This window comes from Plectropomus leopardus, chromosome 17 (assembly GCF_008729295.1).
Source record: "Plectropomus leopardus isolate mb chromosome 17, YSFRI_Pleo_2.0, whole genome shotgun sequence".
NCBI lineage: Eukaryota > Metazoa > Chordata > Actinopteri > Perciformes > Serranidae > Plectropomus > Plectropomus leopardus.
This window is the reverse complement of record NC_056479.1, coordinates 23,487,467-23,544,924: the sequence shown is the minus strand read 5'-3', so window position 1 is coordinate 23,544,924 and position 57,458 is coordinate 23,487,467. Positions and strand designations below refer to the sequence as shown.

The 57,458-nt window shown below is 40.4% G+C and overlaps 3 protein-coding genes, 1 long non-coding RNA gene and 3 other non-coding genes across 12 annotated transcripts; 4 read left to right on the top strand and 3 right to left on the bottom strand.

The window, feature by feature from the left end:
• Nucleotides 1–8,825: 8,825 nt before the first annotated feature.
• On the bottom strand, nt 8,826–26,262 carry LOC121957167 (sphingosine kinase 2). The gene is made up of 5 exons (XM_042505691.1): nt 25,836–26,262; nt 16,156–16,305; nt 12,011–12,105; nt 11,190–11,305; nt 8,826–9,907 (listed from the first exon to the last, which is right to left on the bottom strand). Exons 1-5 carry the CDS (start codon nt 26,260–26,262, stop codon nt 8,998–9,000), a joined length of 1,698 nt encoding a protein of 565 aa, XP_042361625.1. The 3' UTR covers nt 8,826–8,997.
• Nucleotides 26,263–28,179: 1,917 nt separating this feature from the next.
• On the top strand, nt 28,180–30,346 carry LOC121957028. The gene is made up of 5 exons (XR_006106731.1): nt 28,180–28,269; nt 29,158–29,211; nt 29,403–29,465; nt 29,657–29,718; nt 29,903–30,346. It is a non-coding gene; the product is annotated as an uncharacterized LOC121957028 (long non-coding RNA).
• On the top strand, nt 29,253–29,326 carry LOC121957332. The gene has a single exon (XR_006106750.1). It is a non-coding gene; the product is annotated as a small nucleolar RNA SNORD49 (small nucleolar RNA).
• LOC121957330 lies at nt 29,500–29,569 on the top strand. Its single transcript, XR_006106748.1, has one exon. It is a non-coding gene; the product is annotated as a small nucleolar RNA R38 (small nucleolar RNA).
• Nucleotides 29,748–29,817, top strand: LOC121957331. The gene has a single exon (XR_006106749.1). It is a non-coding gene; the product is annotated as a small nucleolar RNA R38 (small nucleolar RNA).
• On the bottom strand, nt 30,104–43,200 carry LOC121957027 (fas-binding factor 1 homolog). Of its 6 annotated transcripts, none has more exons than XM_042505515.1 (32): nt 42,798–43,200; nt 42,607–42,637; nt 41,837–41,884; nt 41,683–41,728; nt 41,534–41,603; nt 41,399–41,449; nt 41,153–41,294; nt 40,945–41,025; nt 40,787–40,834; nt 39,388–39,528; nt 39,165–39,291; nt 38,800–38,954; nt 38,612–38,705; nt 37,527–37,985; nt 37,375–37,440; nt 37,218–37,288; nt 35,887–36,261; nt 35,742–35,782; nt 35,610–35,657; nt 35,383–35,511; nt 35,179–35,279; nt 34,822–35,028; nt 33,752–33,859; nt 33,403–33,542; nt 33,133–33,251; nt 32,865–32,987; nt 32,608–32,784; nt 31,860–32,036; nt 31,636–31,773; nt 31,448–31,547; nt 31,210–31,340; nt 30,104–30,187 (listed from the first exon to the last, which is right to left on the bottom strand). In XM_042505515.1, exons 1-32 carry the CDS (start codon nt 42,798–42,800, stop codon nt 30,104–30,106), a joined length of 3,831 nt encoding a protein of 1,276 aa, XP_042361449.1. In that variant the 5' UTR covers nt 42,801–43,200. The 6 variants fall into 6 exon arrangements, with proteins under 6 accessions (XP_042361449.1, XP_042361453.1, XP_042361450.1 ...); XM_042505519.1 differs by having other exon boundaries at nt 35,887–36,093; XM_042505516.1 differs by having other exon boundaries at nt 37,218–37,285.
• A 7,334-nt stretch (nt 43,201–50,534) lies between these two features.
• Nucleotides 50,535–56,302, bottom strand: LOC121957050 (cytoglobin-1-like). The gene is made up of 4 exons (XM_042505555.1): nt 56,196–56,302; nt 55,966–56,108; nt 51,417–51,648; nt 50,535–51,269 (listed from the first exon to the last, which is right to left on the bottom strand). The coding sequence occupies exons 2-4, from the start codon at nt 56,106–56,108 to the stop codon at nt 51,105–51,107; spliced, it is 540 nt and encodes a 179-aa protein (XP_042361489.1). The 5' UTR covers nt 56,196–56,302; the 3' UTR covers nt 50,535–51,104.
• Nucleotides 56,303–57,458: the final 1,156 nt, after the last annotated feature.

The following is a 57,458-nucleotide window of genomic DNA, read 5'->3' as shown; positions in this document are numbered from 1 at the left end:
AGTCTTTGAGGAGTGGAGGTTTTTATTGCTCCGTGCCAGAGATGACATGAACGCTGTATCTGCAGGGGCCGCTAAGGTCGTTAATTTACTCATCAGGATCTGAGCTCTCTGTCTTGTGAAAGATATTTTCCAGACCCACTGGAGTTTAATGATTCAGGAGCTGCATCTGGAGACATTTGAGCCTGTGTGTGTTAAGACAAAACATGAATGAAAAAGCGGGACTGACACGACGGACAGTGGTTTACTTCCTCTGATGAATCTGCACTCTAATAAACCAGCTTGTTTAAGTCAATTTCAGGTGCCTGTCATGAAGTGAGGTACGCAGAGCAGAGCAGGCAGAAGTTAAAGATCCCTAAAACTGAAATTGTGTTATTCTTCTGTTTATGTCCCCCAAATGTCTGACTTTGACTATACTGACATCTTTTCAAAGTTTACCTCTAAAGAGGTGTTTTCACAGTCCTCCACTGGAGAGATCCATGTCTGTGCACTTTGTTGTGCTCTATCATTATATGCTTGCTACTTTATACCACTAAGTGGCATTGTTGTGACGCAGATACTACTAAAGACCCTGCAGAGGAGAGTTAGAGAGAGAGATTCAACATGGACTGTTGAATATACAATGATGTCACGCTGCTGCTGAAGTTATGTTTGCTGAAGGCTATTCTTGTCTGCCAACTCCATCTGTGCCACTATTAGACACTTAGAGCAACATACGTAGTCTGAAGAGTGTCAAAGTCCGCTAAGGGTGGATGGGAGGGTCGGTGGATGGCTTTAACATATGCAGAACACTGGACTTAGACTGAGGAGTAATAAACAATATCCATTTGTACTACTCAAAGCCAGTTGTTCTGTAGTGACACATGACTGCCTTTTCTAGCCGCATGCATTAAGGCTGGGTGTTTTTTTTTAGCAACAACTACAATCTTTTTTTAACTATAACCAAGTTTTTTCTTACCTAACCCCAAACATCAACTTCTTCTTACCACCAAAGCAATATTTTCCTAACCATGACCTAACTTTATTGCCTAAATCTAAATGCCAACCGCTTCTTATCGCCGACCGCTTCTGCCTTATGATACAACAAAACGCCTCCTCCCAAATGGCAAAATATGACGAACAGGGATGACATCATCTTGCATTCTGATAGCCAACATCTGCCAGTTGCTAATTTTGGTGCACAACAGGTTATCTGGGCCTGACTGAGGCTCAAACACGGTTGGCTAAATCTTTGTAGTGTTTCCTCTAACACTGGCCACCGTACGCTGCATCACCGATCAACCTAGCAGCAGTCTGCTATAGCTACATCTATGTTCACACACTTCACAATGCGGAAAGCGAAACCTACTGCAAAATGTGGTGGGGGTGGGTGGCATAGAGGTCAGATTCAGAATTTCTCACTGTGGGAGAAAGAGTAGATGTGCTTATGGCCCCTTTTCAGTTTTTTTTTTTTTTTATTATTATTTTTTAGTTATGTGCTAAAACCATGTTTAAAAAATGATTAATTACAGCAGAGTATACTTTGAAATGTGTGGAAGGAGACTTCAAGAGTCATACATCACTTAGTGCCACTTAAACTTGTCCATAATGTGATTAAAAGTTGGCCCATACTCCATCCTGTTTACGGATTTACATGGTTTAGGCACGAGCAGCGTAGAGGTGACCTTCAGTGTGACTCATGTTTATGGCTGTCAGGAGTCAGTGACAGCAGGCGCAGAGCAGCACACACCAGAGACAAAGACAGGACACGCCACAGTGTCGTGTGGCTTCCTGTGGAACAATACTTCTGCAGCCTTTCTAACAACTGCTCAGGGCCGCCAAATTGAATGCACACATGCACGCATACACACACACATGCGTACACACACACATACACAGTCCCTGTTTTCCCCGCTTAAATCAAAAATTACTACTTAGACTATATTGCCATCTGCAGGCCATCAAGTTTAATGGATTTTGAGGCTGGAAATGTTTGTCAGCTGCCAGTTTATGAGAGTTTGCTAGAATATTTCAGTCTAATACAACAGCCCGGGGATAAATCAAAACCTTCATAAATGTTAAAATGAATGAGAGGTATTAATTTGACTTTATGGTAAATTTGAAGGTTGTATTTTCCATAACACCTCAAACCCACCTCCAAAACTGTGAGCCTTCAACTATATAGTACAAAATTTTGCATTCATAATTTAAATTCAACTCAATTGATATATTTCTCTCCTATTTTGGTCACAAATTTATTGAAAAATATGTGTTAGTGAGCACTTCTTCTCAAACATGATCTATCCGACAGGTGTGGCAAATCAAGATGCTGATTAAACAGCATCGTTACTACACAGCTGTGTCTTAGGATGGTCACAATAAAAGGCCACCCTAAAAGCTGCAGTTTGATTTCACATGTGTTAGTACAACAGAAATGCTTTTTTTTGTTTACAAAGCTTTTGTCAGTCTCTAGTGTGACCACCATTTGTCTCATGCAGTGCAACACATTTCCTTCACATTGAGTTGATCAGGTTGCTGATTGTGGCCTGTGAAACTCTTAAATGGCTGTGCAAAGTTGCTGGATAAAGGCAGGAACTGAAACATGTTATCGTACATGTAAATCCAAACATACTTAATGGTGAACATGTGACATGCAGGTCATGCAAGAACTGGAATGTTTTTAGCTTCCAGGCATTATGTACTGATCCTTTCAACACGGGACAATGCATTATCCTGCTGCAGCAGATAAATAGCATGTCTCAGGATCTTATCACGGTCTCTGTGCATTCAAACTGCCATCAATAAAGTGCACCTGTGTTTGGTTGTCTGTACCAGAAACCCACAATTCACATTCAGTTTAAGGGTAACAGCTCTGGTGGACAAGCCAAAAGCACAATCCCTCAAAACTTGCAACATCTGTGGCATTTTGTTGTGTGATCAAACTGATTTTAGAGTAGCCTTTCATTGCGACCATCCAAAAGTGTGTAATAGTCAAGCTGTTTAATTAGCATGTTGATATGCCACACCTGCCAGGTGGCTGGATTATCTTGGGAAGGAGAAGTGATCACTAACAAGAATTTTTAAGAAATGTGTGACCAATATTTGCAAAAATTTATCCACTGATAGTGAAAATTGAAGCAAAAACAAAAGTGTTAGGTTTAAATGTTTGTTTGGTGCAGTAAGTTAGAGTTCAGACAAAGCCTCTGGCTCTCTCTGGTGGAGAAAGAAGTGCACTACAGTGACCACCTGTGTGGATTTAAAAATAGCTGTTTTTAATTGTGTTCACCAGCAACTATATTGTGATGTCTTTTACAATACTAAATATATCAGTATATATATATATATATATATATATATATATATATATAGATAGATATAGATATATATGATCAAAAAGCCTGCAAAGTAGTAGGCCTGCTAAGTAGTCATTATGCACTTTACTTTAAAAAGATCATTTCAATATAGTAGTACCATCATATTTTTTGTTTCCAGAAGCTGTACTGATGTAGTTCTCCAACTGTTTTTTTTTCTAGATGTTAAGGGTCAGTCTGTAGGATATAGGGGCATATACTGGCAGAAATGGAATATTATATGACAAGTATATTTTCTTCAATGTATAAAGTGAAACATCTTAATGCAGTATTTTTAACTGGTTTAAATCACTGTGTCTGTTTGTTTTTGGGTGGAAGAGAGCACTGTGAGAATTCAGCTCCTGGTAAAAACTTTCACAATGAAATTTGATGTTTTTTAATGTCGCGGCCCCTATTTACAAGCTTTGAATAGCTTATCAGGTTGTCCCATTTCACATGTCAAATTTTACTTAAATAATGTTTGTATTTACATTTTGATCAACTCTGTGAATAACAAAAAACAAACAAACCTCCTGAACAATGAACATTGAAGGAATTTTAACTGGGAGTTCACGCTTGGCACTTGAGAGAAGTTTCAGCTGGTTGCAGTCTGCAATCCTCACTGCTAACTGCCACTAAATCCTACACACTGCTCATTGAAAGTCTGATGCCAAAGCTCAGCTACAACTCCTGCTATATTTAGGTCATATTGTTAATAATCAGCACAAAAACAGAAGTCATTTTTCTACATGAATACGTTTATTGGTCTTTAAAAAAAGAAGTCTATAAACAGAATTACCAGAAAATGAAAGGAGATGATGAATACCTGGTTGTCAAAAGCCAGTTCAAAGTATTAAATAACAACCTTATATGGATTTTAAAACTTAAAAACCAGTCAACGCCTCTTCCAGAAAGCTTCACAGATAATACAGGTCTATAATAGAGAATCATTGTATACACTCTGGTTCATACCAAATAATTGTCCTTCACAATAATAAAATATGAGAATTTCACGTGATAAAGTAAAGAATTTGTTTCTCAAAGAACATTTTTCCCCTCCTTTATTCTTTTTGTTTTCTGTGCACCACCTTTCTGCCGTCTGGGGCAATGGCTAAGGCACTCTGAAAAAACTTTTTTTCCTTATTTGCACTTAAGTAAAAAATAAACAAACTGCAAATATGTGGCACGAAATTTACTTTTTTGATTAACATGGACAAAATAACACATTCAGCCATACCACATGGATCCCCTGATCTACTGCACTGAAAACCAGTTCAATACCACTACAGTAAATAACAAAACAATGAATTAAACATTCATCGCCTATCCATAAATCGAGTGTACATTGTATAGAAAGCAAAACGTATTCAGATTCTTAGAGGATCATAAAAACATAATTGGGTCTCATTTCGCTTCACACTTTTGTGACACAACTTTCTTAACTCATTTATAAAATGCCATAACAATATTGACAAAGACAAGTATTAACATTAAAAAAACTGCTGTTACATTAAAGTATCCACTGGAATAAACAATTTAACAGTATAGTACCATAATTTAACAGTAGTGTAACAACGCCCTACTCCAACATGTTGACATTGATTATTATTTGCAGCCGTGTTTCTACGCAAGTATCAAGTAAATTTCCCCAATGGTAAATTACAATAACATGGATGTTGGCGAGATTTGTTTGTAGAATCGTATGTCTCCTGCAGCTTAATATCGATTCATTCATGACAAGAAGCAGAAAAGAGGTGGCAGTCAAAAGAGATTGCATTGTATGATATAATATTTCAGGAATCGTTCAATGAGTGTATATGAGCGGTCCACCAGAGGGCCCCGTCACTCCAAATATCTGCAGCCATGACAAGGCATTTGCATAGCTTATCTCTACCCCGATGAGATGTCCTTTTTACATTTAGTCATGAACAGTGCACGTGGGCACCTGCAAGTTCATGAGCGCAGCCTGCAGAGCATGATAACGCATTCAAAGCACCTGGATAACTCTGATGAAGGTAGAAGGTACAGTATGTTGTACAGGAGTTGTAGCCATGACTATCACACAGTATATGTAAATGTAAAAATCAAGTATAGGCAAAAAATCGGCACTGCAGTGAAGATGGAGAATGGAAGAGGTCAGCTTCAAGTATGTTATGGTTCATTAAGGGAGGGGGCCAAATAGGTTGGATCAAAAAGGTGATTCTTGTGAACACCGTCATCATAGTGGAGCATTTTCTGTATGTATAGGGAAAAAAATCTTATCTTTGCATTTTGTCTTTAATTTACAACAAATTTAACAAATATTGACTTGTGGCAAACAGGGTCAATATGTCAGTATTAAGAGGCAGAATTTTGTGGCTTTGTATTTGCAGTTATTTGTGACTAAACATATCAGCAGGGAGTCATTTTATATTGGCCTACAGCAGCTCCCAGCAGTACAGTACAGTTCATTACAGTACAGTTAATGTGTTGCAAGGCTTAGCAATATATGTTGGATCATTCAAATTTTTGCTTTTGCACAATATGTAAAATGTATAAATCTCAAAAAGTATGTTTAATTTAATTTTTTAAATGTGCACAAAAAATATTTTAAAGGTGTTGTATATGACATTCACAAAATTTCTGTGGCTCCGAGTCTGAGTCAGGATTGCCTCCACATGGCTCTCAACATGGAGGTAGCTGAGCTGATGGCAAACAGCTAATGATGCTAACATTGCTGACAGTGCTAACAAAGGTAAGAGTGTTGACAGAACTCCTAATAGGGAATAGCAGGGTGGGCGCTACGCTTCCTCAACAAGATCATTCTGCCACTGTGGGGTGGACAGTGTTTCAGCACTAAGTGCAATATGACCACAGTGTGAAGCAGCGGCAATTTGCAAGCCAGGGGGATACACAGAGTGACAGCCAGTTGTGGTATTACTGCAATGCTAACCAGCACCACAAGGTGGAGCCTTCTTTACGTGTTGTTGTGATATACAAGAGTTAAGCTCACAGTAGGCAGGTGGCCATTACAAATTTGCACAATACGTTAGCGACATTTTTGAAATGTCAGTAAAGCACAATTGCGAGATGGCTGCGTTTCCCTTGAGTGATGTTAAGCGACATCTCCTCTCGTGACAAAATTCTTAGAAGCATAGCCATGGATGTTCAAAACATCAGCAGGTTTATTTCTATTGCAGCCACCTCACTAGCCGCCATTATTTCCAGTAAATGCCAACGTAGGTGTGTTATGTGAGTGATAATGGAAAGTGATTTCATTCTCTGCTCAGCAAACCATTGCTCCACACTAGTTTTAAATAGTAAATGTCTAAATGTGACTATATTAATGCTCAGAATGTCATATACAGCAACTACAAAGAAGTTGAGAGATCAGTGTGTAAAATCTACTTTATTCTTCTTTATCTTTACCTGCTGGGCAGCTAACGCTAGCATGCAACTGTCTCCAGATGTCAGGTTGAAGTCTTGTCAAGGGACTGCAGATTTTTCTTCTCTATCTCTGCAGGAACAGATCATTAAAGTGGACGCCTGCTTAGCTCATAGCTGTGTGGAATAACCTGTGTATTTTCAATGTGCATAATGCAGGTAGTGCAAGATTTGTGAAATCATTAACACTCAACTCGCTATCTTGCACATGAAGAAAAAAAGAGAGATTTTATTTTGGGGCAATATCAATCAGCCCTAATGTGCCTGTAAAGACACTTAAGCCATTTTCTCTGTGTCAAAGGGAGCCTCCAAAGAAACTATTATGTTGGGCAAGGAATAAAATATGAGATTCAGCCCTCCTCCACACTGGAATAATTTTCATACAGTCCCTAAAGAGACTTTCCTTCTGTTTGCATTATGTAAAGAAATTTGAAAATTTACGCTTCGTCCGGCGGAAACCAAACACTTTCCTCCTTTCAAAAGCTCTGAAAACAGCAGCAGCAAAACAATGTGCGCTATCAGCTCACTGCATTGACTGTATTGCACTCAGGATGACAGTGATGTGCGCATCAAAACATTAAAAAGCTTAGAATCAGCATTTCTTTGAACCCCATTAGCCTGTCAACATTTTACTTTCAGCACGAGAGGTGATTTTGTTGTTATCAGATGCATTAGCACTCATAGCAACGTCTCTTTTACCCTGTTGACATTGTGTTTTTTCACATTGAAGAATATGATTTTTATTAAGGTCAGGAGAGACAGCTGATGATATTCAGCTGCTGCATACCTGTGGGTGTAACAGTTCTGGTGCGGTCGTCATGACCTGAAATAAACTGGTGTGTGTGTGAGTGTGGGCACTGATGATAATTCTAACATTTGCACTGCCCTATGCTCCCGTACACTAATGCTCATCACTAGCGCAAAGGCCACACAACAGACGAGCATTTGACTCCCTCCAGCTCTCATTGATTGTATGCCTCTCAATATGCACCGCTGACTGACCCCGGTGTGAAACCTCTCCACTTTAGTTAGCCTCAACCAGTCTAATAAGTGTTAAGCGCCGAAACTCATTTAAAAGCTTTTTAAAAACTCTATTTTGCACACCTTTGCAGATTTAAAGCTTCGTATTAAGGACACATTAGGTGCTGATGGCTCATTAACCAAAGGAGGGAGGGAGAGTACAATCTTAAGATGGCAAGAGGAGAGGGGATCATATGCACAGTAGCAGACCATGCCCCTCCCCCTCACTAAGTGCTGCAGAGATGCAAGGGAATGTGTGTGTGTACAGTGAGGAGCTGTGCATAGGAGGAGGGGGGGATGGGGAGAAGAAAGTGTGTTTATGTGTGAGTGGAGGCTACAGTTTGATGATGGTTGCAGATGAAGCGGGGTGAGAGGACAGACAGGACAGGAAGTATCAGTTGGTCAGGTTTCTCTCTGCTCCACCAGCAGCTGGAGGAAGTTTTCACACCCAGAAAAAAAAAAGGGAGACTGACTACTGCTTAGTGTGACTGGATCTGGTATTGTTCGAGTTTATATAAGCTATGCAAAGATTAAAGATTTTTCAACATCAAATCCCCCGGGGGATTTATATCTCCTCAGCAAGAAAGCTCCTCTTTACCAGGCTGAGGGGGAGGCGATGCTGTCAGAGCGGTTGCCCAGGAGGGAGATTGTCGGCCTGGGGGCAGTAGAGTGGGACAAGAGGCGTGGTTTCTTCACGAGCCTCCCAGGATGGGAAAATGTGCTTCTCTTCACGTGTGTCGTGCTTATGAGGTCCGACAGCGGAGTGCACAATGCACTCCTCAGCCGCTGCACGGCTCCGCGCCAAAGCTCCGCGTGCACAATCTCACACATACACACACGAGTGCACACAAACATACATAAAGGTCTGGCTAGCTTATGCACACACACACACACACACACACACACACACACACACACACACACACACACACACACACACACACACACACAAAATCTCTATCCATTTCTCTAAGCTGGGACCAGCCAGCAGCAAGAACAACCATCCATGGCTTTGACCCTGAATCAAACATTGAGAGAAAGAGGGGACAGGGGGAGGGCTGATAAAAATAGGACAAATTCTTTCTGTAGAAAAATAGAGGAATTTCCAGAGGCTGATAAAATGTCTTTGGCACTTCTGAAAACACAGCATACAGAAAGAAATCGACACTGAGTATAAAAGGCCAAACTAGAAAGCTCTACAGCCAGAAAAGATTAAAATAATCCAAGTTCATCCACAAATGAGTCTGGCCAGTCCTGGATGGATTTGAGCCTGAACGGGCCCGTACTCCACCATCTCCCCGTCCACAGTGATCATGCCCTGCGGAGAGACGGGCTCCAGCCGCAGAGCCTTCACCTTCTCGTACACCAGGTGGGGGCAACCACACGCCAAGTGACCACCCTTCTCCATGGCGAGAAAAAGGCGCAAGAGTGCAGGACGGGAGATTCCTGCTGTCACATAGAACAGATGAATCACTCCGTCGTCTGCCACCGCGCCGGGGGCTGTCCACAGGTCCTCAGCCAGGTGGGACTGGTAAATAGCCAAAACCAAGACAAAGTCCTCTTCCTTAACCACCGTCCAGCTCTCTGGGACTGGCTGGTCCAAGCCAGGGAGCAGAGAGTCCTCTGGCGCTCTGGTCTTGCCATCACTCTGCGTCTCAGGTCTCTTGGTGGTGATGGCGTTGTTGGAGGAGTTAGTGATGGTGTTGTGGTTGGAGTTTGTGCTGTTGTGATTGTAACGAGAGTTCTGGTTTGGAGAGGTGTTGGGGAGGAGCCGACAGGGGAGCGAGGAACAAAGCGAGGGGTGCTGAGGTGTGGAGGGAGGGTGGTTAGATTTGATGCTCCCTTTTGGATGTTTTGGCGCCTCCTTAACAGGCAGATACGCTAACCTGCCCTGGTAGACTCTGAGGGTGGCAAGACGCACCAGGGTGCCCATCAGGAAGCGGATTGCTCCGACATGGCGGTACTTCTCACTCTCGATGTCGACGTCAGCCACGAAGCCCCAAGCCAGGGAGAGGAAGGAGAAGAGATGCTGCCGAGAGGCCAGGTGGATCGACACCAGGTCCATGGAGACGACCAGACCTTTGCACAGCATGAAACCGCAGCTCAAAAGCAGCTCCTCGTTCCACGCTGGAGGTGACCTGAGAGACGGAGACACACATCGAGAGTTAGAAGCAATCATAGCATAGTCACACCCACACAGTGACAGGACTAACTGTTAGCATCACATGTCTAACTTTAGCCAGGAGTTACTGATGCGTTTAATGACAGAGCCATTTCTGTGTCAGTGTGACACGGTTAGGACTGTTACTGGCTTGGCGTCAGGTCTTTGACGCCGCTGCTGTGTTCGCTTGTACTAACTGGGCAGAGAGATCAGGAGGAGATCAGCTCATGTAGATGGTCCTTCAGAGCTGCTTCAAATGGTTGCAAAAGCTGATCGCTGGATTTTTGCAATTTTCACTTGCCCCCCACAATTAAATAGCAAGAATACAAACAAAAAATGCTTATAAACATCAGCATTGCATTTTTTTTTTAGAAAAGCTGCTGTGAAATCAGGCATTTCAGGCTGCAGCAATCGTAAGCCAGACAGCCAGCGAAATCCTGGAGAGAGTGATCTTTCTACTCCAAAACACACCTGCAGAATGGCTGAAATACGTGGACAGGCGAGAAAAATCACCATGACACAGGCTGTTGTATCCAGATCAATTGCAATACTTAGAAAGACTCAAGATGAGTGAGATAAAATATGCATGGTTAGTAGTAATGTTTGTGTAGAATAAATCACAAACTCAAAACATGTGCTTTTATACTCGCTGGAACAAAAAAAAAACCTTCTTAAAACACTGCAACAGAAAAGCTGTCTAAAATCAAGCATTTCAGGCCACAACAATCCTTAAACAAAAGTCAATGAAATCCCGGAGCGACTGTCTTTCTGTCACAGTTACAACAACAACGAAGGGGGGCACCTGGATTCATGAAAAAATCCCAGCTACAGCCTTGTTCACAAATGCAGTTTGCAGCACAGCACAAGTTACAACCTTGGAATGACAAATATATTTTTTCCTTTGAAGTTGTGCCCTCGGCCAACCAGCAGATGGAGATGACACCCCGGACATGTGCTGGGTCGGCTGGTTCCACAGCTGCACTGTGGACCGTAATCGCTCATAATGTGCAAGTTTCTAAACCCATCACATCATTCCTCTGAGAATTATCAGCAGCCTGAAATGACCTCTGCCGCACAGCGAAGCAGTTCCAGTCCGCTCCGCTGTCTCTCCCCCCTCCTGAGAAATGATGTGCCCAGTCAGCCTTTGGCATAATTACACCGAAAGGAGATAAATCGTTCTTTTTTAGGCTGAGGAAGGTTCTTCTTCTTCTGTACTGTTGGTCCATGCATTTAAATGACTCATTAATGGACTGACTCACTGTGAGTAGTGGTGGACAGAGGCGGCCAGGGCGTTGCCTGAGCCACCTGGTAGAATACCCAGAGGGGTCTGGATGGCCTCTTGCCAGTCCTCTCGCTCCATCAGACCATTTATCACCTGAGTGAACAAGAACAAACACAAAAACAGAATCAGTGCATGGTCCTAAAGAGAAAGCAGTGTTTGTGCACGACTAAGTTGTGATAAAAATGTGTTTCTTTGATAGTTCAATGCTCAAATAAGCACAGTCAAACAAAGAAATGATGTAAAACATATTGCAATATGTATTGCATATCTATGTATTTGTTGACTATATAATCACTGAATCACATAATAAAAACTTGTTTTATGAATGAGGACTCTTACAGAGCAGATCCCCTGCTATGGGGCTCACCGTGTAGTTTTACAGTAACCCATAACAAAATAGCTAAATAGTGGCTCTAACTGGGCCATTCTTGCTTTAATGTTTTCATTCACTAGATGTCACTAAATCTTACACACTAGACCTTTATATGACAATTACTAAGAAAATACATATAACAATAGGCGGGTTTCCATTAACGCTCAAATTGCACAAATCAAAATTGCAAATATAAAATATGCCTAATGGAAACACTTCAATTAATAAAGAAAAAAGCCATGATGGTATGATTACGCGCTTCTTAGTAGCTTAGTGCGATGGCTGCAATAGAAATAAACCTGTTAATGTTTTGAACATCTATCGCCATCCCTCTTGAAATGTTATCACGAGAAGATGTGAGTTTTGCGCAAATCTGTAATGGAAACCCACCTAATGTGTAACATATTTCACAATTTGATTTGCACCTCAAACAGCAGCCCGTCTCCAGACATGATCACCAGGGCGTCCCATTGTGACAAATCCGCCTTCCTCACCACCTCTCGTGCATGGTTCTGATGCTCTGAAGAACAAACAAGTATAAAGCAGAGAAAAAGAGACAAAACAGAAAAAGTGTTGGGCAAACTGACAAAAATAAAAACAAGGGCAAGGGCAGAGAAAGAGACATGCTGCCTTCATGTCCAGCCTCTGGGGTGGGATCAGGGAGATTAAGCAGAAAAGAGATTCAATTTCCCCTTATCGGGCCAAACATATCACATTAGCCCATCCAGCGGCTACTCAACAGCTCCAAGGCAGCTTAGCCGCCATGCAAACATCTGTGACTGACAAATATCTGCATGTGTGTGTGTTTGTGTGTGCAATCATTGGACGCATGTGCTCAGTATGTGTGTGTGTGTGTGTGTGTGTGCATGTGAGTGTTGGTTAATGCGCCGGCGGAGGACTGAGCTATTTGTTCAGCCTAGTTTTATTGGCAGCGTCCTTGAGTGGGTCCCTCCGCAGGGGCTCTCTGTGGGCTCATCCCACCAGCATTAAAGTCTACAGTCCTACCAGCCGAGACTCCCCAGTGAAGCGGTGTGTGTTTGTGTGTGCGTGAGAGAGCAAAGAACGCAGACAGCAAAGAAGTTAGCAAGTATTGATGCACTGCCATCATGAAGGAAATATTTTTCCGCTCCAGCTACACTATCGATCCAGGCTGCAACTGAAATAAAAACAGCTGCCCTCTGCTTCCCGTTAACTTTGCTCAACCTCTACCTGTCCCCTTCTTTCAACACTCTCCTGGGCCTCTCTCTCCCAGCGGTTCGCCCCGCGCTGCTGCTGCTGTTTGTTTGGCGTGTGCAGTGGAGGCTGGAGGCGGTGATGCAGTGCTGTGTTGACAGACAGAGGCAGTTAGAGAGTAACTGCACTGCACAGCTGACTCAGCACTTTACAGCTGCCAGGGATCTGAGTGATGCTTTACTTCCCAGCCACTTCCTTATTCACGGGGTCACAGCCAAACACACACAGCAGCCTGTGTCTGAATCCAGCTGTCATGTTCATTATTGATTCTTCTTTTGAGCTGCACAGATTATGGCCGATAATTATACTGTTTAGGCAACACATGACACACTTGAAATCACAGGTATTAGGGGTTAGGAGTGTCGTTATATACCGACATAGATAACTATGATATTTATGAATTAAATATTGCTATCCTGTTGCTAATCCACATATGAAAGTATTGTGTAAATAACCCCTCGCCTCTTACATATTTTTCTTTTTCTTTCTGTTGTTGCTTTGTCACGCTCTGCCAGTTAGCCTTGTAAGGCCATCCTGATAACATGAGCTCGACATTCTTCTTTTTAGGATTTTTTGGGGGGGCTTTTTGCCCTTTAATCGACAGGACAGTTACAGCATGAAAGAGGGTGAGGGAATGACATGCAGCGAAGGGCCGAGGTTGGAATTGAACCTGCAGCTGCTGCTAAACTATTTGCAACATTTTCTCTCAGTCTTTGAAGCGCTTTGCTAATACTAACATGCATTTTATTTTGTTTCGTTCGTGACTCTCTTTTAGACTTTTTTTTTTAAGTTCACCTTCCTTTTTGGGTCACTTTGCAGTGTAGGCAGTTGCTGCCGATGCTGGAATAGCAACATTCTCTGCAGGATTCTCCGCCCTTGCATCAGGTTTTTATTGAAGCGATGTGCATCTGCATCTGCATTTGTAGAACAGCCAATGGGAACACCCTCTCTCTGTGGGTGTTATCTGTGATTGGCCAAAGTCTCCCATCATGGGTTAGATTTGCTAAAGCATGAAAACAGAGCCAAAAGAAGGTGCAGAAGTCTAGTTTTCTCTCAGTCCACTTGAATTAAAGTATGCTCAAAATTTATTATGTGATTTTTGCCTAATGAGGCAAAAATTCAACTGCCTACCCCAGCTTTAAGATCAATTGTTCTTTTTGTATGATTTTGTACAGTTTTTGTTGCAGACTCTCAACTTCCCTAAACTCATATTTTAAGTGAAATTTACTTGCCAACAAAAAGTGACAAAACGCACAAAGAAGAAAGTTAAAGATGAATTTGACTGATGGCTTTTTTTCAAAGATCTATAGATATCGCAAAAACATTGTTATCTTTGGGCCATGATGATCATGTATTGAAAACATGACATTGAGCTGGCCCTAATTCCAGTTGTTTCACTTTAAATACAATGTTTCCCTTCCCGTGTCCCACTCTATCGCCTTCTTGTGAGGTTAACCAGGGTAAAGATAAAGCTCGGTACACTGAATGCTTCATACAGTATGTAAAAGGTACATGCTGACACAAGAGGCGCCTCCATTGGTTCTTGTCCTTCCTCGGGCAAAGGCTGTGTGATACATTCATCAAGGAGCTGCGTGCTGGGAAAATGGGTTGTGCCGGTTAATCCACTCGTGGTCGCTTCTGACTGGCTACCGTATCCCACCACTAAAGGCCCTCGGCGACCCACATTCCCACCCCGCCCTCCTCCATCCCCATTCTGCTTGGCCGGGGTCGACGTCAGTAATTACTCTGTCTTTTAACATCACCATCCAGCTGCTGACCTTTCTTTAAGTCCCAGGAGTCAGCACAAAGAGCCTGCATGCGCATCGGCACTCTTTCTCAAATAAACAAACAGTTTTTCCCTTCTTTCCCCTGTCTTTGCTGTCATATTCAATCTCACTTTGAGCTGTATCAGAAATTCAGCTGATGCACCACCAAGCCAATGCAGGGAGAGACTGCTAATTTTTACCTGTCAACTCCTGCCAAACAGAGTGGAGGCTGGATGTGAGGCTAAATGATGCACTGTGCATGATGTTTTTTCTTTAAAGCCTTTTCCCTGTTTCCCAGCAGCTCCTTGGTATTCAAAGAGAGGTCACTTGAAGTTCAGAGCCTCTGATGTCAGTACCCAACACATGGCACTGTTTAAGGTCACAAAAAGCCACCAGCAACTCACACAGAATGTGGAGCAGCTGCAGCGGCTGCAACGAGAATTGAATGTGTATCAGTGCTCGAGCACTCGCAGATGTGGCCTGCAAATTTAGGACTACACAAATAATGCATCATAACTGCAGAGAGTGGAAACTGCCGCTTAAAATAAAAGTTTGTTTATACTGTGCACTGTAACAAATGTTTCTGTAAAATTACAGTAAACTACTGGCAGCTGCAGTTGCCAGCACCCTAGCATTATATTACAGTGTGAATACCAGAAATTACGTTAACATTATGTTACCTTTGAATATATAACAGTATTTTACAGTATAATATGAGATTTACAGTGTAATATTGGCTGCAAAAGCATCTAGATTTACAGTCTTTTACTATAGTTTGAAAAATATGTACATTACTGTTTGAATATGGCCTTTTCTTTGCAGCAATTTGTTACACTGTAGATTTCTGCTGAATGTAGTGTATGAATGTAGTTCCCAGCATTTGTCCCTGATTTTACAGTGTCAATACCGTAAATTACTTCAATATTACATTAACATTACATTTATAACAGAATTTTACGGTAGAATATGAGATTTACGGTGTAATATCAGTCTCAAAAAGCATCAGGTTATACAGGATTTTACTGTAGCTTGAAAGAAGAACTTTACATTACTGTTTCTATTTGGCCGTATTTTTACAGCAGTTACATTGGCTCCAAAAAAATCATCTAGATTTACAGTGTTTTACTGCATTTTGAAAAAAAACTGTACATAACTGTTTTTTATATAGCTGTTCTTTTAAAGCAATTTGTGAGATTGTGCAGATTTCTGCTGAATGATATGTAATGTCCAGCATTGGATCGTTCTTTTAGAGTGTCAAAACCATAAAATACTTAAACATTATATTACTGTTAACTTACAGTAATTAACACTTAACACTTATAAGACTGTTTTACAATAGAATATGAGATTTAAAGTGTAATATTGGCCTTAAAAAGAACTAAGGATTTCAAGCGTTTTACTGTATTTTGAAAAAACTCTGCATTACTGTTTGAATTTGGCCAGATATTTACAGCTGTTTCTTACGGTGTGGTTATGACGAGCTTAGTGAGAGCTATTATTGTAATTGTCCTATGACGGGGTTAAAGGTTTAATCCAAATCTATATGTCAGGGTGACCTTGGCGCCACTGACCTGTGATGACGAGCGTGTAGGGCACAGCGGCCTCAGTGAGCATGCCCTGAATGTGGCCGGTAAAGAGCTGGAGAGCCTGGCCGCGCCCGCTGTGAGGGTTCACCAGAATCATGACTCTGCAGGGCCGACGCACCTCTGCGTACGCCACACCTGGAGGCAGGAGACAGAGAGAAGTGGATGTGAGTGAAGAAGACAAGAGAGAAGGTCTTCTTATGCATGATCAAATATTTAAGAGAATGTATAAGGACAGGCTCGTCCCCGAGGGGAAAGAAAAGAGCATGAAACGGTGAAGTCAGGGGCTGTGACGGCATTCAGATAGATGATGCTTCATGTTAATGTGACATGCTTCTTTCTTCAAGCAGAGAGGGCTTACAGGTGCCGATTATTTATAGCAATTCTGTGACATTTTATTAATCCCTGCAAGGAAATCCTCCTGTTGCTTATGTGTCTCAAGGGAAGAGTGAATACGTTTCATTACCCAGGGGTTGGCAGGGAATCAGCACCTTGCAAAATGGATGTTTCAACTGTCTTTTTGAAGATAATAATTTAAATAATTTGAAATAAAACTAAAGGAGTTAGATGTCAGATAACTGATGTGTAAAGAAGTAAAAAAAAAAATAAAGATATTGAGAAAATAAGGGAGGGGGGAAGTCACTTGTTCTCTTTTTGTCTCATAATGGAATAGTTTGATATTTTGTCAGTTAGCTTAGCATAAAGACTGGACACAAGAAAATGGCTTGCTTGACTCTGTCCAAAGTGAGCAAAATTCACCTACCAGCACCTGGAAAGCTCACTTATTAACATTTATATCTCATTTGTTTAATCCAGTAGCAGCTTACAGTGAAAATTCGAAGAAGTTACAGGTACCAGCCTGGAACTAATCCAGTATATAACGTCCATAAAACAGCCAATTTTTACATTTTGGTTTCTGCAAAGAATAAACAAATGCTATATTATGTGTTTCCGCTTTTTATGCTCTGTATGTCTTTTGGGTGACTGCTGGAGGGCAACTGTACAAATGTTTGAATGTGTTTTTTCATTGTCTTTTATGCTATTCTATTGATTGTTGAGAGCTTGTAGATGCAAGACAAATTTCAATAAAGTACCATCGTATCGTATCATCCCCTCGTCAGACTAGTTTGTATTTAAAGCCCTTGTGGTTCAGTCTTTGTTGGATTGTTTTGTGATCTCCAGGTTTTTTGTTTTTCATAAAAAGGGATTTTTCTGAGTTCCTGTTGGCTGCAGTCTCTGGGGTCGGGGTCCACCACACCACATGACAGAGGGGTTAAAAAAGAGCCTATAAATGATGTGTATGAGGACGGCTGTATCTAAAATATCAAGAGTTGGTTGGTTAACAATTGTTAAATGGTTTCAATGTGGTGTGATGTGTTAAAGATTTATTTAGGGCTGTACCCGATGTCATTTTTTTTAACATTTGAAGCTTCTATTGAGGTTTTCGAATGAGACATTGAATGTCTGGTGTTATATATTGTAATATCATCATCACCCTAAAGAAAATGTAAAATCCTTCAATCCTACAACATCCCCAGTTCAATAATTGCTGTTAAAAGTGATTTTTTAGATTAAATACATTAAATCAGCTCTTAATCACCTTATTCCCCTCACCTGAGCTTCTCTGCCTTTTCTCCACCTGCACTTCATCCCCTCGTCAGACTAGTTTGTATTTAAAGCCCTTGTGGTTCAGTCTTTGTTGGATTGTTTTGTGATCTCCAGGTGTTTTGTTTTTCATAAAAAGGGATTTTTCTGAGTTCCTGTTGGCTGCAGTCTCTGGGGTTGGGGTCCACCACACCACATGACAGAGGGGTTAAAAAAGAGCCTATAAATGATGTGTATGAGGACGGCTGTATCTAAAATATCAAGAGTTGGTTGGTTAACAATTGTTAAATGGTTTCAATGTGGTGTGATGTGTTGAAGATTTATTTAGGGCTGTACCCGATGTCATTTTTTTTAACATTTGAAGCTTCTATTGAGGTTTTCAAATGAGACATTGAATGTCTGGTGTTATATATTGTAATATCATCATCACCCTAAAGAAAATGTAAAATCCTTCAATCCAACAAAATCCCCAGTTCAATAATTGCTGTTAAAAGTGATTTTTTAGATTAAATACATTAGCCTTTTTTCATTAAATCCATTTTTTTAAACAAATAAATCAAATTTAATCATTAAAATGTTACTTACCTGAGCAAGTTGTCTTTTAAAAACAGGAAGAAGGCAATGAGTAACTTAAGAAATAACCCAAAAATGTGCAAAAAATCAGTAAAAGTAAAAGGCAGTTACCTGAAAAATAGCAACAAAAAAAGAAATTTCGGACAAAAACAAACACTAACAAGGAAATTACCTGAAACAGGGCAAAAATAATTACAATTCTGTAACATAATATATATATATATATATATATATATATATATATATATATATATATATATATATATATATATATATATATATATATATATTTAATAGTTAAATAATTTTAAATAAAGTTCTGAACAATGTTCCCTTGTTGTTTGCCAAGTGGCTCACTGAATATTGCTATTACAAAAATACCCTGAATGATCATGATATTATTTTAGGGCCATATCACCCACCCTATGAGGAAATATTATTTTGACCTCATTAAGTTGCTTTTCCATTTGAATCTATATTTACATAGTTCAGGTTTAGCCACTCAGTTGGGATGCTGGCTGCCACTCAAAGAGTTTGCAGCTTTTTAAAGTGAATTCAGAGAGAAGCTTTGTGGATTTTTCAGTAGATGTCCTTGACCTTTAAAGCAGACACAGACTCACTGGAGACCATATCAGGTGATTCAGAGAGGACAAAAAAGTACAATCCATTTCGGGGTGTGGAGTCAGAAACTTCCCTATCAGATTCCACCAAAATGATTCGGTTGCAGGTGCTGACTTTGGTACCAGGCAGACAAAATTACCAGCAGCACAAAATGTGATGGGTGGTTAAATTCCACCACCTATCGCTTATCAGAGAAATGAATCAAAAGAGTTGCAGTAAAATGCCAAATGCAATGTTGTGACTCACTAACATCTGTCTACCTTGTCTGAGCTGTCTGAGCCTCAATTTCCAAAACTGTGACCTGTGTTGCATCGCTGCGGTCGCCACCGCCCCCATTTGGCCCGTGATGATAGGACTCGGCGGAGGTACAAAAATATCTCAGTGAACGAGGTGTAAACCCACCAGGAAGTGAGGAGAGCGAGTGCGAAAACACACAGGCACATGCCAAACTCTGCCTCCATTCATCCACACAGGGTTACCATTGTTTTTTGACTTGTGTCACAGCACAATGCAGCTTTCAGGCACAAAAGGTCCTCTCTACACTTCCAGAATATAGTGGAAACTGGCTTTTGACGATGAAAGAGCTTTAGAATCATGTTTTGCACTCAAGTGTGCTGAGCTGAATAACATACCCTTAATAAACCCACAGACACAAACAAAAGGTCAAACCTAAACAAATACAGATCAGCATCCTCCTCTGGAAACTCTGACACTGGAATTCATGATACTGTAAGCACAGACAAAAGTGGAGAAAGGTTTCAATGTCGTGGCCAGCACCTTCAGTAGCCTGCATGAATCACTGCTCACATCTCTGATGGTTTCAGCCATTCAAACAGAATACTGAATGAATGCAGTGAAGAAAAATTGAAATTCAGTTTGATTATCTTGCTACACCTTCAGACCTATTCTGCTTTATTCTAAAGGGCTTTCCTAAAATCACTTGTCATGCAAGTGAATCTATGTATTAAAGGAACAGCAGGCGGCTACAACTGCTGTGTTTCATCCGTATCCATAAGCCTTCGAAAAATATGCACAAGTATAAATTAAATGAATGCACGGACAAAAAGGCTCCATCTGTGCTCCATCTATTTGTATCTTTGTATCTAACGTTGAGCGTGAATGAGCCCTAACTGGGGGTCTGGGGCGACAATAATGGGTCATATGATAAATCGGAGGGGTCACCAGATTATTAACATAAAAATGTCTCTCTGCAACACAAAATTATTTATATATTTTTAAGAGTTCCTCTAATCTGTGCCTCTTTTTCCAGTAAATTATTGAATATATTTTCATTCCCCGGCCTCTGCAAATGAAAAAAAATCATTCCATGGCTAAACTGATCATTATCAGAAGACATATGCAACCACCAATGAGTGCATTGTTTTTAAGGGATCACAAGCCACAAACATTTGGGAACCACTGCTTTAAATGACTTGATGTCTTTACAGACATAAAGACTCCCAATATAAAGACAGCTCAATGCAACGTGGATAAATTCATGATTGTCCAGTATTTTTCAATGTGCTGCCCCCAGTTTCTCTGACAGTTTTTCCCAGACATTCCCCCTGGGCTGTGCCTGTGTATCTGTGTGTGACAGGAAAACAGATGCAGGGTGTGAGGGTGTATGTGAAATCTGCCTGCCATGTGAAGTGAGATACCTGCAGGCACATCCTGCCCATCACACCAGCAAGCAAACTTTCAGCTGCAGTGTGTGTATTTCACGGGTACAAGCGGGTAAACACACACACACAGGCAGCCATGAGACAGGATGTGACAGCTCTGACAAGTGAGCTGATTGAGAAGAGTTATCATCTCGTTACCACAAGTGTATCCCGATGTTAAAAAATACGATATAAAGATGCAAAGTACCCACAGTATCTAATGCTGCAGTACAGGTGGGAATTGTTAAACCATGACACTACTGAAGAAAACTCTTGGAGCAGAGACAAATATGTGGGCTATTCAGTGAAAGCCGTCTTGTTCGGGAGGAGCTCTATATCCAGACTGGACTGATGTGTCTGCAAACAAGCTGCATTCCAGGGCTGGGTGAGTGTTTGCTGGAGAGGAGGGGAGGAGGACCAAAGGGCACAAACACAACTGCCCACTGAGGCATCACCAGGCTGGCGGCGGGTTGGGAAGGGGGTGCGCTGACAGGCCATCACAGCCACGTGTCACGGAGCAGGAGACAAAAGCTCCAGAGGGACCAAAATGTTGGTCAGGGTGAGAGGTCGACCAGTGACGCATTTTAGCCCTTGTCTCCTTCACTGAGGAGGCGACGATGGCTTCAGCATGCAGAGTCCCATGGGAAGAGAGATCACACACTGACAGACACACACCTGACCCTGCGGCTGCTAAAAAACGGTCGCTTTTGTGGGAATGGACCACAGCTCTTCAGTCTTTACCCCAACAGTCAGTGCAAGGATCATAATCAAGTTTGCACCAAAATAGCTCATAAGAATTTTTAATTTAAAAGGTCCACTGTGCAGGATTTAGGATATATTATCAGAAATGGAATATAATTGAATAAGTGTGTTTTCTTTTATGTATAATCACCTAAAAATAAGAATTTTGTCATGTTTTTGCTACCTTGAAATGTATATCCTCAGAAGGAGCTGGTCCTTGACATTGGAGTTTCGCCCAAGTCCCCAGCAAAAGTGCAAGGCTTTGAAGCCAATTTTCATGGAGGCAAAATGTGGAATTACAACTTCCAGGTTTACCACGTGATGCCACGGGGCCCAAAAAGGCTTTTCCATTATCTTATATTATGAAAGAGATGTCTGTAGATCAGTGAATACATTGTTTAAGCGACACAATACCTGCAAAATGACTCAAGATTTGATCCATTCAATCCGATGACATTCAGAAAGTCTGAGAGAGCTGTACGATTTAATTGTTTTATCCACATTTAAGTTAGCGAAGCACTAATCCAATGCAAGGAGGTGCATCTCTTTACAGATTAATAAAAATGCAGAAACTGGCAGAAACGTTAGTTAGTGCGAGAGTGTTTTTTGCTAACTTCTTGTGGCACCGTGCATACGGCCTGTCTGAAATCTGTTGCAAAAGTTTGATTTTTTAACGTACCACTCAAGCCAATTTCGAAAAAAATAGATGGAAGGAGTTCTCATAGAAATTCACTGATTTCCACTTGACTTGCATACGTACACAGAGCTATGCTATGTGGACCCGAGGCATCACTGTCCTGTCCCTTTTGTTTTGGCAAGGGAGAGATCTCTGCAGATAGTTCGGCTCCTGGTGAAAACCTCCAGATCAATGAACACTAAGGGAATCCTAACTGAGTTCACACTTGGCACACGGGAGAAGTTTCATCTGGTTGCAATCTGCAGTCCTCGCTGCTAGATGCCACTAGATCCTACACTCTGCTCCTTTAAAAGATGCACAGGAGTCACACACAGAAGTTTGGGAAAATGTCAACAACACACACTGCCATCATAACACTGTAGCACAAACGGAATCCAAAGAATAAAAAATCCAACATTATATAAATGTTAAATATGTAACTGACCTCCTGCAAGCCGTTTGAAAAGCAGAATAAAGGATACAGCCAGCAGCAATGACGGCAGCCACTTCAAGTGGGCTTGGAGAAAGTCAAAGCCAGTAACCATCATCTCACTCCTTAGCATGCAATCTAACTGAGGCTCCTCTAAGCAGGGGAAATACTGAAGCGGACCATTAGCGTGTGCAGGACTGTATCATAGTGTGTGCACTTCATTATTTACGGCTCATTCATTCCAATGAACCTGCAGTGAGTAAAAACCCTCTGAGAGTATTGGGGCCATCACCCAAAATGAATTAGAGTCAATGAGTAGCGCTACGACCTCAGCGTAAACTACACCTTCACATGTTCAATAAAGTGTTTATCTGCTCCAGTGAAAGTGCGTCACTCGGACTAAATACCAATCTTGTGCTGCGATTGCACTTTTAATCCAACCTTTCCATCTGCAATACCAGATGAGATGACACGCAATTAACTTAAAAACACTATAAGGGATTAGTGAATCACGCTGACCTTCACACACCCTCTCCAACGAAGCAGCAATTCTGCTGCATCTATTACCACAACATTACTCATTTAAATCACATATCATATTCTGTTAAATACTGTATTATTGGCTGGCCTGGATCCGGAATGCTAAAACAAGCTTATAAATTAATGATATGATCACATCATCGCTGAGACGCTGCGTTCAAAAGAGGCAAAAAAAAAAAAACGGGATGAGAGAGCATGTTAGAGAAGTGTTAGATGTCTGAGCTGGTTCATTAGTATGTGTGATTTGAAAACCTCCCAAGCTGGAGCTCTTTGATGAGTCCAGTGAGAGGATGGTGACAGGAGGGGCAGTTACCTCTCAGGTTACCATCTGCCTGCCTGCCTGGCATCCAGGGCTGAAACCCAAACTCCACACTGGCTGCGGACCAGAGGGAGGTGATGTTGCTCATCACACAGAAGCCCAGTCTCTCGCTTTATGTATTGACCTCTGTTTTTGCAGCAGTGGCGTCAGTAGGCCTGGACGTCCGAAGCTTCAGTCCCGAATGTTTTATAAATAGCCGGGGATCTAAATTTATAGGCTGTATAAATTTCAAAAGTAAGGGACTGCTCTTTATTTATCAGAGAAGGGGGGTTTCTGTGGTGTGACTTAATTCTGTGGGTGTTTTTTCTTTTTTGAGCCTCCACCACATGAATTAGTTGTCAGATTTTTAAAAAAAGAGCCTTTGATGTTTGAAAGTTAAAAGTTAAAAGTTGAAGATGAAATCATTGTTGCGTATGCTGGTTTGTTCGTGAAAACGTTTTTTCTTAAATAAGACTCAGAATAAAGTGATTTTGATGAAATATCGCTATTTTATACTCAGATTTGATTCTCAGATATGATTTTTCTTTATTCTGATGGAGGCATTTGTCCCACTTGATGTGTCCAAGCACTGATGGAAATTTGAAAATCCAGCGATAAATTTTGTCAAAATTTTGAATTTGGAATATAATAAACTGCCTTTAGCAAATGTTTAATCAAAACTGAAACTTTCAATATCATATACAGAAAAGTTCACAGCATCTTTTTTTTATAAAGTCGAGTGAAAATTTAAATAAAACATAAATAAATAAACATAGCACCCTGAGATTTTACCTCCCATGCTAACACTTTCTTTGCATTTTTTATTCATTGATTAGTTTTAACAGATATGGATGTAAACTAAGTACAACTTGGCTGGTGCACATAGGCATCCTGTGTCCTCAAATCCTAAAAAACACCCCAAAATTTCAGTGTACACCTGAGGCTGTGAACAGGAGGCCACCTCATTCCTTATCCTACTAACACTCGCCTCCATCTTTGGCAACCAACATTCCAAATTAGTCACCGTCAAGTCAAATATCCGCGTCCTCTTTGAAACTGCCCAGAAGCACATGCCTGCTTTATATTTTAAACTGCTAAATATTTCTATATGAGGAAGAGGATATTACCTGACCCGACAAGCTGGATTCTGAATTTGCTCCCAAATGATGAACCGTTCGCAAACAGCTTTGTCTCATCATCAGCACTTCCTCCCAAATGAGTGATAGGGGTAATTAGCTGCATAAACACTTCTCATATAGTATTCATGTTAATGACTGTCTCATTGTGTAGCAGGATGGAGCAAAGGGACGCTAATGAGATTGGAAGACAAAGGAACCTGAGGACAGACTGCATTTTAAACAGAGCGAGACATGACGAGACCTAATTAGATGTAGCTGCTGCAAAAGCGGGATGAAAAACAGGCTTTGTTTTGATGTGATTTTTTTCCACCCGTCAACAATAAACTCTCAGTGGGAATTTACTGAGCGGGAATAATGAAGCCTGAGCAGCAGCGGCTATAAAGTCTCTGCAGACAGAGGATCAGTAGAAAATCTAACTACTTAAGTGATCAGTTTTGTGTGTGTGAGTGTGTATGTGTGTGTGTGTGTGTGTGTGTGTGTGTGAGTTCACAGCGGGCTCCAGAACCACGCCTCTCATGGGCTGTTTGAATGAATGAGGCAGCTGTAATTGCTGCTGGCAGGTGGATCACCTTTCTCGGCAGGTAGAGCAGGTTACTGAGAGCAGGTGGAATGTGCATCCTCTCTGCCAAACCTGTTTTTGGAAATAGAAATGTGTGCTGTGGTTGAGATTTCACGTGGGGCTTTATGAGAGTCAGGCCAGTCTATTTAGAGTTAAAACCTTTGAAGGCAATGAGCAACTTAAGAAATGGGCTGACAATTAGAAAATGACACAATAATAAGCCAATAAATTACAGAAATAAATAAAATCACAAAAAAACAACAAAAAAACATACCTTAAAGTCCCAAAAATAATATTTTTTCCTTAATATAATTTTAAATATATAATTATGAGAATTATAGCCTAAACATTGTTTTCTGGACATTTTTCCCTAGTTTTTGATAATATCTAATAATCCCCCCATTAGGTAACGTCCTTGTCACCTTTTACTTATTTATTTATTTATTGCAATTTGCGGGACAATTCTTGCAAAGTTGCTCATTATCTTTTCTTTCATATTTTCCAAGGAAATCAAACATTTTTTCTCAAGTTTAAGAGGTTTAAATGCTCATCAAAGGTGTCTGAACGCAGTACAGGAAAACTGATGTCAGTCCAGGTGTTAAAGGGTTAAAATGGCCCCTCAAAGGTTCACTTTTGTCATATAAAAAGCAGCAGAATATTCCTGCACCATGTGACTGAGCTTATTGTGCACTTGATGGTGTGTTATCATCTTGACATCAAAATAATATCTGATGTGTGTCTCCTGTTGTTAAATACAGGCCTGTAATATAAAGTTGCATGTTTATTCTCATGCTTTTTCAAACCCATGTTCCCCACAGAGCTCACCGTCTCTCCGGGGCGCCTGCAGCACAGAAGCATCCCTGATGGCTCGAGCCCACCTCTCAGCCTCCTGGAGGTTGGCGAGCGGGTCCTGGACCAGCGCGACCCTGAAGCACTGCTCCACTCTCTGCCGGGCCACTCCGGCGCTCATCCAGCGCCTCTTGAACGGGTAGAAATAGGCTGTAAAGTAGGCGCCGACGTCCGCGCCGTCCGGCCCTCTGAACGCCCGGCAGCCCACACAGTCCATCAAGTTAAAAACCACCTTAGTCCGGCCGGGTGACGAGGAGATCCTCTGGACGGTCAGTGCGCTCTCCGTCAAGCTCACCGAGTACCGGACCCGGTCGTTGAGCGTGTCGGTGAACTCCCCGTACAGCGCGCCCACGACCCCGTTCCGCTGGCGGGATGGGTCCGGTTCAGAGGCGCCTTTCTCCATCCCGGACGGAGAGAGCGACGCGTCCCGGAGGCCGGTGTGCGGATGGCGGTGCGGTGCAGACTCTGCTCCTGTCAGCCTGCTGTGGGACCCTTTGAGTGAGATCACAGCAGCTTTCGTAGTTCAGAGTCTCTCCCTAGTGACTGAAAGGGGAATGGCACTGATGGAGCTCGAGGAGCGCAGCTCGTGTCCACGCGCTCCTGAGGAGACACAGGAAACCAGATCACCTGCAACATTTTAACTGTGCCTAACAAACCAGTTAGGCAATTTCAAACCTCTACTTAGGCCTGTTTACAATCGTTTAGAGAACAATTATTGCCTCAGTGCCTGCATATCCACCACTTTAACCCTTTAAAACCTGAGTAAATGAGCCTTTTTTTTTCTTTTCAAAAACATGGGGATAATGCAACAAGAAAATGACTCGAAAATTTGGCAAAAAAAGTACAAGAAAATAAACTGGAAATTGAAAAAAAAGTAAATAAATAAAAACAACGACGATAAACAAAGAAATTACCTGGAAAAATGTTCTTAAAAATATAAGAAGAATTCATTAAAATAATTTGATAATTATGATAGTTACAAATATTGTTTTAGGCATTATTTGCCAACTACTACTAATAATAATAATGATGATGATAATAATAATAATAATAATTTCCAAATCTGATAATTTTCTGCAATTTGTGGAACACTTCTTGTCAAGTGATTCTTGAGTTGAGACAGTTTTATCTTTTATTTGCAGTTGTCTCCCTGTTAAAAAACTTATTTCAAATAGTGAAACTGTAGGGGCATGTTGACTTTGTAAAATAAATTAGTTCCCCTCAATTATTATTTTCCCCAGGCTGCAAATCTCTATCAATTTTTCCATCACATAATAATTTGTCTATTAAATATTTAGATACACTGGCAGTATGCGTCCTCTGAATGTCCTCTAAAGGGGATTTTCAAACATTTTGTTGAATGTGATCCCAATTATCAGCCTCAGTCTCCTTGTGAAATAGTTTAAAAGCTGGTGGACTTTGCACCACTCTATTTCATTTTGACTATGGCTCCATTTCACACCCTGAAACATTAATTCATATAAAAATGCACTCCAAATTTGCCTCTTCGATCTAAGTTTCAGTTATAGGAGCTATTTTACCTGTTGACACACTTCTTACTTAATATAAAGGCTATGGTATTTCCCATTAGTTGAGATCAGAGTGAAATAGTAACATTTTTGTAATCAAAGGCGTTGTTTTCTTCAATGACAATATGTGATGTATTTCAGCTGAGCTTGTTAGAATAAAAGTTTTCGTATTTCTGCAAGGATGGTGGACTATAGCGGTTTATTGAATACTTAGCCTGAAACTAAACAAATAGGCTAGGCTAATTAACATTGTTCTATCAACATCCTAAACAAGATAATTATTTAATTATTATCAGACCAATTTACGTTGTATTTTTCCTGCATATTTGTCGTATTTGTGTTATTACAGGTTCTACAGTCCTTTATAACATAGGATACATATCTATTGTTAAATTATAGTTAGGCTACTATTATCTATATTATTTATTTATATTATCATTATAATTGCATTAATGACGCCTTTATTAAATCAATAAATGTCGCGTACTGTCGCCACGGCGTACGAAATAAAAAAATAGATAGATAAATACAATAGATATGAAAACAATAAAAACAGGAAACGCACATTACATTATGAAATTAAATTAAAATGGCTTAAATTATAAGTTGAATTTTTATTGAATCCAATTATAGAATAGTAACCTACTTTTCTCTGTCTGTTTCGCAAGTAAATTGACTGTAAGTTGAACTTTCGCCACACCCTGTCAGTTATCACGTGGGACGTGACGTTCACGACATATAAAAGCGTTATCACGCGAGATTTACGTCCTCGATCTCCTTCACTGCGGTGCGGGAGCCTGACTCTCGAGGACAGCATTTTTATGTCATGTGGCATTTAAGTGTAAATATGGAGTTTATTACTGACGATCCGCCGTGAACAGGTAATATTTAATGAGTACATTGTATCCGTATTAAGCGTGTTTTTGTTTGGAGGCGGTTTCATATTATTGATTGTGCTAGCGTGCTGCTAGCTGTTAGCTAACACGTGCAAGGACCATGTTGGGCAAAAGTTAGGAAAGAGGCTTTAAGTGGGTGTTTGAAGACAAACAGAGAACATGGATCAAATCCTCTGGTGTATATAATAATACGGGATGAAAACATTAATGTTTATTTAACGTTACATCGTGTAATATTAGAGGATTGTCAGAAACGTGGCCTTCATGCGGTCCCCAGCTTCTGTCTTTGATTTGAGGTTTGCCGAAATATCTGATTTATTTCATATTTTATCATCTACCTGCCAACAAAGGCAAAGTCTTTCATTGTGATGAATGGTAAAACTGATAATGAATTATGACTTTTAAAGGGTTCCCGCGAATCTTTAACAAGTCTGAAAAGGCACTGAATTCATTCATCCAAAAATAAAGCCTAAATTGGTTAGTCAGTTAGGATTAAAAAACACTAATAAATACCAGGTATTTCCCAAGTTTTACTAGATCTGACTATTTCACCTGATCAATATATTTTATGTTTGGGCAAAATTGTTTACAACTGTTAAAAAAAAAAAAAACAGTATTAAGAATTTTATTATTTTCAGGTTAGTGTAAAAGTCATCTCAAATTTTATCCAGAGTGGCGTTAAAAAGAGTCTGTAAAAGTCTTAAATTTAATTTGCCTCAAGCTGTAGGAATCCTGTTTTATTTCTTACTTTAAGCGGTGGATATTTTGTACCCTGTCTGAAAACACAATAAAATTATGTCTGATTTGCAAGAAGCATGATTTTGTTTGAATAAAATGTGGTGATTAACAAGCAGTAATTAACTGTTTTTGCAGGCTCACCTGTCCCACTTGACATTAACTGGCACCATGAGGAGGTCTGGTGAAAAGGTGTGTACCACTTTACTTATTGTGATCCACATTACCAACGATTCAGTGATGAAAACTGCTGCATAGGAAGTGCCGTCTGATGCGATAACTGACGATGGCAATAGCTGTTCTGAGAATTTTTTCCACTTTGTTTCCTTATGGTGCGCAAATCTGAAGACTTGGTGATCTAGATGTAAACTTTTTCCCCGCAGGTCGAAGCAATCTGCAGAACGAGAGGCTGAGAGGACACACGGGTGCAGAGAAAAGTTGAACAGGTAAATGCTGCATGACTGACATTTGGTGTTCAAGTCAAGCCGGTGATGATACATGTTATCCCTGTCTGAACTTAAGTGTGGAGTCATGGTAACCTGAGGCTTGACTGCAGACTCAGAACAAGCACATTATCAATCAGTAGTTTTGATTACATTGGTGTAGATGATCTAAACTGTAAAATTTCTCCCCAAAGGGTCTTAACATTCTGCAAAACGGGACTATGAGACCACACGGCTGTGGAAAAGAGTTGAACAGGTAAATATACTGTGAGAAACTTGATAAAGTCAAGCCAGTGATGATACATGTTATCCCTGTCTGAACTTAAGTGTGGAGTCATGGTAACCTGAGGCTTGAATGCAGAACCGATATATCTTTGGCTGACTAAAGTAGTTTGTGTTATATTAGTGTAAAAGCTTAATCTGATTTTTGTATCTTGCAGATCAAATCAACGGGGATGCGGACACATCAGCTTGGGTCAGATGCCACTGTATATTAAATGCAGTAGATTTGTTAATTTGAGCTAAAACATGTTTAATAAAATTATGATGTGTATTAAAAAATCAAGCATAATGGCACATTTTAACTATTCTGTACATGAAAAGTAACCCAAATCTTACTGGGAGCACCCAGCATGTTTTGGTCAATCTGTGTTGAAAGTGGATCTGTAAGATTTCTTCTTCAAATTCTCCAAGAAGGTCTGCTGTTCTTCGAGGTATTCACGATCCTGCGGGAGGGAAGGGAAAGTAATTAGGAACAGGAACCGATACTGAAATGTTTCAAGACAGTGGTCTTAAGTGTTATGCATCTTGTTTGATGGATGCTGTCATTGTAATGTAATAAGCCTGTTTCACTTTGATACTTACATTAAAAACCTTTACAGTAATGACTTGTGTTCTTTAATTTTTAAGGAATCTGAATTCAGTGTCCAATAATCACCTCCTATAGGTAAAGTTTTGTTTTTTAAAAGGTATGTTAAGCAATTCCAGCAAAAGCTTTACAACCACTGGAACATCAGTGAGTTGACAATGTAGATTTAATGTAGAATAGATTATTGCAAAACAGCTCTTGGGTGACTGAGATGCGCTGATTTTAAATCATTACTTGCTCTGATGTCATGCTCACTTTGAAATTAACAACTATGAGATTTGAGGCAGGCAGTTTTTTTTTTTTTTTTTTTAGAGCCAGTCACTGCAGTTGCTCTCCACTGACTGCAGGACTCAGAGCATGATGGGAAACACTAAGGTGCTGCCTCACCGAGGGGAAAAAAAAATCCTCGTTTGTGTAATTATCATACTTGACACTATGTTGTGCAATGAGGGTTTAATCTCAAACACATCTTGTGTGGTTTACAATAATATAAAGGTTATAATGTAGTTTGCTAACTACAGATAGCCTACAGATGGAGGTAAACTATTTTTAAGAATTCTGGTAAATTTCTTCAAAGGCTCCTGTTTAAATTAGCTGTAGGTTTTATTCACCTCCCCCTGCTGCTGCCGCCTGATCTCGTCTACCTACCAAGTGAGGTGCAGTTCATTTCAAACAAGCCTGATAAGTCTGACAGTAACTCATACCAAGATAGCTATCGTTCATCAAACAGCTTTTTGAAGGTTTGCCATCCTTAGTGCTCGGTCATGCACCAATCAAAACGATCAAATGACTATTTTTTGGAAAAGTTAAAAACCGGAATGCATTTGAAGTTGCAAGTAGTTAGAAAATGTGTGTATAAGTTGTGTTTCCGCTGGTTACCTTTTCTGCAGTGTACCTCCACAGAGCCAGACTGGCCTGAAGAGCCATGGACTGAGAGTTGGCACTAAAAGTAGTTGGAGTAACATTCAGGGTTGATGTCAGCTCTGGGTTTGGCAACACCGAACCTGCATCTACAGACAAATATAAGAAAAGAGAGTTACACGTTTAATATTAAATGGGTTTGTTTTTTACTTTTATGAGCTACTACTTTTTGTCAAATAACCAGAATTGACATCACCTGGTAAAATAGGTGGAATTGTTTTTGGTAAAGAGGAAATTGGAGCGACTGGTCTCAGCCTCTCTGTGTCCTCCTGCAGATGATTTAACCGCATTCGCTCCTGTAACAAGTGTTTATTACACAGTTAACGTTATGTGCTGCTCATATTTCTTTGTCAAACAGAAGCCCAATCTGAAGAGCGCTTTCACCTGAAGGATTCGCTGTTCTTGCTGCCTCAGCCGCTCAGTCTGAGCATGGATATTTCTGAGCCGTGCCTCGTGCTCAGCCTCCACACGTTTCGCCTCCTGCAACGCTCGTTCTCCTTCCTCGTACTTCTCTGCAGCGAGCTGCAAAGAGCACAGCGTGGTCAAAACTCAGATATGACTTATTGTTTACTGCACTACATGTAGGGGTCTGCGTGGTGTGAGTTTACCTTGCTGAAGGCCTCCACCTCCTGGGCTCGTGTCTTGAGTCTCACAGCCGTGCTGCTTATTCTCTCTTTCTCTCTGTCCACGTCTTCTCTCAGTCTGTCCAGAGTCTCTCTCTCCTGAGCCACAGCCATCTCCTTCTGTTTCAGCTCTGCAGTGTGGAGCTTTAAGTCGGCTTGTTCCTAAAACAGAGAGAAAAGTCCATTTCTTTGATCATTTGTGGCCCCTGTGTCTGGGAGAGCTAAATAAAATTTACTTTTTAAAGACATTCCTTTATATTAAGTGATGTTAATATAGCCATTACAGCAACCATTAACATTTACTTAAAAAGATGATTGAAGGAACAGTATTTATCAATCTAAAGTGGTGGCGATATTGTCCGCAGATATATTTGCGTTCTCTCCAATATAATGGAACTAGATGGCACTCAGCTTGTGGTGCTCAAAGTGCCAAAAAATACATTTTACACAAAAACTCAACAGCAATGTCTCTTTCCAGAAATCATGACCAGGTTGTTAATTTTGGCGCTTTGAGCACCACAAGTCGAGTGCCATATGGTTTCATTATACTGGAGAGAAGGCAGACATCTCTACGGCCGAAATCGCCAACACACTGCAACTCACATCAAAACAAGACTGATAAATACTGTAGCAGCACAAACAAGAGGAGAAATACTTCATTTTGATTTTGGGATGAACTGTACCTTTAAGACCACAAAGCATGACTGCCCCTCCTCTCTCTCGTTACGCTCACCTGTGCCAGACTGATTATGGAGCCTTCTCTCTTCTCTAAGAGGCTGCTGACCTCCCGTTCAGCCCTCTCATGCCTCTGTTTCTCCATCGCGTGGAAGTGGGCCCACTCAGCTGCCAGCTTCCTCCTCTCCTCTGCACAGTGCTGCATCACCGACTTCTGCTCCTCCAGCAGTGCACTCTGATGTGAACAGAGACCGGCAGGAGAGGTAAGGGGAGACACGTGGAATCTAGATAGATGCAAATGTTTGTCAGCCTCACCTTAGCTCTCTCCAGCTCCTCTCTTTCCATGCTGATCTGCATGCTGAAGGCGTTTCGCTCTCCCTCCAGGCTTCTTTGGGTAGACTCTGCCTTGGCCTGCTCTGCTGTCATCTTCCAGCGCTCCTGAGGCATACAAAGAAAGGTTTTTTGGTCTTTTGAGGGGAAAAACATCAGTCTTCATTGTAGATAAAGTTGCGTCCTGCTCAGCCAAAGCACATTCAGAAATCCTAAAAATAGTCTTTTTTAAAAAGTCAGATTTGACCCAGACCTTCTCGAGCTGTCTCTGCTGCTCGTTGAGCTGAGTGTCCATCCTGGAAATGATTTCCTTCAGGTACGCTCTTTCCTCAGCCATGGCTTTCTGCTGCTGGGTCAGACGGTCCTGCATCCCTGCAACGTGCATGTAGAGAACGATCTTAACCCAACTGCATGTGATATCAACTGAAGTATGCTATTAGACAACTTGTACCTTGACCTAATTGTACAAAGTGTGTGCATGCATGTGTGTGTGTGTGTGTGTGTGTGTGTGTGTGGGAGGTACTTCGAAGCTGCTCATCTCTGTGCCGTGCCCCCTCCTCCAGGCCGTGAGCCGTGTGTTCATGTGTGCTCTCCACCCGAGACGAAAGATCCCCCAGCCGAGAAGAGAACTGCTCCATCTGCTCGATCACTACTTTAAGAGATCTGGACAAAAAATAAAAATACAGACATGCTAGTAGATACAGATAATGTTTGGATACTGAAAAATAACAGAAAACAATAATTACAGACTCACTGTTAGAATTAAAATATTTTACAGTTGCAGTTTGCTTTTTTAAACAGAACATACTTCTAGTATTCAAAGTTATTAGTATAATTGCAAATGAAACTGGTGTAATTTGAGAACATTGTACCTGGTCTGAGACGTTGCGCTTGTAACTGCGTAAATTTCCTCCTCCTTCAGTTTCTTCAGTCTCTCAATGTGGTCCTCGTGGTCTTTCTTCATCTCCAAGATAGATTTCCTTGATGGCAGAGTAGTACAAATACAACAACTATGTGGTAAAGTCATGACTTAATCATTAGATTCTATATGCTCACATGAGTTGTACATTAGGCCAACAAAAGAACATTTACTCAATTAGATTAGATTTCTTTAGAGAATAGCATAGATTAGTACTGATGATGCAGTGCTGAGGTAGGTCCACGTCACTGTTTTGCAGGTCACAAGTAAGTCTTAAGTTTTTCCATTTGAGTCCTAAGTCAAGACAGACAAGACCTGAGTCCCAAACTTTGAATTTTAAGTCCTAAACAAACCGTAATGAGTTCCTCAACAAATGTAATGCCACATTAACAGAGTCATAACATATTACATTTACAAATATCATGACTGCTTTTTGAAAAAAAGTAGTGTTGAGATTGCACTTTCATAGCATACAGCTCTATTTTACCAGTACCACAATTAACCACAATTACCCAGAACAAAGTTTGACATTTGAAACTGGACAAAGACCAGTAAGTCTAGGCTATTATTGTGCAATTTCAAATGTCAAACTTTGTTCTCCATCTGTAATTTTCAGCCTGCATGTTTTGCATTCTGTTTGTCATTTTTTTGTTGACCACTGCTTCGTTTTGTATGCAAACCAAATTTTCTTTGGTATTGTTTTTTCCAACTGGCACTGAGTGATATAACATTAGTTTTTCCTCAGGGAATGATGGTGAATGAATTGTGCGGTGGCGCACATTTTAAATAACAAACTTTTAAATCTTAAGGCTTGGAGGAGGTACTTTCAAGTCAAAAGACTCATGTCCAAGTAAAATCATGAATCATAGGTGTTCAAGTTTAAGTCGAGGTTGCAAGTCATTTTTTGATTTTGTCAAGTTTAGTCTAGAGTCTTCAAATCTGTGATTCGAGTCCACACGTGTGGTAATTGCTATATTGATATAGAATGTATCTATTAGTGTAGAAGAAGCTTCCTTGGTGTACCTCTGGAGTTCTCTGAGTCTCTCCACCTCTCGGTCTCTGTCTTGCTGGGCCTGGGCCAGTTTGCGTTGGTACTGAGCCTGCAGCTCTGAGCGTTCCTGCTCGGCCGATCGTGTCACTGCGGCCAGGCGTTCCATTAGATCTTCGCACTCCTGTCGCGCTTGTGTCTCCCTCTGGGCTGCTGATTCCTCGAGAAGCTTCACTCGAGTCCTAGATGTGCACAGAAATTCTGACAATAAGCGCATGGGCACACAGATGCTGCTTAAAGTGCTGGGCATTATGTATAATGTATGATAAACATGTACACAAGCGCTGCACATTTGTGTTACATGTATGTGTATGTGTGGTCCAAGAATATACTTGTGTGTGTTCTCCATGAGTTCCATATCTTGTTTATGCCGCTGTTGGACACACTCTAGCAACATTTGGCTTTGGTCTCGCTCCAGCTGCAGCGTCTTTACCTGAACAATAACACACAGGAGTTTCAGGCTGTGAAGGGACATGGATTTTGGAGAAGCGAGGAAGGTTATTATTCCTCTCATTACTTTAACAGCGTTACTGTACCTGTCCCTCCAGCTGGATGATCCGAGCCTGTAACACTTGATAATCAGGTGGCTGCTCTTTGTCTTTGAGTCTCTGCAGGACGCCTGTGTCCACAACACCCCCGAGACCCAGCAGCTGAGACTGCATCATCTTTAGGAGAACAGTAAACAAGTCAAGAACAAACCAGGTGGCAAATGTGTTCTTACATTTTTAATAAATCTTCACGTGGAGACTTTTATGATCCTAACCTGCTGTTGTAGAAGCAGCTGCTGCAGACTGTCTCCTGACAGTGTCACCTTTTTACAAAATATGGAAAGGATTTTTAAAAAAAATGTGATCACCCTAAGTATGAAAAACTCGTTGCAGAAAAGAATAAATACCTGTTGTTGGACAGCAGTTGATATGTTTTGCTGTGGAGCAGCTGCAAAGAGAACAACCATGAGAAATGATCATAGAGACCTGCTCACATTAGATATTAAAGCAATAGTGAATACTGTATTTGACAGATTCCCCAAGATTACATACGCCACACTGAGCCAGGCAGTATAGCAGAGATGGGGTTGAGAGACGAAAGCTGTTGCATGGTTTCAGTCGAAGCTTGACCGGGTCCAATCGGCACCCCGGATCCCTTGTTGGATGATAGGTGGTGGGGTGGGGACTGAGGCTGGGGTTGGGTGAGGCTAACACTAGCAGCAGAGGCCGACAAAGGACCAGTAACTTGAGGAGGGAAATCTGAAGGAGGAGACGAATGCAGAGTTTGTCCGAGGTCTAATTTAGCACGCGGAGCGGTTGCTGAGGAGGATGTTAGGGTTGAGGGGAGCTGCGGTTGAGTGGTGGGTGTGTGCTCTCTAATGAAAGAAGGGGACTGTGGTGGAGTTGAGGGGGAAGTAGGAATGGTATCTGTACGAGAGGAGGAGCAGAATGTCATGAGCATGATGTGACACAAGGCAGAATGAGGGTCGAGACACATGACACGTCTTTAACCAAATGGAAAACACAAGGTCTGGGTGCTGGGTGCTGCTCTTGTGCCTACTCTGTGCCAGCTTTCAAGGGCATGAAGGCAGGTTACGCTTTAAGTTGCAAAGCCATAATCAGCACCATATCATAGCCTACTTATAAAAAAAATCAGATTTTGGAGCTGATCTTCTTCTAGGTGTTGCCTCTTAACATTTAACTGGCCTAAAATGTTGTCTGTTGGACAGAAGAAAAGCTTGTGTAGCCTTGTGATTAACCTCTTCTCCATATTTATCATTGACTGATATTTACAGAAGAAAAGAAAGACATCCACCGACTGTACGTCACATGACATGCAGTGCTCATTGCTGCTTTGTTTATCTCAGGGCGTAGCCATTGCATCCTAAAAAACAGGCACTTGGGAACGCTTGCTTCCCACGATGGCATCGCTCTCCTTTTTGAGAACAATGGATATGAAGACTGCAAAAAATGCAGCACAGTGTTGCAGTGTTTAGCACTGTCACCTCATAGTAAGAGGGTCCCGGGTTCAAACCCGAGTTGGGAGGCCCCTTCTTTGCAGAGTTTGCATGTTCTCCCTGTGTCAGCATGGGTTTATTCTGAGGTCTCAAGCTTCATCCCACAGTCCAAAGATATGCAGGTTAATTGTTGAATCTGAATTGGAATAGGTGTGAATGTGAGCATAAAAGGTTGTCTGTCTCTACATAAGTGTCAGCCCTGTGATAGTCTGGCAACCTGTCCAGGATGTACCCTTGCCTCTCGCTTTATTTCAGCTGGGATGGGCTACCCATGTTAACAGGAAAAGCGATTAAGGCTAATTGATGAATGAAGTCATCATTTTATTATAAAATGTTATTGAAGTGGTAGTTTATTTGGATAAATACCTTGCTTGGTTCTTGTCTCTCTGACAGGAGTGGAGTGAGCAGCAGGGCTGGGCTGTCCAAGAAAAGTGCTGCTGCACAAAAGCAGAATGACAAAAATAGCAAACAAATATTCACTTACAGTTCACAGGTTTAGAGAATTTAAATAAAAATATCTTACCTGGTTTCCTTGACAGATGGAAGAGACTCCTCTCTGCCCCTGGGAGCTTGTGAAGTGACTTGTTTACTAAAAACAAGAGCAGGTTATCATTCAATACTGCGAAACAAGCATTCTGTCATTGTACGCGTCAGTGTATTTCCTTTGATGTCTACCTTAATATTGACTCCACATCCACTTCTTCTCCTAGGCCCAGAGAGTCTTCCTGCTTGGATGTTTTTGAATCAGACTTTGGCACTGACAGAGTCTTCTTCCTGCTCAGTGCTCCTGCTAACCAGTCGTCCTCCTCCTCTTCTCTCTTCTGGCTTTTAGAGACCTCTGGTTTGGTTTGTTTGGTGATTTTATCAGTCGGGGCTGGGTTATCTGCTGCTATTTTCGCAGCAGACGTGGCATTGCTACCCGTCAGAGAGGGTCTTCTCTCTAATGAAGGAGATCCAGGAGCCTTTGGAGTCTCCGATGAAGTCTTGTTTTCTTTGGTATCACCCTCTAGAAAGGTGAGGTCGTCATTGGTCTTGAGGCCGAGCCAGTCAGCTGAGTTGCGGTGTCGTAAGGAGGGGGTGGCAGGTTTTGTTCTCTTTTCTGGGGTAGAGGGACTGACATCCTCTGTAGAAAATCTGATGGTAAGAAAAACTACAATTACCAACTTGTGGTTGTATGCCTACACTACATCCATGTCTGTGAAAACATGGATTCTTCACACACGTTTTCCTCCTGGCGGCACAGAAGATCTATACAATCAGTTTGTGTGAAATTTTATAATGAATGAATGAATGAATTCTTAAGTTCATTCTTGGGTCAAGGTAGACGTTTGTGCCAAATTTGAGGTAACTTCCTCAAGGTGTTCTGGTAATATTGCTTCAAAGTAAGCCAATGAAATTGAAAAAAGGTCACGATGACATTGAACTTTGACCACCAGTTCATTGTTTGGTCCAAGTGGACGTTTGTGCCAAATTCAAGGAAATTCCTTCAACGTGTTCTGGAGATATTGTATTCATGAGAATGAGACAGACAAGGTCACAGTGACCTTGACCTATGACCAACAAAGAGAAGAAAAAGAAGAAGAAATTCCCTCATGGTGTTTTTGAAATATCACATTCACAAGAATTGGGTGGACAACCTGCAAATATAATGATTCGGATCATGGTTATCACTGGCACGAAGCCACAAAAATCTAGTGTTCAGTTTACTGGGAAAAACTGCTGCTGTCAAACACCTAGATTAGATACTGTATAACACACACCTGACAGACTGTCTGCGGGACATGCGTCCTTCAGATGTGGATCCCAATGTGGGCTGGTAGGAGCCAAATGTGAGGTCATCTTCAAAAAGTGATTCTGAAAAATGGGAAAAAGTGTTAAAACATGTTGTTCTTTAAAAACAGTCCTTTTCTCCTCATTAGGAGAGCAGAGGATCAGTGCGCTCTATTACCTTTCACAGCAGAGGTCTTCTCTTTTTGCTGCTTTTCTTGAGACTGAGGCTGGTCTTTCTTTTCGCCCGTAGGAGGTCGCTCCAGGAGACGAGATGAAGTCAAGCTCTCCAGAATCCCATCAACTGCCGTAAGAGGTCTCTGAGGGGTCCCACTCCTGAGGACAGGGGGACACAACATAGGAAAAGGTAAGATTATGTTAAGATTCAAAGGGAGGAAGCGGAAAGTTGCCTGATTCTCGCTTTGTTTTTAGCGGCACCCCTAAGCCCAAAGCTCAAAGCTCTAAAGCAGTAATTATTCATCATTGGAGCACTAAAAATAAGGACAACAACAACAGTAAGAGTACGAGTGAGAACAGAGCTGTTACCTTTCCTTGTTGGACCAAAGCAAACTGTCTTTTTTCTTTGAAGTGTTTTTATCGCTGTCAAATCCGAGGGCATCCATTAGGTCATCCTTATCATCGTCATCAAATGTGAGATCCCTTCGTTTTTTTGCTGATGAACAAAGAATACACAAACACAAAACAGCACTTTAGTGTTTGTTTGTTTTGAAGTTTGAAAGTTAAGGATTATGGATCATCTAAGGCTCACATGTTTCAGTCTTTAGGATAGGAGATGCTGAGGGAGATGGTGCAGATTTTTCAGGTTTGGCCGGCTGTCTGCTAGATTTCGGTTCGGGCTTGGTTTCATCTGGAAGCAGGTCATCTAAATCAGCAAGGAGGTCATCTGGATCTGAAGAGAAAATCAGACTTTTTACATTTCGTATACTTTTTTTGAACACCAGACTGTAACTTGATAAATGATAGGGAGATGCCATATATGCATAGACTACCTTATGTTGCATTTTTTCAATATAGGGCTTAAAGCAAGTGAAATTTCTGCACCTGAAATGTGTTCGGGGCTTTGGAGAAAGAATGGAGGGAGGAGGAAAAGAAGTATTTACCATTTACATGCACAAACAAAACACAAAAGGGGGTTTTTATGGAGTAGTCAGCCAATGGGAAAAAGTAGCCAGCTGGGTTGGTAAATGAGAACATTTTTGGTGGTAAAAACCCAAAGTTGGTGGCGCCTGGCACATTTTAATGCCACTACTCGATAACACACACTGGTTTTATTTATTGCATATTCCAATGAGTTTGCCGATTGCAATCACTGTAAAGAAGAATTAGGGCTCTAGCATAATAATGTTGTCAAACAACAGCCAAATTATTTCAAAAGATCACAACAGCCTTATAAAAACACAATGAAAATTCAGTGCAGTGCTCCCTAAACCTAGCATGACTGAAAGGTGGGTTTACGGTAAACAGCCAGAAAAAGAGGTGAATATACACCGTATACTTGTGCATACGCTTTACTGGGACACTGACTTTAACTTGCACAAGTAACTAACTATACGGTAACACATTAACCAGAATCAGAAACACTTTATTGATCCCTAGGGTGAAATTGCAGCATATAGCAATAGTTATCTACCTCCAGATTTGTACATTTATTGTCACTTTATTTTTTGTGTACTTCTCCTGTTCAAACCAGGGTTCCTACAGCTTAGAGCAAGTGGGATATGAGCCTTTTTAAGACATTTTAATGCCACTTGGGAAGAAATTAAAATCAATTTAACAGTAGCGAATATTGAAGGACAAAAATACCGACATTCATCACTTAAGGTTAGGGGGAATTTCATTTTATTTTTCAAATATTTCTAACGTAAAACTTGACTCTTGTTGATTTTGTAAATTTGCATCATTATTTTTAATGCTAGCCATATCTTGATCTTTTTCAATGCAATGTCAGAAAAAAGATGAATACAAATCCCACCTCCGAGCATTTTTTATACTTCTGAAAGACTGATTTAAGACATTTTAATGCCATTTTAGGGCTGTATTCAGTGCCTTTAAGACTTTTTAAGGATCGGTGAGGATCCTGTCAAACTACACACAGATAATATTCATCTACAAGTAAAAAGGCCAAACACATATCTGTACTAATGTACCTTTAATGTGGGGTGTCTGACCAAGACCTTCATCATCACCACCACTGTCTAAATTAAAGCAGCAGTTTGAGAAAAACAAAGCAAAAACATTAGCAAACATCTGCTGAGTTAAATAAAGCTTGGTGTCAGAGACAGATGGGACGGGGAGGCTCACTTACCAGAAAAAATTAACTTCTTGTAGTTATGAGCTGTAGACGGAGGTGCAGAGTTTGGCTTCCTCCCTCCTGTGGTGGGTTCATCTGAGTGAAGAAGGGGAGACACGCTCGCTCTCTGATTACTACTATTAATGCAAACTTCAAAGCCGGTAATAATGGGAAGTTAATAATGAGAAAGTAATTTATGCGAGAACACTCCACACTGAATTACCTGCTCCCTCTGGTTTTATTTTACTTTCAAACGTGGAAGAGTCTTTCTTTGGCCCTCCGTTACTGAACGGCTTTGTTTGCGCGGGAGCTGAACTCGGCTTTTTCTTTGATGCAAAAAGGTCAGCATCCATATCGTCCATGTCCTGTACAAGGATACAGAAAAACAACAGGCACTCTGAGTGAACCTGAAATCATGAAACTACAAAGCTGAACTTTGTCTCTGCTTTTTCAATTTATAATGAGCTACCTTCATGTTCTTCAGTATGTCGTTGGGATCTGCAGCTGAGACATCGGAGTCCTTGGACAGAATAGAAAATAGTAACAAAATAAAGCTAAAAATATCAGAGCTCATACACGTCTTTTTACATCTCTGTCTACATACCTCAGATTCCCCGCCATCCCTCTTTACTTCCTCCGCTAGCATACTGAAGATGTTATCAGTGGCAGATGAGCTGCAAAAGAAAATGTACATCACAAACACTTATGATTCATAACTGGTGGTGTGTGGCTCTAAAATCTTTTAAAATTTACCGATTCAAGGGTCCACTGCGAGTTCCTTTCCCCTTTACTGGGAATTCTGGTGAGAAAAATGTTTAGAGAAAATACTTTAACACTCAAAACTTTCCGTAATAATACAATAGTAATAATAATGACACTACTACTTGGTTTAAAACTGCTCACTTACTTTCATCATCAAATAAGCTGTCAAGTAAATCGTCATCTCCAAATAAACCTGAGAAAACAGTGATGGGACATACTTTTACACAAGCTTGAGATTATTCTTTATATAGTATATGAATATACTACCAGCAGCCCTGATTTGCTTTGGTTGAAAACTGTTTCTGATATTATGAATTATTGGTATTTTGTAGGGTGAATTTATGACATGGTAGATTACCAAATAATTAATTAAATTCAACATCATATAAACGTTTTTGTTGTTACACCTTTATTGTTTTCGCTGCAGCATTCTTAATATAGCACCTTTCAAAACATTGTTAAAAAGTGCATCACATATTATACAAAACACATATCCAAAATAATACCCTGACAACAAAACCAGTGTCCTTTACTTGTAAGCCTAGACCTTTGGGCTATTAGTAGATTTTTGTCGAATAATCTAAGGTTACATGCAGGTACACAGAGGTATAAAAGTTCAGATCAATCGATTCGCTAGTTAACAGAGAGCCAATGCAATTTCTCTTTCAAAAAAATTAGTAGGCTACTTTAGCATTTTAGTTGTAGCAGTGCAATAACACTTGTATGTTTATATTTCAGAGCCAAATGTGTAAAACCTTATGCGTCTCAATTTACTTGATGTCCCAAATTACCTGATTTTTCCCCCCCAGCATTACTACTGAAAAGTTCTTAGTTGTATGATTATCTGTTTCTCTGTTACAATAATACAGTATGCATAACAATATGAAACAGTATCAAAAAAATCGAGGAACTTACTTTTGGACGATTTGCCTTTCAGCTTTGTAGCCTGTAAATAACAATAAAATTAGTTATTTTACAGATAAACGTCAGATTAAATCAGCTCTACTTTAATACAAAGCGACTCAAAACATGCCTTTAACCTTTTGAAGAACCAATTTAACACTGATAAATCGTGAAAATGTTATATTGGCAGCAGAATTACTCACCATATTGAAGCGTTAATCCCAGAGTAGATAGCGAGCTAGCTAACGTTAGCTAAATCTGATTAGGCGTCTCCCGTCTCCATTGGTAACCACGTCGTTACACCGTTGAGTTTTCATGATATCGACACATTACACGATTGTAATTCGTTAACATGGTTTCACGTCGTATTGTTTCACGTTTAAATACGACGTTTCGGTCGTTTAGCATTTTAAAATTGCGCAGTTAACTTGAAGTTAGTTAACATTTGAAGCGAATCACGTCGCCGTTAACGTACGCTCAGCTTTAGATGTTGCTACGTAAACAAAAAACATTAGCACAATTACCGTTACGCTGATTCAGTCTTCTGATAAAAACTTAATTCTTATCATTATAAAGTTTTTGCTTTGAGCTGTGCATTCAGCAAAAGTCAAAGCAGAAGCATTTTAGTGCAGTAACATTAGCACAACTGGCGCGAGACGGACGCTTCCTGTTTACAGTTTGCGTTGCACTATGGGTAGGGTAGTTTTTAGAGCATCCTTTAAAGGGATAGTTCAGATTTTTTTTTAAAGTGGAGTTGTATGACCATTTTGTAAGACGAAAATTGACTTGATAATCGGGAAAAAATTGATAATGTTAAATAGATAAATATTCAATTATTGAATAAATAATATGTGTGTATTTATTTATTAAGTAAATAATATTTATTTTAGGTGGCTGCAAAACCTTTTGTTGCTGACCCCATTGAAGCACATTGCGTAGCTTCTGTTGGCCTTTAAGCTGCCTCTCCAAACTGGGAGCATGTCGACCAACATCTACTGTACGTAATATACTGATTATTAATACGTTCCCTGAACAACCCCACTCCAAAAAGTCTACACTATCCCTTTAAAAAACATGATTCAGAAACACTGTTTGCTTTGGGCTCTGTTTTGTTTTGAACTACCCCGTCAACAAAAGTACTTTGTGAAATCTACCAAACAGTTTAACCGCCAGGTGGTGTCAGAGCTCAGAAAATTAGCCAAAGCAAATCAGTTCCTACAAAACTGAAGAGCTGAATAATTTATCCTCTGAAGCCCATGTTTAATTCAGTGAGGTCTGGGCCTGATGTTGCACTCTTAATCAGCACAATGACAGCCAGTGAGCACATTTCTCAGAGTCAAGGTTATAACGCTGTTACTATGAGACTTCTGCCTTTTTCAGGTGTTCAACAGTAAGGATTGCACATGCATGCCAACATGATGTGATTTTTATTCCCCACTTCTATCAGACACTTGTTTCATGAACACGATAAATGCAGTAACCTGTTTGTGCATGCAGGAATATTCTGATGTTTTGTGGATAACTATGATGAGGGAGAGCTTTTTTGTGTCATGCTTTATATCAATATGTAGAGCTTATTTAGAGTGCACTGAAGACCGTGAAGAGGAAGTTAATCCTTTTACTTGATCAAAGAAGAAACAGCTGAAAAATACAACTCCAGTGTTTATAGAGCAAATTGATTGTAAAGCAAAAGTGTGGGCAAAATTTATGTATACTTTGACGTTCACTGTAATGTCAGTCTACATACTATGTAAACTGAAAGATGTATGTACTCTTTTGAGGCAAAAGGCATTGCTAACCGCACAGGATGATAACAACTATTCAACCAAGTATGAATCATCAAGAAACAAAATGATCAGCGAAAACTACAAAAAAAAAGGAAAGGAAAATATTTCACTATTGTTGTTACAATAGAAATGTAATGGCATGTCCAGTTTCCCAATCGTGCCACCTCTCGATCCACAGCACCTCTCTGCACAAACACAAAGTAGTGGTTTGATGAGAGGGCGGTGATGGGGCTGCAACAGGGGGCTCAGTTCGTGATGAAAGCAGGCTCCTGCTACCAAGATCAGCCGATAGCAAAATTCAATTGCAATAGCCAGGTTTCACCTTTAGAGGGCAGTTACTGTGCATATTTAAAACACAATATGTAGAATTTGAATTCCTTGCACGCAGATGTTAAGAGTTAAATGTGCATCAATCAGCACCTCCATTTAATACCCATATATATTGCTTTTCAACTGAAAAAAAGTGGTTTAGGGGTTTAATTTGTTCCTACTGAAAATGGCATAACAATTGGTGATCAGTACATTATGACTTTTGTAGGGCTCGAAACTCAGTGTTTAGGACTTGTCAAGCTTGACCCGAGACTTGAGTAAAACGACTTGAGACTTACTTGTGACTTGCAAAATAGTAACGTCTATTCAGAAATACACAACTGCACACAAATCAAATGCATCCCATTGCTTTATTTAATCAGTGGGCTTCTCCTGTGAGAACAACAAAAACCTCTGAGGGTTTACAGAGTGCTTTGTCATATGACTCCTGCCCCTTTTTTTTAAATAAGAAATTAGGTCACTTAGGAGATCTTAAGAGAAGCTACTCTTTAAGAAACATCCAGTCAAAGCTCATTGTGTCGTCATACACACATTTAACACAAATCATTTCATTATTTTAAAGCAAGCAAAACAGGAAATCAAAGAAATGAATACTGCTTGTTTTTTATGCAGAGGCACATATAACATGTTAATCACTTTATATTCTGATCATAACTTTGAAGTGACTGTAGTATAAATTCAGTTTTAATGACTTTTGTCAGGCTTCATGTTCCAAGCTGGAATTGACTCCAGAATTTACTCATTTGCTGTTTCCTGTTTCACTGATTAGAGCATCTGCAGGACAGATAGGGGGAGGCCATGATCAAAACAGGCGTTTCTGTTTTCATAGAAAAATCGTGGGAGTCTTGGCATAAGCTGTCAAGTGCAGATAAATGATAGTCTGATCAATGACAGAAAGCAACAAAAAACATTTCCTGAAATCTCTCTGTGCTATAGCCAGGGCAATAAGTCTTGATAGCAGAGGCCGCTGCTGAGAAGAAAAAGGAAAATTAATCAGGGTTTGTGCTGTAAATACACTTTTTTTTGTCATTTGTTTTTTGGTTTATTCTAAATATAGTAAACGACAGAGCTCACCTGATGCTCACCAGACTCGAGATGATGACTCTAGTCACGTCTTCAGGGGATAGAGCAAAAAAGTCAACCTGTCATAAATTAGGGAAATAATCACAAAAGAATAAATCACCATGACTCAGCTGAATGCACTTTTCTCCATAAATATGATTCAGACAGCAAGTGAAAGATAGCACATCAAAGTGATCTGCATGCCGCAGTTTGGTCCAATGTTCAGATAGTTTATGACTTTATAGTAAGATCTTGTTGGTGCATTAAGCAATGTGGTTGTGTGGAGGTAATGTATTTATAATAACCCTCCAAAGAGATGATGGATTGTTGTTGTGCCTCTGAATCATTTAGCATTAGCAGCATAGACGTAAATACTTAAAAGCTAAATGTGGGGCAGGCATCTTAGCTCTTTATGCATCTGTGCCTCTGTGACATGCTCCACTGCTCCACTTTCTCCCCTTGTCTTGTAGCCTCCTCTGTAAACCTCCCCTAACACACTCACACTCACACACACACACACACACACACACACACACACACACACACACACACATTTCCACGTTAACTGTCTTTGTCCATCTGGATGTTTTTCTCTCTCTTCTGTTGCCTGCAGTAATTCAGAGTTCTGGCAGTAATTTTGTTTTGAATTTACACCAGGATTCAATTTTAAATTCTATTTTTTTAGCCTGCATTCTTGCTAAAACACTGCCTAAAACACAAACACTGCCTGTCTAAAATAAGTTTGTTGATGGTGAAGTGCAAAGTTTTTCTTCTCAAATGGGTACTCTGGTTTTACATATGAATATCAACAATCAGTCACTCACTCGTCATTGGTTGTATAATGTCTTTTGTGGCTCTGGAGGAGCTTTGTCATGTGCTAGAAGATACCCCTTTACAATCCATGCTAGACATCCATGTTTTTTTCACCTGAATCCAGGTATGACTATACAGAAGTTAATATGTGCATACTTCAAACTGCTGTATTATACTATACTTTTATGTTGCATATATATATTTATTTAACTTTTATATTTTTATATATATTTTTTATATTATTTTTATTATTATTACTATTTTTTTTACAGGTTTACACAGTGATCTACTGTAGCATGAAAATATGTGTACTACTGTGGGTTTCTTTTTTTTTTTTTTTTTGCTCATAATGTGATAGATAAGTATATTCAAAAAATACGTAGGTAAGAAGATAAAACCAAAAAAAAAAGGAAAATCTTCAGAGATGTCATTGGAATTTAATAGGTCTGTTTATTGTTGTTTTTCTTTGATGTACAGCCTATTTTGTTATGTCAGGGTGTATAAACGTTGACTTGACAGTTCCCATCTTGCCATTTATGTCCAGTACATATGTTCAGTGCTAACACATGAAGTAGCTTGCTCCACAGAAATGCTTACTGAATGTAGTCTGAATCACCCAATACTAGTGTTCTTATCTGAGGATGAGGTTATCTCAGCTGGGGCCTGGAGCTTTTTGACAAATAGCAATAATGCTTTATCTAACAGGCCCACTATTTCCTGATAATTCCTGTAGTGGTTTTCGGGAAAGAACTATATAAATTGGTTGTAAATAGTCACAAGCTCTGAAACAGTTGTCTGGGTTGAGATTGTTGTCCTGAGTCTAAAAGCAGATGTTGAGTTTCAGAGGAACTTCCTTAAAAACACTACATTAAAAAAAACAAGTCTATAGCAGCTGATTATTAATTTAAACTTTATTTTAAAAATAATCTTTTATATGTGGTGTTCAGATGACCATTTTACACTGATTCAAATATTCAAACAAGCAAGCCATTGGAGTTAATGTAGTGAAAGTTAAACACTGTCACAAATCATATTTTATTTGTTAAAGAAATTACTGAATAAGATCCATTAAAAACAAACAAACAAAATAAATGTGTCATTAAAAATCCTGTTTAATATCCTGGAGTTTGGAGAACATGTGAGTTTAACAGGCAGATAATGCTATCAAGTTGCATGTTGTCAGTGCCACTGTTTTTGGACACACTAGGCACTTAAAGTCAGGCTGTCTTGGCCTCTGCTGCTTGGAAGTGCAGTGCTAAAATCACGCAAGCACCCCTTTAAGGCCCCTGTGGCTGTATAGTACATTTGCTCAGTCTGTTTTCATTGACTTTATTGCTTGTGTGTCCTTACCCCGTGATGCTCACTGTTGTCATTTTTGGGTTTCTGCTGCTCCATTGCTCTTTGTATATGCCACGTCTTTCTCAATGGCCTCTTTCTGCCTGTGAAACACATAATACTCAGTATTAAATGCTCCTTCGTGCCTTCTTGAGCACAAATATCTGCAAACAGTTTGGTAAAGGAACCAATTAGAAACAGAGATTTTCTGTTTATTAGCTCATAATTGTGTAAGCAAGCTGTTGCCGTGCTGTGCAGTGCTGGAGCCTCCTGGCATTGTTTGCCGTTGCTGTGTGAGTGGCTGAGCAGAGCCGGGAGGGCTGAGAAGATTGCACTTTGAGTCAATTAGCAGCCATGAGCTCAAGAGCTCTGATGCGTTCCCCTCTTTTCATCCCTCCATTAAAAAAGAAAACCTGGAATACACTGTTGTTATGTATCGAGCCACTTAACCCGCACACTGTTGCTCAAGGCATACCCTAAAATAATCACCGGAGTGATTTCAAATCAATGATGCAGATAAGTCTCACCCTATCTCCCTCCACTTCCCCTGACATGAAACAGACTTGCACTTTATGTTTTTTTGTATCTTATTTTGTGGAAATAGAAATATTTTGCTTGTATTTATTTTGTGAAGTATTTAATGCTTTTCTCACAGGCCTCAAGCTGTTGATTTTGTCTTTTTTGTCATGTACGGCTGTCTGAAACCAAATCTTGTCAAAAAGTAGTCTCTGTTTCATAATTGAAAACACAGACAGATTTTCTAATGACCACTGTTCTTTCGTGCCTACTAAAAACTAAAGTCAGTCAACCCAGTCACCATAATAAATGTTGACACTGTACATCTCTACAAACAAAGGACATGTGACATTTGTATGTTTCATATGTAGCAGATATGTTGAAATTCTATGTTTAAATTTTCAGTTTTAGGTTGTGACAACATGGCTGGACATGTCACAGACTCTCATTGAAATTACCTGCTTTTGTTGCTATAAACATGGCTGAAAATATCCCAAACTGTCGTAAAAAATACCCACTTTTGTTGCTTCAGACATGGTTGGAAATGTCCCAAAATGTTTTTAAAAAAATATTTGATTTGGTCGCCACAACCATGGCTGGAAGAAAAGAAACCAGCTTTTGTCACTACAAACATAGCTGGAAATGACCTGACCCCTGTTAAAAACCATTTCTTTTTGATGCTACAAAAGATTGGAAATATCCCGATCTCAAGAAAAAAAAAATAACCCAATTTGTACAAACATGACTGCAAATGTAATAAGATTTAGTTATAAAACATCCATTTTTGTGGTTACAAACAATAATGGAAATATTACAAACTCATGAAAAACACCCACTTTTGTCACTACAGAGATTGCTGGCGATGTCTTAATCTCGTCCTAAGTAATACCTTTTGTTGCTGCAAACATGGCTGGAAAGATCTCAAACTCTTATTTAAAGATACCCACTTTTGTTGCTACAAACATAGAAATGTTCCAACCGTGGTTAAAAAACAACACAAACTCTTGTTATGAAATACCTAATTTGTACAAACATGACTGGGAATTTCCCAAACTTCATCTGCAAAACACCTGCTTTTGTTGCTACATATATGGCTTGAAATGGCCCAGACTCTTGTAAGAAAAAAACACCCACTCTTGTCTCTACAAAGATGGCTGGAGATGTCTCGACCTCTTGTTAAGAAAGACCTTCTTTTGTTGCTACAAATACAACTGGAAATGTCCCAAACTTTGATTAAAGAACACCCACTTTTGTTACTTCAAAATGTACTGGAAATATCCTGAACGCTCATTAAAAAATACCCAGTTTGGTCACTATATACACTTTCTGACCACTTTTGCTGGTCTTGAACAGTGGTCTGCTGCTGCTGTCTGCTGCTGGATCAATACTCACGGTTTGATTTTGTTGGAGAAATGCTGCCGCAGGATGAGAGCGATGGTGGTGAGGACCGCCAAAGTGGTACACATGGTCCCACCTCCGAAGATCCCCTGCCTCAGGACCGATGGTGGTTCAGAGCACTGAGACTTCTCCTTCCATTGAAAGGCTCGAATGGTAAAAGGTGTGGTGTAACAATCTGACTATTTCTGTCTTTCCTCTTGGCTCCCACTCATGATTGGGGAGATTAGCTCAAAGGATTAGCTAGGATCAAGGCAGGACTAGGAGGTAAACAGAGCATGCTGTGTGTTTCTATTCTGAATTCAACCCACCTCGCCCCCCCCCCCACGCCAAGGTGCAAAAACAGCCCCGATATTGTGGGTAGCGTGTCTTTTCAGTATTAACTGATAGATACCAATGAAAGTGTCGTAAATCTGGATCAAACTAGTATAGTGTTTATTTAGTATATAACAAAATGTAAGAGCATAGTGGGATAAATGTGTGTAAAAATAGTGACTTCCAGCAGCTTATACTTAGCACTGCTGACTCAAAGAGAGAATAAGGGACCAGTAGGCCAAGCGAGACAGAGGAAAGGTCTAATTATGTCTACACAGAAACGCAGGGGAATCAGATCAGAGCAGATGTAAGTTTAAAAGGATTGAACATCGTGGAAGTGAAATCACTGGGTTATCTTTGTATTTTTTATTTAAAAATTGGGTTAAATACAGATATAAAGGTGAGTTTTAATGAAAAAAAAGTACAATCATCACAATTAACTGTTAAAAATGTAAAAATGTCCTCTTAATATCCCAATAAGTGAACACAAGGGTACAGGCTGATAAAAGGAAATATCACATGATATTTAGAAAGTATTTACATGGCAGTTTCCAGATATACACATTTGGAAGAAGGCACATCCGAGTCAAATGTGACCTCTTGTCCACTGTTAGGTTTATATGTGCATCTTTGCTAGGTCCTTTTAACAGTTTGGTCCTTCACAAGAGTATTGTAAGAACTTTAAGACTTTCTTTCTCTCTCTCTCTCTCTTTCTCACTCACACACACACACACACACACACACACACACACACACACACACACACACAAAACCAGTTAGCCATAAAAAGGGCACCACACCTGTACTTATCATACTGTATGTCCCATAGCTCACAATTATCTTAGATTATACTAAACTGTTTTCCCCAGATACATTGCTTCCCTTCAAACGTCTTATGAGGCCCCAAAATGAGAAGTGTCTGAGAGTTTGTGGTCCAATAAATCCAGATTTAAAGCCTCACCCAGTCGAGGTTGAGTGCTTAGTCCAGCCCACTTCCTCATAGACGGCTGTGATGCCGCAGTAAGCCGTAGCGAAGAGTTTGGTCCACGCTGCAGCCACCTCTGGTGTCACGACCTCTGAAAACTCTTCTCCTAGGACTTCCAGTATTACACCATTCAGGATCTGGTGAGACAAAAGAAAATGCAGCAAGTGAGACACTTTGAGGTCACAGGTCGCATTAACTAAATAATATTTATTATTTCTTTTACTAACCTTTCAAGCTAATGTCTGAGTGTTTGTTTGTGTCACTTACATTCACACATGCTTTACCTTAAAGTACACAGGTTCCACCTTGTGTCGCAGTGCGTGAGCCTTGCCCACCAGCTTAAGCACTGAGGCCACCTTATCTGCGTTTTCGAGGCTCTCCACCAGCGTGTTGAGGGCGTTCATGACTCTGTGAGCATGCTTCCTAAACTGGGCGCTCCTCTCCAGCTCCTCCGGCTCCTCGATGTGCTTGAACTGGCTGAAGTATTGCTTGGATGAGGGGAAGTTCACAAACAGCCTGCAAAAAGAAGGGGAGTCAGAGTAAATGAGAGATATGAGCAGCTGTTGTGAAGCTCCGCTAATCTCATCGCCCTTCAGCCTGCACCAGCTCAGTCCTGAAAACCCACGTTCATTTTTTTTGGAGCTGCCAAGATAGCGTGAGTAAATATCAGTACTGACATGAGACTGCTGCATATTTTCCCCGTTAAATGTTTGCTTTAAGCTAATATCTTGGTACTGTGTGTATTACATACATTTGAAAAGAATTTAAAAAGTAAAGGAAAAACAAGGCTTAGGTACAGATTTCGGGAGGGATACAACCCCTTCAACATATTCAAAGCATATGTATTTGTATCCCCCAATGACAACATCAAAGTAGCAGAGGACTTTTATGACAAACTGATACAGAAAAGGCAGAAGTCGGTGCAAAAACATCACCACAATGCAGAAAATTAAGTGTTTGATGCTCTAAAGTTTCTGGTGGAGGACCTCCAAAGACGCCTAGTCGTGTGTCCACCCAAAAGTGAAGACGAAACGTACGCCCTTGCACATGTGCATTCACATGTTGCCCCTTTTTGCCTGTTGGCATAAGCAGTTCATCAGCTATCTTTTGGCTCATGTCAGGGGCAGCCTTGTACATTGTGTCTTGACACAGGGTGTCAGTGGTAAGGATTAGGCAACAAGATCAGCATTGGCGAGACTAATAACTCATGGCTTCTGAACATGATCAACTGACTATTAAGTGGCTAAAGACTGACATGACAAAATAACATGTCAACTTTTGGTTTTACATGGGACACAAACACCAGTTCCCTGGGTTAGTGTCCTGTGCTTGCTGGACCAATCCCCCTCCTCTCCCATCCACCTTAAACAGACATATCATCCCACAATCAAAAACACATATTTTTCCTCTTACCTGTAGTGCTATTTATCAGTCTAGATTGTTTTGGTGTGAGTTGCTGAGTGTTGGAGATATCGGCTGTAGAAATGTCTGCCTATATAGCTATATAGCAATTGGCTTGTGGTGCTTAAAGTGCCAAGAAAAAAAAACATTTGAATGACTAAACAGCAATGTCTCTTTCCATAAATAATAATGCAGTTACACAAGATAATCCACATACCTAGTTGTAAACAACGCCTGCCAGCCATAGGAGGAGGCATGCATCTACTGCTACCTCACCTAGCACCACTGAGCTTGCAAATGTTACAACAGAGCAGAGGAGGACGCCGTTGATGTTTACATCTTGTCGTGTCACAAGCATGAGCCTCTCGTCCATGAACAGATGCACTCCTAGTTCTGTGTGGTGGTAGTATTGGCCAGTGTAGTTCAGGAGAAAAAAAAATTGTTCCTACGTGAAACTGCTCACAACAAAAAAATGTATTTTTTCGTGGTTTCAGCACCACAAGCCGAGCGCCGTTTAGTTCCATTATATTGGAGAGACGACAGACATCTCTACAGCAGGTATCTCCAACACTCTGCAACTCACTCCAAAACAATCTAGATTGACAAATAGCACTACAGGTAGGAGGGAAAAAAGGTATTTTTGAATTAGGGGTAAACTGTCCATTTAAGCAGATTTTTGCACTCTTTATACTACGTCAGTTGCTCTAAAGGTGTCAAATAATGAGCATCAGATGCTGTGGGTCACTGCCTGAGGGACATTTTTTGGACGCCCTGGGAGTGAGACCAGACTGGACCAGCCGATACAACCAGCTGTAAAGTTGATGGTCGTAACTAAAGGTTTAGAAACTAAAGTCACTAAAGCAGGTTTACAAAAATAACATCTTTTGCAACTCTGCACTTTGTGTAAATGAGCACAGTATTTATATAAAAGCATATCTTTTAGCCTTTGGATTCACACAATCCTCCTTGTTACTATATGTGGTCCCCACTAGTGAAGCTGTGGGCTCAGGCGTCTGTCTGGTTCTATGGGCCCAGGATCTAACAAAAGGTGAAACATGCTAATTAGAGAGGGCGAGATGAAGAAAATGACTCCTCAGGCTATCATGAGCACTCTTGAAGCTGCTTTTCTTTTCACTGTACAGTTGAGAATCATTATTACTGCAAAGGCAGCTAATACTGTATGTTTCATTTGGCATAAATATTATTTTTGTATCGAGTTCTAGTCTTATTTCTTTGCACATCTTGCGCTTTCTGAGAACAAATACTCAGTTCAAAGACATTTCCTTTGATTTATATCCTGGTTTGACCCTCAGAGGTATCATAAAGAATTAGCAAAGAGGAGCCTAAAAACTCCCCCCTCCCACAGTCTGGGAAGAGGGCCAATGCATCTGGTTGCTGGCTGTCTCAATCTGATGTCCCATCTCCCAATGTCTCTGCAACAACTTGCACAAAAAGGAAGCAAATATTTCTCTGTCAGCTCTAAAGCATATGGCTTGATATTAGTTTCACATGTCAGTTTAAATGTCTGAGAAGAGAGGAGATGGAAGATGGTGTCTTAATCTGTCACCACTGGGTGAAAGGCTTTTGCAAGAGCAGGAGCAAAGTATGAGGAACCGTCGTGTTTAATCTTTTTTTCTTGTAATTGCATGACCTGTGGTTGCATATAAATAGCCTCATTAGTATTTCATATGGACTCTTAATCCCTCCTTATCTGTTCTTCAACTGAAGAGCTGATTCCAGACAAAGTTTCTAATTTCAGACGGCATCATAATTTGCCACTTTGGATCTTTAAATCTAAAGGACATTTAGTCTGAGGGATTTAAGGTGACATTGAGGTTCAGGAGAGTGACAGCAATCTGCTCTTAACTGCTAAGAGGAGAATTTAAAACGGTCCTGCTTATCGATCAACCCTCATTCCTCAAATTCTTGAAGGTCGTGAGGTCTTTGTGAAGGAATGTGGAAGTAGAAAATCAGGGGAAATTGAGTTAAATTGGGTTTTAACAAATTTATCATAGAAAAATGAGAAGCAGGATATTGATTTGTTTTGTTAACCCTTTGAAACCTGAGTCAGCATCTGTTTTCTGCGTTCAGATGCCTTTTCACAAGCTATTGGACCCTTTGAAACCTGAGCTAATGGGTTTGAATTCTTTCTAAAATTTGGGGTGGAGGCAACTTAGTAAGAAATGTCCCACAAACTGCAAGAAATTAGTGACAAGAAAAATGATCAAAAAAGGGGAAAAATGAACAGAAATCTTTACTTACAGTTATAATAGTTTTATACTTAAAATTATGCCACAGAAAAAATATATAATGAAAACTTTTTTTTAGCATTTTTAAAGGTCATTTTCTTATTTTTTTTATTTCAATGTTATTATTATTAGTTTTTATTTATTTACTTTTTTGGTGGCTTATTTTTAGGAAATGTTATATAACTTATATAACTATATAATCTAAAAAAACAAACATTATCCCACTGATGTTTGCTGTACAGGTACATTGCATAGTGCATTTTTGCTAACCTCCCTCTCAACTTTCACGCCCTGCAATCAGAAAGGATTATAAAACCACGCTGTGTCATGCAGCGAATCTCGTCACACGTGAAAGACCGTCAAAGCCTTCACACCAACATTTCCCGAATCCCTGCAGATGGCTGTTTTTAGAACCGTTACTTCTCGCTGATTTCAGAGTAAACATTACAGAGAGATAACAACAGGGGTGATAACAACGGCAGGAGCCCTCCATTAGGATCACATGCTTGCCTTGAAATGTATAAATGACTAATGAAGAATGTTCTGCAACACTTGCAGTGATAGACATTGCAATAAAACTGTGGTTGAAGGGAAAAGAGGGATGTTTTTAAGGTCTGATGCTGCTGCTGTAGGTGGCCCCAGGCCCTTTATACAGGCATTCAAAACATTACTTGAGGGAGGAAACCCTGAGGGTGCCAAAGCTGTCTGACTGATGGATTATAATGTTTATCCTTTGCCTCCACTATTTCATAAATAGGATTAAGAAAAAGGAGGAGAGGTGAGAATATCATGCACAGAAATACGACTGAGTTCCTGTGGAGAGACTGCAACTTGTAAAGTCTTGAATTTAGCAGCTGAGGGAGGATTTGTGTTGATTTAGATAGATATATTTGCAGTTTCTGTTGAAGAAAAAGCATCAGTGGCTCCCAGCAGGTGCAGTTATATTACTGGGGGGGGGGGGGGGGGGGGGGGGGGGTTAATGCAAATTTGACCTTATCAGTGGTGAACTAATTCAAGTTGCAGAAATGAGGAGAAAATTGATGAAAAGTCCCAATATAAGCATATGCAGTTTTGTGTGACATGCAACCACTGATCAGTCCTCTTCCTCCTAATTACACTCAGCATTTATATCCCTCTTAACCATTATTATATCTTCAAACATAAAACTGAGAAAAAGAAATACCTGACTAGTATGGCCACCCCGACATCATCACAGTTCTGGTAGACTTTTGCCCAGGAGTCCTGGATCATCACCCTCTCCTTGTCAGTCAGCGGGCTCGGTCGCTCCAGGTGGTCCACCTCTCCCTCTCCCTGCATCCTCTCCATCTGGTAACACAGTAGTGCAGAGATGAGCACGTGCAGAGGAAGGCAGGGCTGATGATGATGAGTACACCCCCACTCCCTCAAAAATACCTTTATGTCTTGTTTGGGTCTTTTTTTTGATGAGAGAGAAAGAAAATCTGTTTTCCCTTCCCCCCCTCTCTTTTCCCCAGTGAGAATCTTTCCTCTCCACCTCTGAATCTCAGCTGAGCAAGAGTGTGAGTGAAGAACAGGCGGAAAAAACACAAGAAACACACGCAGCAAATGAGGAGGAGCCTCTGTACTCTCTTTTACACTCTCCCTCTCTCTCTCTTTCTTTCTTCCTCTACCCACCTCACCTTTGTAGGTGGTGTTTGATGAAAACATGATGAGATAGGAAACAAATCCTCAATAAGAGCGTCAGATATGTAATACATGCAATAGATGCGATGTAAGATTATGACGTGGGAATAAGATAAAGGAGCACACACTCTGACCTTTTACCTCCACCCTTCCAGACTATTCAGGAGATTAACCTGTAATAATGAATTTGTCACAAAGCCCTGCAGACGTAAATGTAGAAAGACAAATTAAACAGTGTGACGTCCATCAGAAATAGGGCATGCGTCGATTCATTTGTTTGTTCTGCACTTCTGACAAGATTCAGATTATATGAGCGTCTAGTTTGTCATTGCTCTACCCTTTTCATTATATGCACACACCCTCTGGAGAGCCACACGTTGCGATCTCTCAAATGCATGCATTTTCCACCTTGGTTGTGACAGAGGTTATCAGCGGGAATGCATATCTGGCTTGTGTTGTCACAGCTAAAAACTTGACAATGTCTTTATTCAAGTTTTAGGGCGAGTCAGGCAAATGAGGCCAATTAGCCAGGAATCTGTCAAAGGAGAGCAAACACAGGAGTAGTTAACAGTAATCAAATATTGCAAGAAAAGCTAAGATTAAAGTGATATTTACTGCCTGACAAGGGAGGTACAATGTACATTAGGTGTCAACAACGTATGGCTCCATGTTAAATATTGACAGACTCCTTGAGAGTATACCATTAACAATCAAGTTGGTGAACAAAATGTGCTTAAGGTAGACACATCTCATAGTTGTGGGAATTATCATGTCTCAAATATTTTTAAAAAATAACCTTTGCAGGCACATGTGCCAGCTTCCACAATAGTAGAGTTAAAATTATGATAGGTAGTCACATTGTAAACATTTTAACTTTGAATGAAAGTTCATGTCAGGCGCTCCCAATTAAAACCAATAAAATCAGAGTCCGTATATAAACCTTCTCACTGCACAGGTTTATGATTGTCTAACTGGTTTGATTGTCTAGGATCAGATAGCTGAGGTCAGATTAGG

Excerpts from the sequence above, each read along its gene's own strand:
- LOC121957027 (XM_042505515.1), bottom strand. Across the intron at positions 35,512-35,609 it reads AGCTGCTTCTACAACAGCAG|ATGATGCAGTCTCAGCTGCT; the intron begins GTTAGGATCATA and ends GTTCTCCTAAAG. Across the intron at positions 35,029-35,178 it reads CTCATGGAGAACACACACAA|GACTCGAGTGAAGCTTCTCG; the intron begins GTATATTCTTGG and ends GTGCACATCTAG.
- LOC121957050 (XM_042505555.1), bottom strand. The coding sequence starts at position 56,108 with ATGGAGAGGATGCAGGGAGAGGGAGAGGTGGACCACCTGGAGCGACCG. Across the intron at positions 51,649-55,965 it reads GGGGTGGCCATACTAGTCAG|GCTGTTTGTGAACTTCCCCT; the intron begins GTATTTCTTTTT and ends TTCTTTTTGCAG. Across the intron at positions 51,270-51,416 it reads TGGAACCTGTGTACTTTAAG|ATCCTGAATGGTGTAATACT; the intron begins GTAAAGCATGTG and ends TTGTCTCACCAG.
- LOC121957167 (XM_042505691.1), bottom strand. The coding sequence starts at position 26,262 with ATGGAGAAAGGCGCCTCTGAACCGGACCCATCCCGCCAGCGGAACGGG. Across the intron at positions 16,306-25,835 it reads GCAGGCGCCCCGGAGAGACG|GTGTGGCGTACGCAGAGGTG; the intron begins GTGAGCTCTGTG and ends TCCTGCCTCCAG. Across the intron at positions 9,908-11,189 it reads TCTGTCCACCACTACTCACA|GTCACCTCCAGCGTGGAACG; the intron begins GTGAGTCAGTCC and ends TCCGTCTCTCAG.